The 72,089-nt window shown below is 45.2% G+C and overlaps 1 protein-coding gene across 3 annotated transcripts; it reads right to left on the bottom strand.

Moving 5' to 3' along the window:
• Nucleotides 1-25,379: 25,379 nt before the first annotated feature.
• On the bottom strand, nt 25,380-52,015 carry LOC122550373 (cation channel sperm-associated auxiliary subunit theta-like). 3 transcript variants are annotated; one of them, XM_087986863.1, is made up of 4 exons: nt 51,701-52,015; nt 34,887-35,079; nt 28,245-28,336; nt 25,380-25,969 (listed from the first exon to the last, which is right to left on the bottom strand). In XM_087986863.1, exons 2-4 carry the CDS (start codon nt 34,969-34,971, stop codon nt 25,817-25,819), a joined length of 330 nt encoding a protein of 109 aa, XP_087842989.1. In that variant the 5' UTR covers nt 34,972-35,079; nt 51,701-52,015; the 3' UTR covers nt 25,380-25,816. The 3 variants fall into 3 exon arrangements, 2 of the variants coding, with proteins under 2 accessions (XP_087842989.1, XP_087842990.1); XM_087986864.1 differs by having other exon boundaries at nt 51,885-52,000; XR_015757139.1 differs by lacking the exon at nt 28,245-28,336 and having other exon boundaries at nt 25,838-25,969.
• Nucleotides 52,016-72,089: the final 20,074 nt, after the last annotated feature.

Genomic DNA, 72,089 nt, shown 5'->3' with positions numbered 1-72,089 from the left:
TATCATTGTGCTCTCTCCTCTATCCTGTAACTGTCATTGTGCTCTCTCCTCTACCCTGTAACTATCATTGTGCTCTCTCCTCTATCTTGTAACCATCATTATGCTCTCTCCTCTATCCTGTAACCATCATTGTGCTCTCTCCTCTACCCTGTAACTATCATTGTGCTCTCTCCTCTGTCTTGTAACAATCATTGTGCTCTCTCCTCTATCCTGTAACTATCATTGTGGTCTCTCCTCTATCCTGTAACCATCATTGTGCTCTCTCCTCTATCCTTTAACTATCAATGTGCTCTCTCCTCTGTCGTGTAACAATCATTGTGCTCTCACCTGTATCCTGTAACCAACATTGTGCTCTCTCCTCTATCCTGTAACCGTCATCGTGCTCTCTCCTCTATCCTGTAACTATCATTGTGCTTTCTTCTCTATCATGTAACCATCATTGTGTTCTTTCCTCCATCCAGTAACTATCATTGTGCACTCTCCTCTATCCTGTAACCATCATTGGGCTCTCTCCACTCTCCTGTAACCATCACTGTGCTCTCTCCTCCTCTACCCTGTAACCAATACTGTACTCTCTCCTCTATCCTGTAACTGTCATTGTGCTCTCTCCTCTATCCTGTAACTGTCATTGTGCTCTCTGTTCTATCCTGTAACTATCATTGTGTTCTCTCCTCTATCCTGTAAACATCATTGTGCTCTCTCCTCTACCCTGTAACTATCATTGTGCTCCCTCCTCTATCCTGTAACTATCATTGTGCTCTCTCGTCTATCTTGTAACCATCATTGTGCTCTCTCCTCTATCCTGTAACCATCATTGTGCTCTCTCCTCTACCATGTAACTATCATTGTGCTCTCTCCTCTATCCTGTAACTGTCATTGTGCTCTCTCCTCTATCCTGTAACCATAATTGTGCTCTCTCCTCTATCCTGTAACTATCATTGTGCTCTCTCCTCTATCCTGTAACCATCATTGTGCTCTCTCCTCTATCCTGTAACTATCATTGTGCTCTCTCCACTCTCCTGTAACTATCATTGTGCTCTCTCCTCTATCTTGTAACAATCATTGTGCACTCTCCTCTATCCTGTAACCATCAATGTGCTCTCTCCTCTATCCTGTAACTATCATTGTGCTCTCTCCTCTGTCCTGTAACCATCATTGTGCTCTCTCCTCTATCCTGTAACCATCATTGTGCTCTCTCCTCTATCCTGTAACTATCATTGTGCTCTCTCCACTCTCCTGTAACTATCATTGTGCTCTCTCCTCTATCTTGTAACCATCATTGTGCTCTCTCCTCTATCCTGTAACCGTCATTGTGCTCTCACCTCTACCCTGTAACTATCATTGTGCTCTCTCCTCTATCCTGTAACTCTCATTGTGCTCTCTCCTCTATCCTGTAACTATATTGTGCTCTCTCCTGTATCCTGTTACCATCATTGTGCTCTCTCCTCTATCCAATAACTATCATTGTGCTCTCTCCTCTGCCATGTAACCATCATTGTGCTCTCTCCTCTATCCTGCAACCATCATTGTGCTCTCTCCTCTACCCTGTAACTATCATTGTGCTCTCTCCTCTATCTTGTAACCATTATTGTGCTCTCTCCTTTATCGTGTAACTGTCATTGTGCCTCCTCCTCTCTCCTGTAACCATCATTGTGCTCTTTCCTCTATCCTGTAACCATTATTGTGCTCTCTCCTTTATCGTGTAACTGTCATTGTGCCTCCTCCTCTCTCCTGTAACCATCATTGTGCTCTCTCCTCTATCCTGTAACCATCATTGTGCTCTCTCCTCTATCCTGTAACTATCATTGTGCTCTCTCCTCTATCCTGTAACTGTCATTGTGCTCTCTCCTCTACCCTGTAACTATCATTGTGCTCTCTCCTCTATCTTGTAACCATCATTATGCTCTCTCCTCTATCCTGTAACCATCATTGTGCTCTCTCCTCTACCCTGTAACTATCATTGTGCTCTCTCCTCTGTCTTGTAACAATCATTGTTCTCTCTCCTTCTATCCTGTAACTATCATTGTGGTCTCTCCTCTATCCTGTAACCATCATTGTGCTCTCTCCTCTATCCTTTAACTATCAATGTGCTCTCTCCTCTGTCGTGTAACAATCATTGTGCTCTCACCTGTATCCTGTAACCAACATTGTGCTCTCTCCTCTATCCTGTAACCGTCATCGTGCTCTCTCCTCTATCCTGTAACTATCATTGTGCTTTCTTCTCTATCATGTAACCATCATTGGGCTCTCTCCACTCTCCTGTAACCATCACTGTGCTCTCTCCACTACCCTGTAACCAATACTGTACTCTCTCCTCTATCCTGTAACTGTCATTGTGCTCCCTCCTCTATCCTGTAACTGTCATTGTGCTCTCACCTCTATGCCGAAACTGTCATTGTGCTCTCTCCTCTATCCTGTAACTATATTGTGCTCTCTCCTCTATCCTATAACTGGCATTGTGCTCTCTCCTCTATCCTGTAACTATCATTGCGCTCTCACTATCCTGTAACAGTCATTGTGTTCTCTCCTCTATCCTGTAACTGTCATTGTGCTCTCTCCTCTATCCTGTTAATATCATTGTGCTCTCTTCTCTATCATGTAACCATCATTGTGCTCTTTCCTCCATCCAGTAACTATCATTGTGCACTCTCCTCTATCCTGTAACCATAATTGGGCTCTCTCCACTCTCCTGTAACCATCACTGTGCTCTCTCCTCCTCTACCCTGTAACCAATACTGTGCTCTCTCCTCTATCCTGTAACCGTCATTGTGCTCTCTCCTCTATCCTGTAACTATATTGTGCTCTCTCCTCTATTCTATAACTGTCATTGTGCTCTCTCCTCTATCCTGTAACCATCATTGTGCTCTCTCCTCTACCCTGTAACCAATACTGTGCTCTCTCCTCTATCCTGTAACTGTCATTGTGCTCTCTGTTCTATCCTGTAACTAACATTGTGTTCTCTCCTCTACCCTGTAACTATCATTGTGCTCTCTCCTCTATCCTGTAACTATCATTGTGCTCTCTCCTCTATCTTGTAACCATCATTGTGCTCTCTCCTCTATCCTGTAACCATCATTGTGCTCTCTCCTCTACCATGTAACTATCATTGTGCTCTCTCCTCTATCCTGTAACTGTCATTGTGCTCTCTCCTCTATCCTGTAACCATAATTGTGCTCTCTCCTCTATCCTGTAACTATCATTGTGCTCTCTCCTCTATCCTGTAACCATCATTGTGCTCTCTCCTCTATCCTGTAACTATATTGTGCTCTCTCCACTCTCCTGTAACTATCATTGTGCTCTCTCCTCTATCTTGTAACCATCATTGTGCTCTCTCCTCTATCCTGTAACCATCATTGTGCTCTCTCCTCTACCATGTAACTATCATTGTGCTCTCTCCTCTATCCTGTAACTGTCATTGTGCTCTCTCCTCTATCCTGTAACTATCATTGTGCTATCTCCTCTATCCTGTAACCATCATTGTGCTCTCTCCTCTATCCTGTAACTATATTGTGCTCTCTCCACTCTCCTGTAACTATCATTGTGCTCTCTCCTCTATCTTGTAACAATCATTGTGCTCTCTCCTCTATCCTGTAACCATCATTGTGCTCTCTCCTCTATCCTGTAACTATCATTGTGCTCTCTCCTCTGTCCTGTAACCATCATTGTGCTCTCTCCTCTATCCTGTAACCATCATTGTGCTCTCTCCTCTATCCTGTAACTATCATTGTGCTCTCTCTCTATCTTGTAACCATCATTGTGCTTTCTCCTCTATCCTGTAACTGTCATTGTGCTCTCTCCTCTACCCTGTAACTATCATTGTGCTCTCTCCTCTATCCTGTAACTTTCATTGTGCTCTCTCTTCTATCCTGTAACTATATTGTGCTCTCTCCTCTATCCTGTTACCATCATTGTGCTCTCTCCTCTATCCAATAACTATCATTGTGCTCTCTCCTCTATCCTGTAACCAACATTGTGCTCTCTCCTCTATCCTGTAACCATCTTTGTGCTCTCTCCTCTATCCTATAACTATATTGTGCTCTCTCCTCTACCCTGTAACTATCATTGTGCTCTCTCCTCTATCTTGTAACCATCATTGTGCTCTCTCCTCTATCCTGTAACCATCATTGTGCTCTCTCCTCTGCCCTGTAACTATCATTGTGCTCTCTCCTCTATCCTGTAACTATATTTGTGCTCTCTTCTCTATCTTGTAACCATCATTGTGCTCTCTCCTCTATCCTGTAACCATCATTGTGCTCTCTCCTCTGCCATGTAACTATCATTGTGCTCTCTCCTCTATCCTGTAACCATCATTGTGCTCTCTCCTCTATCCTGTAACTGTCATTGTGCTCTCTCCTCTATCTTGTAACCGTTATTGTGCTCTCTCCTTTGTCGTGTAACTGTCGTTGTGCCTCCTCCTCTCTCCTGTAACCATCATTGTGCTCTTTCCTCCATCCTGTAAGTGACATTGAGCTCTCTCCTCTGCCCTGTAACCATCATTGTGCTCTCTCCTCTATCCTGTAACTCTCATTGTGCTCTCTCCTCTACCCTGTAACTATCATTGTGCTCTCTCCTCTATCCTGTAACCATCATTCTGCTCTTTCCTCTATCCTGTAACTATCATAGTGCTCTCTCCTCTACCCTGTAACTATGATTGGGCTCTCTCCTTTAAACTGTAACCATCATTGGGCTCTTTCCTCTACACTGTACCCAACATTGTGCTCACTCCTCAATCCTGTAACCATCATTCTGCTCTCTTCTCTATCCAGTAACTATCATTGTGCTCTCTCCCCTATCCTGTAACTATAATTGTGCTCTATCCTCTATCCAGTAACTATCATTGTGCTCTCTCCTCGATACTGTAAGTATCATTGTGCTCTCTTCTCTATCCAGTAACTATCAGTGTGCTCTCTCTCCTCTATCCTGTAACCATAATTGTGCTCTCTCCTCTATCCAGTAACTATTATTGTGCTGTCTCCTCTACCCTGTAACTCTCATTGTGCTCTCTCCTCTATCCTGTTACCATCATTGGTCTCTCTCCTCTCTCCTGTATCCATCATTGTTCTCTCTCCTCTACACTGTAACCATTATTGTGCTCTCTCCTATTTCCTGTAACCATTATTGTGCTCTCTCCTCTACCTGTAACTATCATTGTGCTCTCTCCTCTACCCTGTAACCATCATTGTGCTCTCTCCTCTATCCAGTAACTATCATTGGGCTCTGTCCTCCATCCTGTAACTATCATTGGGCTCTCTCCTTTATCCTTTAACCATCATTGTGCCTCTCCCCTATCCTAACTATCAATGGGCTCATGATTGGTTTAAAGCTCCAACGACACCTGGAGTTGACTACTTTGAGCAGATTGAGTATTGACAGCAGCTTAGTGATGAGTAGGAATATCTTGATGGAATCTTTGATGATTCTTTCAGATGTCCGGAGGAAATTGGTAGGTTAATGTTTCGAAAGTTAAATTTATCCTTTCTTTTATGGATCGGCCATCGTCCTGGATAATCTTCGCAAGTCAATAGATGTCAATGTCATGGCCTCAGCTTCGAGCCTATACGCTAATCTTTGTTTGATAATTCTCCTCTTGTCAGTTACTCTGCTTTTTTTAGTGATGCAAGTGCGTATTACTCACTGTCACCTAATGTTGTGCTCCCCATTAATACTCCAGAGAAATTTCTGAGCAGTAGATTTGTAATTGTCTCTTCCTGACCCAACATGTGACCCAATTCCCTCCACCCATCTGCACACCCCCACTGAAACTCTCCTGCTGTATCTTTGTCTGTTGTTTGATAGATTAGAACATAGAACATAGAACATAGAAGAATACAGCGCAGTACAGGCCCTTTGGCCCTCGATGTTGCGCCGATCCAAGCCCACCTAACCTATACTAACCCACTATCCTCCATATACCTATCCAATGCCCGCTTAAATGCCCATAAAGAGGGAGAGTCCACCACTGCTACTGGCAGGGCATTCCATGAACTTACAACTCGCTGAGTGAAGAACCTACCCCTAACTTCAGTCCTATATCTACCCCCCCTTAATTTAAAGCTATGCCCCCTTGTAATACCCGACTCCATACGCGGGAAAAGGTTCACACTGTCAACCCTATCTAACCCCCTAATCATCTTGTACACCTCAATCAAGTCACCCCTAAACCTTCTTTTCTCCAATGAAAACAGCCCCAAGTGTCTCAGTCTTTCCTCATACGATCTTCCTTCCATACCAGGCAACATCCTGGTAAACCTCCTCTGCACCCGTTCCAGTGCCTCCACATCCTTCCTATAGTATGGCGACCAAAACTGCACACAATATTCCAGATGCGGCCGCACCAGAGTCTTATACAACTGCATCATGACCTGAGGACTCCGGAACTCAATTCCTCTACCAATAAAAGCCAGTACGCCATATGCCTTCCTCACCGCACTATTTACCTGGGTGGCAACTTTCAGAGATCTGTGTACATGGACACCAAGATCCCTCTGCTCATCCACACTACCAAGTATCCGACCATTAGCCCAGTACCCCATCTTTTTGTTATTCTTCCCAAAGTGAATCACCTCACACTTAGCTACATTGAATTCCATTTGCCACCTTTCTGCCCAGCTCTGCAGCTTCTCTATATCCTGCTGTAACCTGCCACATCCTTCCTCACTATCAACAACTCCTCCGACTTTCGTATCATCCGCAAACTTGCTCACCCAACCTTCTAACCCCTCTTCCAGGTCATTTATAAAAATGACAAACAGCAATGGTCCCAAAACAGATCCTTGCGGAACACCGCTAGTGACGGCACTCCATGAAGAAACTTTGCCATCAACTACTACCCTCTGTCTTCTTCCATCCAGCCAATTCCTAATCCAAACCTCCAACTCACCCTCAATGCCATACCTCCGTATTTTCTGCAGTAGCCTACCATGGGGAACCTTATCAAACGCCTTACTAAAATCCATATATACCACATCTACCGCTTTCCCCTCATCAACCTCCTTCGTCACCTTTTCAAAGAATTCAATAAGGTTTGTGAGGCACGACCTGCCCTTCACAAAACCATGCTGACTATCCTTGATCACATTATTCCTATCCAGATGTGCATAAATCCTATCCCTTACAATTCTCTCTAAGACTTTGCCCACAACAGAAGTGAGACTCACCGGCCTATAGTTACTAGGGTTATCCCTACTCCCCTTTTTGAACAAGGGAACCACATTTGCTATCCTCCAGTCTTCTGGCACTACTCCTGTAGACAAAGAGGACAAAAAAATCAAGGCCAATGGCTCTGCAATCTCCTCCCTTGCTTCCCAGAGAATCCTAGGATAAATGCCATCAGGCCCAGGGGACTTATCTATTTTCACCTTTTCCAGGATTTCCAACACCTCTTCTCTACATACCTCAAAGCCATCCATTCTACTTATTTGTGACTCAGTATTCACATCGACGACAATGCCCTGTTCCTGAGTAAATACTGAAGAAAAGTATTCATTCAGTGTCTCCCCAATCTCTTCCGCCTCCACACGCAACTTCCCACTACTATCCTTGACTGGACCTATTCCTACCCTAGTCATTCTTTTATTCCTAACATACCTATAGAAAGCCTTAGGGTTTTCCCTAATCCTACCGACTAAGGACCTTTCATGTCCCCTCCTTGCTGCTCTTAGCTCTCTCTTCAGGTCCTTCCTGACTACCCTATACCTCTCAATCGCCACAATTGAACCTTCACGTCTCATCTTGAGATAGGCCGCCCTCTTCCATTTAACAAGGGATTCCAATTCCTTATTAAACCACGGCTCCCTCGCACGACCCTTTCCTCCCTGCCTGACAGGTACATAATTATCAAGGACACTCAATAGTTGCTCCTTGAACAAGCTCCACATATCATTTACACTCTTGCCTTGGAGTCTACTTTTCCAAGCCACACATCCTAAGTCATGCCTCACCGCATCATAATTTCCCTGACCCCAGCTATAACTCTTGCCCTGTAGTACACACTTATCCCTCTCCATCACGAGAGTAAAAATCACCGAATTGTGGTCACTATCCCTAAAGTGCTCACCTACCTCTAATTCTAACACCTGGCCTGGTTCGTTACCCAGAACCAAATCCAGTATGGCCTCACCTCTTGTTGGCCTGTCTACATATTGTGTCAGGAAACTCTCCTGCACACATTGAACAAACACTGACCCATCTAACGAACTTGAGCTATAGCTTTCCCAATCAATATCAGGAAAGTTAAAGTCCCCATAACAACCACCCTATTACTGTCACTCATCTCCTGAATCACCTTCCCTATCCTTTCTTCAATGATTCTAGGACTATTAGGAGGCCTGTAAAAGACTCCTAACAGGGTGACCTCACCTTTCCTATTCCTAACCTCAGCCCAAACTACCTCAGATGGCAAGTCCTCATCCATCGTCCTTTCCACCACTGTAATACTATCTTTGACAAGCAATGCCACACCTCCCCCTCTTTTACCCCCACCTCTGACCCTACTAAAACATTTAAATCCTGGAACCTGCAACAGCCAATCCTGTCCCTATTCTAGCCATGTCTCCGTAATAGCCACAACATCGAAGTCCCAGGTACCAACCCACGCTGCAAGTTCACCTACCTTATTTCGTATACTTCTTGCATTGAAGTATACACACTTCAAGCCACTTTCCTGTTTACAGGCACCCTCCTTGGAAATTGAGGCCATGTTCCTAACCTCCCTACACTCCAGGCCCTGCACCCTGAAGCTACAATCTGGGTTCCCATGCCCCTGCAGAGTTAGTTTAAACCCCCCCCCAAGAGCACTAGCAAACCTCCCCCCAAGGATACTGGTGCCCCTCAGGTTCAGGTGTAGACCATCCTGTTTATAGAGGTCCCACCGTCCCCAGAAAGAACCCCAGTTATCCAAAAACCGGAATCCCTCCCTCCTGCACCATCCCTGTAGCCACGCATTTAAGTGTTCTCTTTCCCTATTCCTCGAATCTCTATCACGTGGCACGCGTAACAAACCAGAGACAACAACTCTGTTCGTTCTAACTCTGAGCTTCCAACCTACCTCGCTGAAAGCCTGTCTAACATCCTCGGCACTCCTCCTACCTATGTCGTTGGTGCCAATATGGACCACGACTTCGGGCTGCTCCCCCTGCCCCTCCAGGACCCGGAAAACACGATCAGAGACATCACGTACCCTTGCACCTGGGAGGCAACATACCAAACGTGAGTCTCTCTCGTTCCCACAAAACCGCCTATCTGTGCCCCGAACTATCGAGTCCCCAATTACTACTGCTCTGCTCTTCTTCACCCTTCCCTTCTGAGTAACGGGGACAGGCTCCGTGCCAGAGGCCTGAGCCCCGTTACTTACCCCTGGTAAGTTGTCCCCCCCACAAGTATCCAAAACGGTATACTTGTTCTTGAGGGGAACGGCCGCAGGGGGTCCCTGCACTGGCTGCTTCCTCCCAGTCCCCCTCACTGTCACCCATCTATCTGCCATCTTTGGAGTTACTACTTCCCTATAACTCTGATCTATGACCCCCTCTGCCTCCCGAATGATCTGAAGTTCATCCAACTCCAGCTCCAGTTCCCTAACACGGTCTTGGAAGAGCTGGAGATGGGTGCACTTCCTGCAAGTGTAATCGGCAGGGACGTCGATGGCATCCCTCACCTCATACATGTTGCAGGAGGAACATTGCACTGCCTTCACTGCCATCCCTCTAAAGCTAACTTTTATTTAAAAAAAAACTGGGTCTAAAGAATACAACAAGCAAAATTCAGCACTTACCTACTTACCACAACAGATGTTATTTTTAGGTTAGAGGAGGAGGGCGGGTGGGAGGCACTACCCGTGTAGTGCCTCGGGTTCCTCTCCTTTGCGCTTTTAAAGGGGGAAAAAACCTACCCAGGTAAGCTTACACTAACTGCTTCCGGGTCTCGGCTGCCCCTCTGGTCGTCGTCACTTCCCCCTGGTGCTCCCGCTCTTTCTGTGAAGAGAGAGTGAAAGAGAAAAAAAAAAACCGCTGCCCGCTACCGGTAAGTACTTTTAAAACCAAACGGTCTTACCTTCGCTGCTGCTCGCACTGGAAATGATAGTTTCAAGCAGCTATTCAATTGCAAGATGCATGACCAATCTTGGCTTGGCATAACATACAAGGAGATGTGACAAAGGGAGAAAGTGCGCACTGCAGATGCTGGAGATCAGAGTCGAGAGTGTGGTGCTGGAACAGCACAGCAGGTCAGGCAGCATCCGAGGAGCAGGAGAATCAACATTTCGAGCATAAGCCCTTCATCAAAAATGTCAGGAAGGGGATGATTCAGGCTAGTGTGGTTGATTTGTTCTGCTCTGCATGTTGGCCCAACAAGATGTCACCTTTTTAAGTACTTATTCAAATTACTTTTGAAAACTATTATTGAATTACAGATAAAAGTGCTGAGTTGAAATCATTTTATCTCACTCTGGTACTTCTGTCAATCACCTTCTGGCTACCTAACCTCCTCAACTCTGGAAATAATCCTTTTGACAACAATTCACGATGTTAAGTGGCAAATGGAATTCTATCCAGATGAATGTGATGTGATGCCGTTGGGTGGGAAGTAAACAAGGTGAGGAAACACATGGTAAATGTTAGGAATCTGGGAGCACAGAGGATCGGAGGGGATCTTGGTGTGCATATCCACCGGTTCCTTAAGGTATCAGGACAGATGGATCAAGTGATTAAGAAGGCAAATGATACTTACATTTAGTAGCCAAGGGACAGAATTAAAGAGCAGGGTGATTATGCTGGAATTGTATAAATGATTGTTTAGGCGACAGCTAGAGAATTGTGTGCAGTTCTGGAATCCACATTATAGGACGGATGTAATTGCACTGGAGGAGATTTCTCAGGATGTTGCCAGGGCTGGAGGGTTTCAGTTATGAAGAGACATTGGACAGACTGGGATTGCTTCCCTCAGAGCAGATGAGACTGAAGAGGCACATGATTGATATGTATACAACTGGGAGGGTCACGGATCGGGTAAACAGGAATGAACTGTTCACCTTGGTGGAGGAATGAATGGACAGAGGTATGCGTGGCAGGAGGGTCAGAGGCTAAATCTGGAATCTGGACCTCACTGGTGGTAAGGGTGGTAGAGGCACGGACCCTCATAACATTTAAGACATAGTTAGATGTGCACTTCTGATGTCAAGGCATTTAAGGCTATGGACCAAGTTCTGGAAAATAGACTATGAATTGTTTAGTGCTTGTTTTTGATAAGCGCATACTTGATGGGCTGAAGGGCCTTTTACTGTGTTGTAGACCTCTATGCCTCTACGACTCTACTAGTCCTCCTTCATCCTCACGGGATATCAATCCCAGCCCACAGAGGACAAGGTAGGACTGATAAATTAAACTGCAAGGGGCCTAACAGGGAAGGCAGATGAACTCAGGGCATGGTTAGGAACATGGGACTGGGATATCATAGCAATTCCAGAAACATGGCTCAGGGATGGGCAGGACTGGCAGCTTAATGTTCCAGGATACAAATGCTTCAGGAAGGATAGAAAGGGAGGCAAGAGAGCAAGGGGGAGTGGTGTTTTTGATAAGGGATAGCATTACAGCTGTGCTGAGGGAGGATATTCTTGGAAATACACCCAGGGAAGTTATTTGGGTGGAACTGAGAAATAAGAAAAGGATGATGACCTTATTTGGATTGTATTATAGACCCCTTAATAGTCATAGAACATAGAACATAGAAGAATACAGCGCAGTACAGGCCCTTCGGCCCTCGATGTTGCGCCGATCCAAGCCCACCTAACCTACACTAGCCCACTATCCTCCATATGCCTATCCAATGCCTGTTTAAATGCCCATAAAGAGGGAGAGTCCACCACTGCTACTGGCAGGTCATTCCATGAACTCACGACTCGCTGAGTAAAGAACCTACCCCTAACATCTGTCCTATACCTACCACCCCTTAATTTAAAGCTATGCCCCCTTGTAATAGCTGACTCCATACGTGGAAAAAGGTTCTCACTGTCGACCCTATCTAAACCCCTAATCATCTTGTACACCTCTATCAAGTCACCCCTATACCTTCTTTTCTCCAATGAAAACAACCCCAAGTGCCTCAGCCTTTCCTCATACGATCTTCCTACCATACCAGGCAACATCCTGGTAAACCTCCTCTGCACCCGTTCCAGTGCCTCCACATCCTTCCTATAGTATGGCGACCAAAACTGCACACAATACTCCAAATGCGGCCGCACCAGAGTCTTATACAACTGCAACATGACCTCAGTACCCCGGAACTCAATTCCTGTACCAATAAAAGCCAGTACGCCATATGCCTTCTTCACCGCATTATTTACCTGGGTGGCAACTTTCAGAGATCTGTGTACATGGACACCAAGATCCCTCTGCTCATCCACACTACCAAGTATCCGGCCATTAGCCCAGTACCCCATCTTTTTGTTACTCATACCAAAGTGAATCACCTCACACTTACCTACATTGAACTCCATTAGTCAAAGGGAAATTGAGAAACAAATTTGTAAGGAGATCTCAGTTATCTGAAAGAATAATAGGGTGGTTATGGTAGGGGTTTTAACTTTCCAAACATAGACTGGGACTGGGTTAGAGTGGTGCTAGAAAAGCACAACAGATCAGGCAGCATCTAAGGAGCAGGAAAATCGACATTTAGGGATCAGGATTCATCAGGATTCCTGATGCCACTGTTTAAAAAAGTTGCTAAGGACAAGCTAGGGAACTATAGACCAGTGAGCCTGACGTCGGTGGTGGGCAAGTTGTTGGAGGGAATCCTGAGAGACAGGATGTACATATATTTGGAAAGGCAAGGACTGATTAGGGATAGTCAACATGGCGTTATGTATGGGAAATCGTGTCTCACAAACTTGATTGAATTTTTTGAAGAAGTAACAAATAGGATTGATGAAGGCAGAATGGTAGATGTGATATATATGGACTTTAGTAAGGCGTTCGATAAGGTTCCCCATGGGAGACTTGTTAGCAAGGTTAGATCTCATGGAATACAGGGAGAACTCGCCATTTGGATACAGAACTGGCTCAAAGGTAGGAGACAGAGGGTGGTGGTGGAGGGTTGTTTTTCAGACTGGAAGCCTGTGACCAGTGGAGTGCCACAAGGATCAGTGCTGGGTCCTCTACTTTTTGTCATTTACATAAATGCTTTGGATGTGAGCATAAGAGGTACAGTTAGTAAGTTTGCAGATGACACCAAAATTGGAGGTGTAGTGGACAGCGAAGAGGGTTACCTCAGATTACAACAGGGTCTGGACCAGATGGGCCAATGGACTGAGAAGTGGCAGATGGAGTTTAATTCAGATAAATGCGAGGTGCTGCATTTTGGGAAAGCAAATCTTAGCAGGACTTATACACTTAATGGTAAGGTCCTAGGGAGTGTTGCTGAATAAAGAGACCTTGGAGTGCAGGTTCATAGCTCCTTGAAAGTGGAGTCGCAGGTAGATAGGATAGTGAAGAAGGTGTTTGGTATGCTTTCCTTTATTGGTCAGAGATTTGAATACAGGAGTTGGGAGGTCATGTTGCAGCTGTACAGGACATTGGTTAGGCCACTGTTGGAATATGGAATGCAATTCTGGTCTCCTTCCTATCGGAAAGATGTTGTGAAACTTGAAAGGGTTCAGAAAAGATTTACAAGGATGTTGCCAGGGTTGGAGGATTTGAGCTATAGGGAGAGGCTGAATAGGCTGGGGCTGTTTTCCCTGGAGTGTCGGAGGCTGAGGGGTGACCTTATAGAGGTAAATAAAATCATGAGGGGCATAGATAGGGTAAATAGACAAAGTCTTTTCCATATTACACCCATAGGTCTTAGCAAGTTTTGAGAAGATTTGTAGTTTCCCTGCGGTGGGGGAGTCCAGAACTCGAGGCCATAGGTTTAGGGTGAGAGGGGAAAGATATAAAAGAGACCGAAGGGGCAATGTTTTCACACAGAGGGTGGTATGTGTATGGAATGAGCTGCCAGAGGAAGTGGTGGAGGCTGGTACAATTGCAACATTTAAGAGGCATTTGGATGGGTATATGAACAGGAAGGGTTTGGAGGGATATGGGGCCAGGTGCTGGCAGGTGGAACTAGATTGGGTTGGGATATCTGGTCAGCATGGAGTTGGACCGAAGGGTCTGTTTCCATGCTGTACATCTCTATGACTCTATGATTCTCCAGATAAATGATACCACTTCAGTAAATAGTGGGCGGCACGGTGGCACAGTGGTTAGCACTGCTGCCTCACAGCGCCTGAGACCCGGGTTCAATTCCCACCTCAGGCGACTGACTGTGTGGAGTTTGCACATTCTCCCCGTGTCTGCGTGGGTTTCCTCTGGGTGCTCCGGTTTCCTCCCACAGTCCAAAGATGTGCAGGTCAGGTGAATTGGCCATGCTAAATTGCCCATAGTGTTAGATAAGGAGTAAATGTAGGGGTATGGGTGGGTTGCCTTCGGCGGGTCGGTGTGGACTTGTTGGGCCGAAGGGCCTGTTTCCACACTGTAATGTAATGTAATCTAATCTAATCTAATCTAAATGGGGCGACACAGTGGTTAGCATTACTGCCTCATAGCACCAGGGATCCAGGTTCTATTCCAGCCTCGGGCGACTGTCTGTGGGGAGTTTGCACATTCTCCCTGTGTCTGCGAGGGTTTGCTCCGGTTTCCTCCCACAGTCCAAAGGCGTGCAGGTCAGGTGAATTGGCCATGCTAAATTGCCTGTAGTGTCAGGTGCATTAGTAGGGAGTAGGGGGAATGGGTGTGGGTGGGTTACTCTTCGGAGGGTCGGTGTGGACTTGTTGGGCCGAAGGGCTTGTTTCCACACTGTGGGGATTCTAATCTAATGATTCCTCTCTTCTGTCTCCAAGTCCTTGATATCCTTCCTAAAATCTGATATCCAATGTGAGGTTTTCACAACAAAATGTGAAAAACTAAGTGTCAAAAGAAGCCTCTGCCTGTGATGAATGTGGACTTGGTGATAAGGCTGAGGGTGCCCACACTGAGAGGCGGAACAGCAGATTGAGTGTGGGGGCAGAGGACAGTCCGTTAATTTGCGTACAAGAGAACGTGCCTGTCGCATTCCATCTGCAGGAGGATGCCGTGACGTGAGTATGAAAGGGGTTCTCATGGTTGAGTTGACCAGTGACTGACTGCTTCATGCGGCAAAATCTCATTATCTCGATTCCAGTCACTTTCCAGAGGAACTCGATTCAATCACAGTCTGTCCTGCCCAGCTGGCACCATGTCAGGCTGATTTGGAACCTTTTCAGGTGAATGTGGATATTGACGGTGCACTCTATCGCTATCCCTTCATCGCCTTCCCCCACCTGTCTCTCTCTCACACACACACACACAAATATAAACACACACACCCACACTCTGGGGTGGATCCTGGTTGTGTGTAAAATGACCAATCAGTTTCCCTTTCCATTCATTTTATTTCTGCATTTTGCAAAGGGACACATTAACAGGATAGATCAACTATAGAAGATTGGGAAAAAAAAACAGGTCATTGATTTTGGAACTCAGAAACTTAAGTATTTCTGAATGGTGAGAAGTGATGAACTGTGGTGGTGCAGTGTGGAAACAGGTCCTTCGGCCCAACAACTGTCCCTCCAAAACCTATCCCATTCCCCTAACTAAAGCATCTAAACTACACATCCTTGAACAGTGTGGAGTGTTTAGAATGGCTAATTGAACCATCCTGCACATATTTGTACTGTGGGAGGAAGCCCACACAGACACGGGGAGAATGTGCAAACTCCACACAGACAGTCATCTGAGGCTGGAATTGAACCCAGGACCCTGGCGCTGTGAGGCAGCAGTGCTAACCACTGAGCCACCGTGCCAGCCCTTCTTTCAGGGGACAAGAACATGGCTGGCTAGGACAACATTTCTCATACTTTCCTAATTATTCAGAGGGTTTAAATGCTGACATGGTACTTGAGAGAATTTAAATTCAATAAATGTCTGGAATTAGGAGTCCAGTGATGGCACAAAACCATTGTTGATTGTCAGAAAAGCCCATCTGGTTCACTAACGTACTTTGGGGAAGGAAATTGCCATCCTTACCTGGCCTGGCCTACATGTGACTCCAGACCCACAGCAATGTGGTTGACACTTGACCTCTGGGCAATTGGGGACGGGCAATACATACTGGCCTAGCCTGTGATCCCCTCATCCTGTGAATGAATCTTTTAAAAAAGCCAACACATTGTTATATGTCTGGAGTCAAATGTAGACCGAACCAGATAAGGACAGTAGATTTCCTTCGCCAAAGATCATTCGTGAGCCTGATCATGTTTTACAAAAATGGCCATTAGGCCAGCTTCATTTTTAATCCCAGATTTTTATTGAATTTAAATTTTGAATCATAATGAGATTCAAACCCACCTAGCCAAGATTTAGATGTTCAGGCAATTAAACATGCAAATGAATGCCAAGGGTTTGGGGGGGGGGGAGCTGTATTATAAAGGGGTGGAAGATCTGTTACATTTACATGAAACGCTGGTTAGAACCCATTGAGAATATCCTGTTCAGTTCTATATGCCACACTTCAGGAAGGAAACGTTGGCTTTGGAGTTGGTGGAGTGCAGATTCATTAGAATTTCACAGGATTATAAAGGACAGAAACAGGGCATTTCTCAATATTCATAAATTGTATATAACAGGTGCAGATATGAAAGGCTGTGGGAACAATTCTGTGATTCTATATTATGTATATTATAGCAATGATTGATACCTTAACTAACACAATCTGACAACATATGACCTATTGGCATTAACACAAAATGCAGGTAAACCTTTTATTCCTATTTTGTAAGTTAGCGAGACTTGTATTTGCACAGAATCAGTTATCTGCTGAAATAATCAGAATTGTACTATTCTTTTGTCGTTTTATACTTTGTGCTATTTCTTAGTGATTGTCTATAACCATTTGATTTGTTTGCGTGATTGGGCATTGCAGAGCAGGTCATATTTGTTGTCCATTCTGGATAGGCCTTAAGGAGCTGTCTCCTCACAACGTAGCAGTCCATGCGGGGGGACACACACAGTGTTGTTAGGGAAAGGGTCCCAGGATCTTAATCAGTCACAGTGGAGGAACAAGAGAAATATTTCCAAGTCAGGACGGTGAGTTTCTTGGAGGGGAATTTGCAGGTGGCGATGTCTTATTGCCTGTGTCCTTTCAGATGGTAGAGGTCATGGTAAAGTAGGTACCTGTTAAGGTGACCTTTGTGAGTTGCTGCAGTACATCCTGTGGTTTGGTACATACTGCTGTCATTGTCCGCCCTTGGAGAACAAAGTGAATGCTGAAGGTGACAGATGGGGTGTCAATCAAACAGACCACCTTGTTCTTATTGAAACGGGTTGAGCTTCTTGAGTGTTGCTGAGGCTGCACTCACCCAGGCAATGTCATGGACTGTGGTTACTTGGATTATTGCATTGTCACCACAATTTGATATTTGCCGTCATGAAGCTTCTACAATACATCAGTTGACACCCAATAATTCAATTCCAATGTTCGTGTACCACTTGAATGATAATGGTTTGTTGGGCAAAATTATGACAACAGGTTCCACAGACTCGCCTTGCCCTCCGAAGGACAGGAAATTAAGGATTCCCATGCGGGGGTTGGGTGCTGGGAAGATGAGGGTTGGAGGACCTCCTCATGGTCTGCTTCTGGCTTTGGCCAAGATGGCCACCGATAGGTCCAGGCAGTCGAACCGTGGAGGGGTTTGTAGAACCTGACCGGCGGCCCCTCTTCTGTGGTTACATCTGCACTTGGGTGTTCAACGAGAGGGAGCATGCAGTGTCCACTCGCACAGCAGAGGCCTTTAGAGACTGGTGGGCACCATAGGGGCTGGGGTGCATCATTACCCTGAATATCTTGATATGATTTTGTTAAGTTTCCATTCCTGTCCTGTAAGTTTCTATTGACCGATCACTTTGTTTACTGACACTGGGTTGAGGGAAGAGCATGATTGGCAACTAAATATCCCAGGACATAGATGCTTCAGGCGGGGGTAGAGAGGGAGGTAAAGGGGGTGGAGGAATTCCGTTACTGGTTAGAGCTATGTTGAAGGAGGGTAATATGGAGGCCTCATGCAGTGAGACAGTATGGGCAGAGCTCAGAAAGAGGAAGGGTGCAGTAACAATATTGGGGCTGTACTGCAGGCCTCCCAACAGTGAGCGGGAGATAGAGGTACAAATATGTAGAGAAATCATAGAAAGATGTAGAAGCAACAGGGTGGTGAGGATAGGAGATTATAATTTTCCCAACATTGACTGGGATTCACGCAGTGTTAGAGGTTTAGATGGAGCAGAATTTATAAGGAGCATCCAGGAGGGTTTTATAGAGCAGTTTGTAAATAGTCCAACTCGGGAAGGGGCCATACTGGACCTGGTATTGGGGAATGAGCCCAAGCCACGTGGTTAAAGTTTCAGAAGGAGAATTACTTTGGGAATAGTGATCATAATTCTATAAGTTTTAGAATACTCATGGACAAAGATGAGAGTGGTCTTAAAGGAAGAGTGCTAAATTGGGGGAAGGCCAATTGTAGCAAAATTCAGCAGGAGCTGGGGAATGTGAATTGGGAGCAGCTGTTTGAAGGTAAATCCACATTTGATAGGTGGGAGGCTTTTAAAGAGAGGTTGATTAGAGTTCAGGAGAACTGTGAAAATGAGGGATAGAAATGACAAGATTAGGGAATTATGGATGACAGGTAAAATTGTGAGACTAGCAAAGAGTAAAAAGGATGTGTACATAAGGTCTAGACGATTGAAGGCAGACGAAGCTTTGGAAGAATATCGGGAATGTAGGACCAATCTGAAACGAGGAATTAAGAGGGCTCAAAGGGGTCAAGAGATATCGTTAGTGAGCAGGGTTAAGGAAAACCCTAAAGCCTTTTATTCATATTATAAAGAGCAAGAGGGTAACGAGGGAAAGGCCCACTCAAGGACAAAGGGGAAAGATATGCATGGAGTCAGAGAAAATGGGTGAGATTCTTAACCAGTACTTTGTATCGGTATTCACCGAGGAGAAGGACATGGTGGACGTTGAGGTTGGGAATGGATGTTTGATTACTCTATGTCAAGTTGGCATAAGGAGGGAGGAGGTATTCTAAAAGGTATTCTAAAAGGCATTAAGGTAGGGACAAGTCCCCAGGTCCGGATGGGATCTATCCCAGGTTACTGAGGGAAGTGAGAGAGGAAATAGTTAGAACCTTAACAGATATCTTTGCATCATCTTCGAACACTGGTGAGGTCCGGAGGATTGGAGAATGTTGCCCCCTTGTTTAAGAAGGGTAGCAGGGATAATCCAGGTAATTACAAACCTGTGAGCCTGACATCAGTGGTAGGGAAGCTGCTGGAGAAGATACTAAGAGATAGGATATATACCCATTTGGAAGAAAATGGGCTTATCAGTGATGGGCAGCATGGTTTTGTGCAGGGAAAGTCATGTCTTACAAACCTAATAGAATTCTTTGAAGAGGTGACATAGTTGATTGATGAGGGAAGGAATGCTGATGTCATATACATGGACTTTAGTAAGGCATTTGATAAGGTTCCCTTGGTAGGCTGATGCAGAAGGTGAAGTCACATGATGTCCAGCGATGTTCTTGTTAGATGGATAGAGAACAGGAGACAAGGAGTAGTGGAAGGGAGCTTCTCAAAATGGAAGCCAGTGGTGTTCCACAGGGATCAGTGCTGGGACCACTGTTGTTTGTGATATACATAAGTGACCTGGAGGAAGGTGTAGGTTGCCTCATAATCAAGTTTTGCAGATGACACTAAGATTGGTGGAGGGGCAGATAGTGAAGGGGACTATCAGAGAATACAGCAGAATATAGAGAGATAGGAGAGTTGGACAGAGAAATGGCAGATGGAGTTCAATGTGGACAAATGTGAGGTGATGCATTTTGGAAGATGCAATTCAAGAGCGAACTATACAGTAAATGGAAAAGTCCTGGGGAAAACTGATGTACAGAGAGATCTGGCTGTTCAGGTCCATTGTTCCCTGAAGGTGGCAACACAGGTCAGTAGAGTGGTCAGGAAGGCATATGGCATGCTTTCCTTTGGTGGACGAGGTATTGAGTACAAGATTGGTAGATCATGTTACAGTTTCATAAGACTTTGGTTTGGCCACATTTGGAATACTGCGTACAGTTCTGGTTGCCACATTACCAATAGCATGTGGAAGCTGTGGAGAGGGTGCAGAGGAGGTTCACCAGGATGTTGCCTGGTATGGAGGGTGTTAGCTATGAGGAGAGATTGATTAGATTAGGATTATTTTCATTGGAAAGAAGGAGATTGAGAGAAGACCGCTTAAGGCCTGCAAAATCATGAGACGTATAGGCAGTGTGGACACTTTCTCCTAGAGTAGAGGACTCAATTACTTAGGGGCATGAGTTCAAAGTGAGAGGGGAAAAGTTTAGGGGAGATAGACATGGAAAGTTCTTTCCACAGAGGGTGGTGGGGGCCTGGAATGTGTTGCCAGCTGAGGTGGTAGGGTTGGGAACGATAGCGTCATTTAAGATGTATCTTGACAGATACATGAATGGGCAGGGAGCAGAGGGATACAGATCCTTAGAAAATAGCTGGCAGGATTAGATAGAGGATATGGATCAGCGCAGGCTTGGAGGGCTGAAGGGCCTGTTCCTGTGTTGTAATGTTCTTTCTTCTTATGTTACTGTCACAATCCCACCTGGGGCTGTCTAACCTGCTTAAGGCTTTATTTTAAATTGTAAAAGATGGCCCAATTGAGATGACGATTAAATAAGTTGATAGGGCAGATACAGAGAAAATACCTCTTCTGATGAAAAGAGTAACATGACAGGTAGGCTGTTCAAGGATAACCAACTCGAAGGAAGTGAGGACTGCAGATGCTGGAGATCAGAGTCGAGAGTGTGGTGCTGGAAAAGCACAGCAGGTCAGGCAGCATCCGGGAAGCAGGAGAATCGACATTTCGGGCAAAAGCCCTTCATCAGAAATGAGGCCTAAAGCGTCGATTCTCCTGCTCCTCAGATGCTGCCTGACCGGCTGTGCTTTTCCAGCACCACACTCTCGATTCTGTTCAAGGCTGCTGTCAGGAAGAACTTCTGTGCACAAAGGCAGCTTACGTAAGGTGGAGGAAGCTAGGGTCTTGCTCAGCTCTAGAGGATTACAGGCAGGCAAGGAAAGAGCTCAAAAATGGTCTGAGGAGAGCCAGGAGGGGGCACGAAAAAGGCTTGGCAGGTAGGATTAGGGAGAATCCAAAGGCATTTTACATGTATGTGAGGAATAAGAGAATGGTCAAAGAAAGAGTAGGGCCGTTCAGGGATAGCATAGGGAACTTGTGTATAGAGTCTGAGGAGGTAGGGGAAGGCCTAAATGAGTTTTTTGCTTCTGTCTTTACTAAAGAAAAGGACCTTGTAGTGAATGAAACCATTGAAGAGCAGGTGTGCATGCTGGAATGGATAGAGATAGAGGAAGCTGATGTGCTGAAAATTTTGTCAAACATTAAGATTGACAAGTTGCCAGGCCCAGACCAGATTTATCCTCGGCTGCTTTGGGAAACGAGAAATGTTATTGCTTCGCCGCTTGCGAAGATCTTTGCATCCTCTCTCTCCAGATTCGTACCTCAGGACTGGAGAGAGGCAAATGTAATTCCTCTCTTCAAGAAAGGAAATAGGGAAATCCCCGGGAATTATAGACCAGTCAGTCTCACATCTGTCGTCTACAAGGTGTTAGAAAGGATTCTGAGGGATAGGATTTATGACCATCTGGAAGAGCATGGCTTGATTAAACGCAGTCAGCATGGCTTTGTGAGGGGCGGGTCATGTTGCAGCTCTACAAAACTTTGGTTAGACCGCACTTGAAATACTGTGTCCAGTTCTGGTCGCCCTATTATAGGAAAGATGTGGATGCTTTGGAGAGGGTTCAGAGGAGGTTTACCAGGATGCTGCCTGGAATGTAGGGCTTGTCTTACAAAGAGGGGTTGACTGAGCTCGGACTTTTTTTTATTGGAGAAAAGAAGAAAGAGAGGGGACCTAATTGAGGTATACAAGATAATGAGAGGCATAGATAGAGTTGATAGCCAGAGACTTTTTCCCAGGGCAGAAGTTGTTAACACGAGGGCAGGTCATACCTCACAAATCTTATTGAGTTCTTTGAGGATGTTACTAGACAAGCTGATGAGGGTCGAGTGGTGGATGTGGTGTATTTGGACTTCAGCAAGGCATTTGATAAGTTTTAATCTGGTTGGAGGAAAGTATAGAGGGGATGTCAGAGGCGGGTTCTTTACGCAGAGAGTTGTGAGAGCATGGAATGCGTTGCCAGCAGCAGTTGTGGAAGCAAGGTCATTGGGGATATTTAAGAGACTACTGGACATGTATATGGTCACAGAAATTTGAGGGTTGGTACATTAGGTTTACCTTACATGAGGATCAGTGGTCGGCACAACATCGTGAGCTGAAGGGCCTGTTCTGTGCTGTACTGTTCTACGTTCTATGTTCTATATCTCCATGAAAAATCTAATAACGTTTGGATGTTAATTGAAACTTTAAAAATTGAGAATGGCGAGATTTTTATCCAGTAAGACTATTAAAATGTATGAAGCTAAGATGGGTGAATAGAGTTAGGCTACATGGGAAGAAGGGCTTATGCCCGAAACGTCGATTCTCCTGTTCCCTGGATGCTGCCTGACCTGCTGCGCTTTTCCAGCAACACATTTTCAGTACATGGTTAAACTGAAAGGCAAGCTCAAAATGAACTTCCCCTGTTCCTATGTTGCTATGAATAGTCATATGTAACTTGTTCAGTGTGCATTAATGCTCACTTCTCCCTCTGGATCAGCTGAAGCTCAGATGATGATCTGGGGAAGTTTAATTCCCTGTTGTACAGAGTATCCACCAGTAGGTGGTGCAAGTGTGATGGATGAGCTCTTTTCCTTTTATTTGACAGACAATGCCACCCTCTGCTGGCAGTTATTTGACATTAAACAATTTTAAAGTCAGAACCTTACCAGGCTCTGGGCAACGTCAGCTTTGGTGAGGTGAGTGGTAGAATGGGGAAAGATGTTTCCTGTGTCCCATCTTGACATTAAATTGTCTTGCTGCATCTCGTATACTGTTATCCAACAGCTTGTTAAGATTCTAACAAGGCAGCAGTGAGTTATAGAGTCATAGAGATGTACAGCACGGAAACAGACCCTTCGGTCCAACCTGTCCATGCCGACCAGATATCCCAATCCAATCTAGTCCCACCTGCCAGCACCCGGCCCATATCCCTCCAAACCCTTCCTAGTCATATACCCATCCAAATGCCTCTTAAATGTGTGCAATTGTACCAGCCTCCACCACTTCCTCTGGCAACTCATTCCATACACATACCACCCTCTGCGTGAAAAAGTTGCCCCTTAGGTCTCCCCTCTCACCCTAAACCTACGCCCTCTAGTTCTGGACTCCCCCACCCCAGGGAAAAGACTTTGTCTATGCACCTCATAATTTTGTAAACCTCTATAAGGTCACCCCTCAGCCTCCGACGCTCCAGGGAAAATAGCCCCAGCCTGTTCAGCCTCTCCCTGTAGCTCAAATTCTCCAACCCTGGCAACATCCTTGTAAGTCTTTTCTGCACCCTTTAAAGTTTCACAACATCTTTCTGATCGGAAGGATACCAGAATTGCACGCAATATTCCAAAAGTGACCTAACCAATGTCCTGTACAGCCGCAACATGACCTCCCAACTCCTGTACTCAATACTCTGACCAATAAAGGAAAGCATAACAAATGCCTTCTTCACTATCCTATCTACCTGGGACTCCACTTTCAAGGAGCTATGAACATGTTTAAGTCCATCACCGCTTGTTAAGGACCTTGTTAACAGCCTAACATGCCACGGGTTGCGATTTGATCCAATTCACCGAGCAAACTAGCCATCAGGAAAACGTGATATGGAAACCTGAGTGAGTTCTTGGCGGGTTCAACTCACTTGCTCCATGAGGCCGCCATCTTGGACAGCAGGCACCAACATCCCGGCCGGGTGTGCGCTCCACTGGCGTTGCCCGCATGCAGTCCATCCCCCAGACATTTGCATCTGACACGCACTGGGCTCTATAAACCCTCATGGTGAGAAAACCCTCATGGTCTCATGGCAAGAATTGCCACTGAATTTGACACAACTCACACTTATCCAAAAGAAAATTAGCCCAAAATTTCTTTAAGTACATAATAAACAGAGCAGGAGCAACATAAAATTAGGACAGGAGTAGGTCATTTTGTCCCTGTTCCTTGATTCAATAATTCAGGCCTGTTGTGCTTGTGGTCTCAACTCCGCATTTTTGTCTGCACCCTTTCAAACTTGACTTCCTTGTCTATCAAAAATCTATTTAACTCAACCTTCAATAAATTCAGCCTCTAATCTGAGAAAGAGAAGTGTACCATCATTGTGGCACAGTGGTTAGCACTGCTGCCTCACAGCGCTAGAGACCCAAGTTCGATTCCAGCCTCAGGTAACTGTTCTGTGTGGAGTTAGCACATTCTGCGTGGGTTTCCTCCGGGTGCTCTGGCTTCCTCCCACAGTCCGAAGGTGTGCAAGTTAGGTGAGTTGGCCATGCTAAATTGCCCCTAGTGTTAGGGGAATGGATCTGGGTGGGTTGCTCTTCGGAGGGTCAGTGTGGACTTGTTGGGCTGAAGGGCCTGTTTGCACACAGTCAGTAATCTAATCTAATCTAATCTAGTGACCCTTTGAAAGAAAATGAAAATTTCCCCATTTCTGATCCCATAAGAAGAAACATCTGAGGATCAATGGAATAAAATCCCCTCAATTAAACTCCAGTTCCTTTGAAGTAATGTCACACTGGACTCGAATCACTGAGTCTATTTCTCTCTCCACAGATGCTGCCAGACCCACTGGGAGTTTCTCCGGCATATTCTGTTTATTTGAGATTTCCAACCTCTGCAGTATTTTGTGTTTAGTCAGGTCACCTAAGTTTGCTAATGAAGCAACTGGGTGGGAACATAAACTGTGATAATAGATTAAAGGCTGTAAAAAGTTACAACGAAATGAATTGTCAACAAAGTGGCAGATAGTGTATAATGTGAGGGTGTGTGAGGTTTTTTGAGAGTACTTAGAGGGTAAGAATAGGAAGAATAGTGGGTTATTTAGTAACAATGATACTATGTTATGGCCTCGTTCTTTGTATTGTTTTTTCTGTTTTGATGGTGTTATTTTATTTTCTTCCTTTTATATATGAATGTTTTGTAAAAGATTTAAAAAAGCTTTTCAATAAAAATATTTATTAAAAAAATAGGAAAGCAGAATTTTTTTGAAAGGCATGAAATGTGTAACTGCTAATATTCAGACAGACTTCAGCAAAAAGAGTACAGAAAGTTAGCATTAAACTGAGAACACATTAACCTTTATTGTAAGAGGTTTGGAGCACAGAAATGAGGGAGTCGTGCTACAATTATACAGGAGTTTGGTGAGAGCACACCTGAAATATTAAATGCTTTGCTTTTCCTATTTTGTTTATTCATTTGTGGGGGCGGTGTCACTGGCTGCTCAGCATTTATTGCCCAAATGTCTGTCTTTCTTGGTAATTCACGTCCCACCTGCCAAACTACAAGAAGGATCCAAGTTTTTGAGAAAGGGTTCTCAGCAGAGGATCAGGAAACAGATATTTTCCTATTTCTCTGGATCGTGAACACACTCATTCTTCGGGTAGTTTAGGAGTCTCGGGGAAAACAAAGTAATGAAAACGGAGATTTCATTCCAAACAATAGTAATGACATTCCTTGTATAAGCAACACAGACTTTTTTTTTTAATTAGAGGCTTGTCCTTATACAAATGAAGCCCAACCCTTTTTCTTCTTTTTATCGTCTGGTTTGTACTGAGGCCAATGCCTGATGACATGTTTCCTCGATATATCCACACAATCAAAGTAGTTCAGGTTCAACTTCGAGGCCAGTCTCATTCCTAACTTTTCAAGTTTCTGGGGGAATAAAAAAACCACACACGATTGTGATAACCCAATGAGACTTAGTTCTCCTTTTCGAGATGAATTTTCAGTATGGCTTTGAGGAAGTTGGATATTAAAAGTTCCTTTCAGAGGGCACTGGCCCCCTGATGGGTTAAGGTTCAAAGGGAATGGAGCACAAAACGAGGGAAATCTTGCTAAATCCATACAAGGCGCTGGTTAGACCATTCCTAAAATACAGTGAAAGGTTTTGGACTCCTTATTAAGGAAAGATATACCGACATAGAGGCAGCTCAGAGAAGGCTCAGTGGATTGATTCTTATGAGGACAGGTTGAATAGGTTGGACTTTGACTCACTGGGATTTATAGAAAAATAGGAGGCTTTATTGAAACATAATTGTTGGGGATATTCAGGTATTGTTTTCCCTTGCATGACAGTCTAGGGACAAAGGGCATAATCTCAAAGGAAAAAGGGCAACTTATTTAAGACAGAAATGAGGAGGATTTGTTTTTCCCTGTGGAATTCTTTACTGCTTGTGGGTTATGGGGCCTGGGTCTGAAAGTATATTCAAGGCTGCGGTGATAGGTGGCAGGGGCATGTCATGTTGAGGAAGTGGGGAGGCTGCAGAAGGACAAGACTAGGAGAGTGGGCAAAGAAGGGGCAGGTGGAATACAATGTGGGAAAGCGGGGGGGGGGTTACTCACTTTGCTCGGAAAATAGAGGCATAGACTACATTCTCATCGGGGGAAGGCTTCGGGAATCTGAAGCAGAAAGGAACGTAGAAGTCCTAGTTTAGGATTCCCTTGAGGTTAACATGCAGGTTCAATTGGCAGTTAGGACGGCAAATGCAGTGGCTGCATTTATTTTGAGAGGGCTAGAATACTAGAGCAGAGATGTACTTCTAAAGCTGTTTAAGGCTTTAGTCAGACTACATTTGGGACATTGTGAGCAGTTTTGGATCCTGTATCTAAGGAAGAATGTGCTGATGTTGAAGGTGGGTGGGGGGGAGGCCAGAGGAAGTTTACAAGAATGATCCTGAGGATGAAGGGCTTGTTGTATGAGGAGTGGTTGAGGACTCTGGGTTTATGCTCAGTGGAATTTATAAGGATGAAGGGGGATCTGATTGAAACTTATAGAATACTGAGAGACCTGGATAAAGAGAATGTGGAAAAGATGTTTCCATTAGGTGGAGAGATTAGGACCTGAGAGTAGAGCCTCAGGGATGACCCTTTAGAATTGAGATGGAGAGGAATTTCTTCAGCCAGAGGGTGGTGAATCTATGGAACCCCTTGGCGCAGAGGGCCATGGAGGCCAAGTCATTGGGCCTATTTAATGCAAAGGTAGATAGGTTCTTGATTGGTAAGGGGAGGTCAAAGGTTGTGGGGATTGTGGTTGAGAAACAAATCAGTCACGATCAAATGACGGAGCAGATTCGATGGGCTGGGATGGCCTAATTCTGCTCCTACATCTCGTGGCCTAAGAGAGAGACTGGGAATTGTTCTGGGAATCCAAGGTAGTGGGAATAAAGAGGGCAAGTTGGGTTGAGGATTATTAGATCAACCGTAATTTCTTTGAGTAGTGGAACAGACTTACTGGGCTGAATGGCCACTTTCTGCTCTTATATCTTTTGACGTTATGGCCCACATTCAGGCTCCAGATTCTCTGAATTCTCTAATTCTCTTCTGGGAAGCCAGTCAGCCATGTTGGAGGCTCTAACTCAAGTCTAACTTGCCCAGTGCTGATGAAGGTTGCTTCAGCTGAGGTCAACCAATGCACCAGAGAGCAAGCCTGTATTCTCTGGCTCTCCAGGTGGCTGGGAGCCCTTCTGATTTTATTCTTCTGATACTTTATCCTTTACTCTGTAGGATTCAAAAATATGACTGGCAAGTAAAAGTATGTTGGAGAGGAACACTGACTTTCTTATAATCATAAAATCTCTACAGTGCGGAAGCAGGCTATTCGACCCATCAAATCCACACTGCCCCTCTGATGAGCATCACACCCAAAAACCCCCTTTGCTATCCTATTCCTGTAACTATGCACTTCCCATGGCTAATCCTTAGCCTCCATGTCTCTGGAGCTTTCTTGGTATTTTATCATCCAACATTTCCGTAGAACTATGAAGTCAGAGCTGGACAGTGGCTAAAGGCGATGAGTTTGAGGTAGTGAAGCAAGACAGAAAGAGATCATCAAGTATTTCCTGTTTACCTCAGTATGTGTTCAATCCTGATCTGACACTGTCCCACCTTTCATGTACATCTACCCCCTATAAATGCAATTAAAATTTACCTCTTGATTGCTGGAGAATTTGATGCCAGTCAGACTTAGTACTTCAATGTAAGTTCCATTCAGGATCAATTTATAGTAAAACTTTCCTTGTGCTAGAAAAGGCCATTGGAGAAGTACCACAGTTATATTTAAAAATTTTAAAAGACAGTACAGATTGAGATAAGACTATTTGGCATAGAACATAGAACATAGAGAAGTACAACACAGAACAGGCCCTTTGGTACACGATGTTGTGCTGAGGTTTAATCCTAATGTAAAATATAATAACTTAACCTATGCACCCCTCAACTCACTGCTATCCATGTGCATGTCCAGCAGTCACTTAAATGTCCCTAATGACTCTGCTTCCACCACCACTGGCAACGCATTCCATGTATTCACAACTCCCTGCGTAAAGAACCGACCTCTGACATCTCCTCTATACCTTCCTCCTAATATCTTAAAACTGTGACTCCTCATACCAGTCAATCCTGCCCTGGGGAAATGTCTCTGGCTATTGACTCTATCCATGCCTCTCATTACCTTGTACACCTCGATCAGGTCTCCTCTCTTCCTCCTTCTCTCCAGCGAGACAAATCTGAGCTTATTCAACCTCTCTTCATAAGGCAAGCCCTCCAGTCCAGGCAGCATCCTGGTAAACCTTCTTTACGCCCTCTATCTTTCCTATAGTAGGGTGACCAGAACTGGACACAATATTCCAAGTGTGGTCTCACCAGGGACTTGTAGAGCTGCAGCAAAACCTTGCGGCTCTTAAACTCGATCCCCCTGTTAATGAAAGCCAAAACACCATATGCTTTCTTAACAACCCTATCCACTTGGGGGGCATATCAAGCCCACCACCACTATTTTGTCTCATGGTCAGAATGTCAGTATATTTTTAACGGTCACAGTATGTCAGCATACTTGTCAGCTCATTGCATTATCAGTGTATCATACCATGTGACCTAAAGATATAAAGCTCACATTTATTCCACCTTACTTTGGGGATCACTTGAAGAATGACGCATTACGGATGAAGTAGGCAAAAGTGAGGACTGCAGATGCAGAGTTTAGATCAGTGTGGTGCTGGAAAAGCACAGCAGGTCAGGCAGCATCCTAGGAGCAGGAAAATCGACGTTTCGGGCAAAACTGGATGAATGCTGCTCTGTGTAACTTACTAGCTTAACATTAGCTCAGATAATGAAGTGCCTGTGAAAGTAATGTTTATATGTGATAGGTGGTCATAGTAAGCATCTGTTGGATTCTTCAATGCCACAATATATATGCTTGGTTTGTTACTCATCAACCCTACCATGGACTCTGTCCCATTTATCAGTATTCACCCACAGTCACTGTACTACCTTGCGTTTGATAAACTTTACCTCATCCACCAATTTTTGAGAAGATTTGTAGCTCAGTTTGCTCGCTGAGCTGGTAGGTTTGTTCTCAGACATTTCGTCACCATGCTAGGTAACATCATCAGTGAGTCTCTGGTGATGTGCTGGTGTTCAGTCCCACTGTCTATTTGGGTCTTGGTCTCTTAAGGTAGGTGGTATCATTTCTGGGTCTTACTTCTCAGAGGTTGGTAAATGGGGTCCAAATGGATGTGTTTATTGATGGAGCTCTGGTTTGAATGCCAGGCCTCTAAGAATTCCCTTGCGTGTCTCTGTTTAGCCTGGGATGGATGTGTTGTCCCAGTCAAAGTTTTGTCCTTCTTTGTCTGTGTGTAAGGATATTAGTGATAATGGGTCAAGTCTTTTGGTGGTTTACTTGGTGTTTGTGTATCGTGGTGGCTAGGTTTCTGCCTGTCTGTCCGATATAGTGTTTGTTACAGTCCTTGCAGGGTATTTTGTAAATTACATTTGTTTTTCTGGTTATGGGTATAGGGTCCTTTAGGTTCATTAGCCGCTGTTTAAGTGTGTTGGTAGGTTTGTGGGCTACCGTGATGCCAAGGGGTTGGAGTAGTCTGGTAGTCATTTCAGAGATGTCTTGGATGTCTGGTGGTGTGGCTAGAGTTCCTGGGTATGTTGTGTCTGCTTGCTTGGATTTGTTGTTTAAGAATTGTGGATTCTGTTTATCGGGTACCCATTCATCTTGAATAGGCAGCATAGGTATAGTTTTATTCTGCTGCTCATAGTTCCTCGGACTACACTGTGTTGTGGCCCATTTAAATAATGTCCTGCTGCAGCTTTGGTTATGGCTATTGGGATGATTGCTTCTGTTGTTAAGTATCTGGTCGGTGTGTGTTGCTTTCCAGTAGATACTGGTCTCCATTAACTGTTCGTTCCACTAGGAAGGGGAGTCTGTTGTAATTCTCTTCCTGTTTTGTGAATTTTATGCCCGTAAGGATATTATTGATAATGTTGTAGGTTTCCTCGAATTTGTGATGATAAAGGTGTCATCCACATAGCGGACCCAAAGTTTGGGTTGGATACTGGGGAGGGCTGTTCATTTGACTGTCTGTGTTACTGCTTCTGCTCGGAAGCCTGGTACTGGTGATCCCATGGGTGTTCTGTTGATTTGTTTGTGGGTCTTGCCGTTGGAGAGGAAGTGGGTAGCAAGCCACTGGCCTACTAGCGTGAGGATGTTGTCCTTGCTGATGGAGTTGGTGCTGTCTGGTGTTTGGGTCCTTGATTTGTCTAATTCCCACACAACACACTGCAGCACCTAGGAACTACAAGGAGAAGAAGTAAACTACCTATACAGCATACTCAAAAAGAATGGGTACCCGATAAATACAGTCCGCTGACTCTTAAACAGCAAAGGAGAAAGTGAGGACTGCAGATGCTGGAGATCAGAGCTGAAAAATGTGTTGCTGGAAAAGCGCAGCAGGTCAGGCAGCATCCAAGGAGCAGGAGAATCGACGTTTCGGGCATAAGCCCTTCTTAAACAACAAACCCAAGCAAGCAGACGCAACATGCCCAGAAACTCTAGCCACTCTCCCCTACATCAAAGACATCCCGGAGATGACAACCAGACTACTCCAACCCCTTGGCATCATGGTAGCTCACAAACGTACCAACACACTAAAACAGCAGCTAATGAACCTAAAGGACCCTATACCAACAACCAGCAAAACAAATGTACTTTACAAAATACTTTACAAAGACTGTAACAAACACTACATCGGACAGACAGGCAGAAACCTAGTCACCAGGATACATCAACTAACCACCAAAAGACATGACCCTCTCTCACTAGTATCCATACATACAGACAAAGAAGGACACCACTTCGACTGGGACAACACATCCATCCTGGGACAGGCGAAACAAATACAAGCAAGGGAATGCCTAGAGGCCGGGCATTCAAACTGAAACTCCATCAATCAACACGTCAATTTGGACCCCATTTACCAACATCTGAGAAAAAGACTCAGAAATGCTATCCCCCACCATAACAGACCAAGCCACATAAACAGAAAGCAGGACAGAACACCAGCGCTTCACCGGAGGCTCACTGATGATGTTACTGAGCATGGTGACGAAACGTCTGAAAACAAACCTTCCAGCTCAGCGAGCAAACTTACAACCTCTTCCACCAATCTTCTCCCACTCACCAGGTATAATTCCCATTAAACTTTTGATTCTCTTTTGAAGAGTTTGCATTTGTTTCCATCTCTATGTGCCTTTGAACAGCCATTTTGGAGGGCAGTCAAGCATCAACCATCTTGAAGTGGCCATGAGTTCAAGAAAGGTCAGACCAAGTCACGGGAGCAAATTTTCTTTCCTAAAGAGCATTAGTGAACCTGTTGGATTTTTAATGACAATCAAAGATATCTTCATGGTCACCTTCAGTGAGATTAGTCTTTTTTGTTGATGCCAGGTTTTATTAATTGATTTTAAATTTCACTAACTGCCATGGTGGGATTTGAACCCATGTTCCCAGAACATTAGCCTGGACCTCTGAATTATTAGGCGACATTTCGGGCAAAAGCCCTTCATCAGGAAGGGCTGATTCCTGATGAAGGGATTTTGCCCGAAACATCGATTTTCCTGCTCCTCGGATGCTGCCTGACCCACTGTGCTTTTCCAGCACCACTCTGATCTTGACTCTAATCTCCAGCGTCTGCGGTACCCACTCCTGCCTCTGAATTATGACTATGCCACAATCTTACCTAATTACTTAGCTGGATGAAGGAAATGCTGTTAGCTTTTTGAGGTGAAATAAATGCGAACTGCTGACCCCAATAACTATAAATAATTGTATATTAATTGGGAATTCAGGTGAGACATTAACTTGAGCTCCTGTGTATGGGAAACTGGGCTTGTTGAGTTTGATACGTATCTTTGCAAATAAGTGCTGATTAAACAGTAAAGATTAGCCTCCTCATCAGTCCTTGGTCAGTGAGTAAGGAGGGGCCGAAGTGGTAGCACTGCACTGTTTCCAACAGAAATCACTGACCGCCCACAAATATAGTAAAGATGACACTGATTTTAGTTGAAAACTCACCTCAGTTGTGTGCTTGCCATGAGTATATTAATCAAACAGACATCTCCCACCATTAAAACAAAAGCTTGGGGCGTAACTATCCTCCCACCCAATTCTCGACCAATCAGAGTCAACCAATCACTATCCTTTTTCTTACTACCCTTGTCCCCTGGGAAATTTGGTTTTCTGACATCTGTCCTGATGAGTTCAAGAAGAAAAACTTCAATGGTATGTCGCATTTTCTGCAGTTCTCAATGTCTATCTAATGTGTGACCTCGAGTTAAAAACAAGTTCACATGTATGAGAATGAGACCATGCACTCACGATGGTAGCATCTATTTATTATTCTATACTCAGAAGTTCAATATCATTTCTGGATTCCCAATTATTCACATCTTAATTCAAGATTAACCCGAATTCCAGAGTTTGCATTGTACATAACTGAATTCTAAGTTAGCAACATCTGGAACCCCAGCTAACCACATCTAGATGCATGGCTAACCTATCCCAGAGTTTCAGTTATTCAAACCCGGATTACTAATTAACCACAACTAGTTTCTTACATAGTTGTTCCAGATTCCCTATTATCCACACTAATCTTTTGAATTAGCCGTTTAACAACAGGTAGCCAATTTACAAGACAGCACACTCCTCAGCGGTGTCAGGGCTCAGGACAATACTCGGTAACGGGGGCAGTGTGCTTGGGTCGGAGTGTTGGCACTGTGTTTGTATTGTAGCGGAGGAGACTGTGCTTGGGTCGGAGTGAGAGCACTGTACTTGGGTTGGGGTAGAGGGCACTGTAAATGGATTGGGGTGGAGGGCACCGTGCTTGGATTGGAGTCATGGCACTATGCTTGGATTGGGGTGGAGGGCACTATATTTGAGTTGGTGTGGAGGGCACTGTATTTGGATTGCAGTGGAGGGCACTGTGCTTGGGTTGGGTTGGAGTGAGGGCACTGTGCATGGATCAGGGTTAAGGGGTCGGTCAGCTGCAGCATTGGGCCTTATGATTTTGTTGCTGCTCCTGGGAAGAGGTTTGTTACAGATCATTCAGGAGCCTGGCTTGCTGCAGCAACACGTTGCTTGGATAGTTATGGTCGTGGCTCGAACATTGTTTCCATTGTCTTGCTGCTACTGCCTGCCATTGGTTTGTCTTGAAGAATTTGCAGATTCAAAATCCACCTGTTTGGCCACATTCTGAACAGGAGAAAGTGAGGGCTGCAGGTGCTGGAGATCAGAGTCGAGAGGGTGGTGCTGGAAAAGCACAGCAGGTCAGGCAGCAGGTCAGGAGCAGGACAGTCCACAATTCGGGCAAGAGCCTTTCACCAGGAATGAGGTGTGTGGGCCAAGGGGGCTGAGAGATAAATTGGAGGGGGAGGGGGGGGGGTGGGGCTGGGGGAAAGGGAGCTGGGAATCTGATAGGTAGATGAAGGTGGGGGTGAAGGTGATAGGTTGGAGAGGAGAGTGGAATGGATAGGTGGGAAGGAAGATTGACAGGTAGGACAGGTCAAGAGGGCAGTGCCGAACTGGAAGGTTGGAACTGGGATAAGGTGGGGGGAGGGGAAATGAGGAAAATGGGGAAATCCACATTGATGCCATCCAACGTGGATTTCACCAGTTTCCTCATTTCCCCTTCCCCCCCCCACCTCATCCCAGTTCCAACCTTCCAGTTCGGCACCGCCCTCATGACCTGTCCTACCTGTCAATCTTCCTTCCCACCTATCCACTCCACTCTCCTCTCCAACCTATCACCTTCACCCCACCTTCATCTACCTATCAGATTCCCAGCTCTCTTCCCCCCCCAGCCCTACCCCTGTCCCATTTATCTCTCAGCCCCCTTGGCCCACACACCTCATTCCTGGTGAAAGGCTCTTGCCCGAACTGTTGATTCTCCTGCTCCTCGGATGCTGCCTGACCTGCTGTGCTTTTCCAGCAACACCCTCTCGAGCCACATTCTGAATGTGCTTTCCTTGGCTATCAAGATGAGAGTCAAACCCAAAGTTTCTGGATCAGAAGTAGGGATGCTCTCCATTGTATCACAAGGTCTGCTCTCCTCAGAGGAATGAGATACCTATTTGGCACCTTAAAAGTACATGACCAAGCCACATGAATATTGGTGGGTGGGGGGGAATGACCTGGCTTCTTTCCTACACAAACCACTTTTGCCAAGCTGAGCAATATACAGAGTCAGGGATGTGAAACCTGGAGGTCTGGGGGCTATATTTCACTCACCGGTTTTTTGGTCCTTGAGGCGAATATAGATTTCATCCAGAGTGCTCTTGCGCTGAAGGTAACGGTAGATATAGAACTCATACATGTCCTCATTTAAGTCAATGATGAGATTTCTCCTGCCAATGGATGTGAGTATGAACCATAAACCCAGGAGGAATAGTAAGATGAAGAATCCAGCAAATTGCAAGGTGCCCTACAATTAAAGACAGAGAAAGTGAACATTGGGAGGGGAGCTGGAGAAACAAGGAGGAATGTTTTGATCTTTCCTTCATGTTTTGGAAAATGTGTTACAGCTTCTATTCAAAATGTTTCCTTATGCTCTCCCATTTTATATTCAGAAACAGTGTCCATTGTACCATTGTGTCTATGCCAGGTATTAGGCTCCAAATTGTAACGACCTAATAGACCTCAAAGCTTGACGGGATCAATGCTGAGACGGTCATGGGAGAGTCGAGGATCAGAGTCTCAGAATAAAAGGGAGCCAATTTCAGACGGAGTTGAGAACAAATTTCTTCTCTTCTAGAGTTGTGAGTACATGGAACCCCTCACCACCGAGAGCTGCGGGGGCAGAGTCCTTGTGGCTATTTCAGGCTGAGATTGATAGATTCTTGATCAGTCGGGGAATCAAGAGGAAAGGGCAGGAAAGGGGATATAGAGAATATCGGATGAGCCATGATCCTGTGAAAGGGCAATGCAGGCTCAAGGAGTTGAATGGCCTATTCCTGTTCTCATTTGTTACGGTCCTTATAGAATCTTCTAGGTTTCTATGAGATCTCATCTCATTCTTCAGAAATCCAGGGAATATAATTGTAACCGAACTCTATCAAACACATCGAATTAGACCCCATTTACCCCCCCTCCAAGAAAAACAGGAAATGACATCACCACAGGAAATGACATCACCAACCCAAAGAAACCCAAACATATAAATAGAAAGCAGGAATCATGTACAGTGCTTTCCTGGAGGCCCACTGAAGATGTTACCTAGTAGGGTGACGAAACATCTGGAAATGAACCTTACAGCTCAGCGAGCAAACCTACATCCAGAATCCTAACCGAGTCAAACTTTCCTCATACATCAGTCTTGCTGTCCCAGGGAACAGTGTGGTAAACCCATGGTGCACTCTCTCTGTAACAGTCAGTACATCAGCAAAACTTCATTTAGCATTCTCTCTCGTCTATTCATTCACAGGATGAGGGCGCAGCTGGCTAGGCCCAGCATTTATTGCCTACCCCTAATTGCCCAGAGGGCAGTTACATGTCCAACCACATTGCTCTGGGTTTGTAGGCCCGACCAGATGAAGATGGTAATTTCCTTCCCGAAAGGACAACAGTGAAACAGGTGGGTTTTCCCGACGATTGACAATGGTCGTCGTTAGATGCTTAATTCCAGATTTTTATTGAATTAAAATTCCACCATATACCATGGCAGGATTCGAACCTGGGTCCCCAGATTAACAGTCCAGCAATAATACCTTCCCATAAACCAACTTTAAAGTGGAAAAACATCCTCATTTGCTGCAAAGGAGTATTATCAAATAAAAGATTTCACGTAAGAAGATATTAGGACAGGTATGGCAAGCTTTAACAAGCTTCTTAAAGAGTGAAAGGGACAGAGATCTAAAGGGGGATATTCGAGACATTAAAGCTGAAACATCTGAAGGGTAGTCTCCAATGATGATTAAAATCAAGGATACTCAAGTCCCGTAGCTGAAGCCTAACCAGTAATTTATAAAGTTTGCTGAACTATTCAGACAGTTAATGGTAGGGCCTTGGGGAGTGTTATCAATGGAGAGACCTAAGGGTACAAGAACACAGTTCCTTGACAGTGGCCTCACAGGGTAAATATGGCATGAAGAAGGTGTTTGGCATGTTTGCCTTTATCGGTCACAGCATTGATTACAGGGGTTGGGACATCATGTTATGGTTGTGCAAGACATTGGTGATGTCACATTTGGAGTGTTGTGTATAATTCTGGTCACCCTGATATAGGAAGGGTGTTATTAAACTGAACAGGATGCTAAAATGGTTTACGAGCATGCCACTGAGACCTGGAGGGTTTGAGTTAGAATGAGAGTCTGCATGGGCTGGGACTTTTATCACTGGAGTGTAGGAGGTTGAGGGGTTACCTTCTAGAGGTTTATAAAATCATGAGGGGCATAGATATATACATAGAACATAGAACAATGCAGCACAGAACAGGCCCTTCAGCCCACGATGTTGTGCCGAACATTTGTCCTAGCTTAAGCACCCATCCATGTACCTATCCAATTGCCGCTTAAAGGTCACCAATGATTCCGGCTCTACCACTCCCACAGGCAGCGCATTCCATGCCCCCACCACTCTCTGGGTAAAGAACCTACCCCTGACATCTCCCCTATACCTTCCGCCCTTCACCTTAAATTTATGTCCCCTTGTAACAGTCTGTTGTACCCAGGGAAAAAGTTTCTGACTGTCTACTCTATCTATTCCTCTGATCATCTTATAAACCTCTATCAAGTCATCCCTCATCCTTCACCGTTCCAATGAGAAAAGGCCTAGCACTCTCAACCTATCCTTGTACGACCTATTCTCCATTCCAGGCAACATCCTGGTAAATCTTCTCTGCACCCTCTCCAAAGCTTCCACATCTTTCCTAAAGTGAGGTGACCAGAACTGCACACAGTACTCCAAATGTGGCCTAACCAAAGTCCTGTACAGTTGCAACATCACTTCACGACTCTTGAATTCAATCCCTCTGCTAATGAACGCTAATACACCATAGGCCTTCTTACAAGCTCTATCCACCTGAGTGGCAACTTTCAAAGATCTATGAACATAGACTCCAAGATCCCTCTGTTCCTCCACCTTACTATAAGAACCCTACCATTCACCCTGTATTCCGCATTCTTATTTGTCCTTCCAAAATGGACAACCTCACACTTGACAGGGTTGAACTCCATCTGCCACTCCTCAGCCCAGCTCTGCATCATATCTAAGTCCCTTTGTAGCTGACAACAGCCCTCCTCACTATCCACAACTCCACCAATCTTCGTATCATCTGCAAATTTACTGACCCACCCTTCGACTCCCTCTTCCAAGTCATTAATAAAAATTACAAACAGCAAAGGACCCAGAACTGATCCCTGCGGAACTCCACTTGTAACTGGGCTCCTGGCTGAATATTTACCATCTACCACCACTCTGACTTCGACCGGTTAGCCAGTTTTCTATCCAACTGGCCAGATTTCCCTCTATCCCATGCCTCCTGACTTTCTGCATAAGCCTACCATGGGGAACCTTATCAAATGCCTTACTAAAATCCACGTATACTACATCCACTGCTCTACCCTCATCCACATGCTTGGTCACCTCCTCAAAGAATTCAATAAGACTTGTAAGGCAAGACCTACCCCTCACAAATCCGTGCTGGCTGTCCCTAATCAAGCAGTGTCTTTCCAGATACTCATAAATCCTATCCCTCAGTTCCCTTTCCATTACTTTGTCTACCACCGAAGTAAGACTAACTGGCCTGTAATTCCCGGGGTTATCCCTATTCCCTTTTTTGAACAGGGGCACAACATTCGCCACTATCCAGTCCCCTGGTACCACCACCGTTGACAGGGAAGACGAAAAGATCATTGCCAACGGTACTGCAATTTCCTCTCTTGCTTCCCACATAATCCTAGGATATATCCCATCAGGCCCGGGGGACTTGTCTATCCTCAAGTTGTTCAAAATGTCCAACTTCCTAACAAGTATCTCCTCTAGCTTACCAGTCCATTTCACACTCTCCTCTTCAACAATACGGTCCCTCTCGTTTGAAAATACTGAAGAAAAGTACTCATTCAAGACCTCTCCTATCTCTTCCGACTCAATACACAGTCTCCCACTACTGTCCTTGATCGGACCTACCCTCGTTCTCGTCATTCTCATGTTTCTCACATACGCATAAAATGCCTTGGGGTTATCCTTGATCCTACCCGCCAAAGACTTTTCATGCCCTCTCTTAGCTCTCCTAATCCCTTTCTTCAGCTCCCTCCTGGCTATCCTGTATCCATCCACTGCTCTGTCTGAACCCTGTTTCCTCAACCTTATGTAAGCCTCCTTCTTCCTCTTTACAAGACATTCAACCTCCCTCGTCAACCAAGGTTCCCTCACACGACCATCTATTTCCTGCCTGATAGGTACATACATATCAAGGACATGTCGTATCTGTTCCTTGAAAAAGTTCCACATTTCCACGACATCCTTCCCTGACAGCCTATGCTCCCAACTTATGCTCCTCAGATCCTGTCTTACAGCATCGTATTTACCCTTCCCCCAATTGTAAAACCTACCCTGTTGCACGCACCTATCTCTCTCCATAACCAAGGTGAAAGTCACAGAATTGTGGTCACCATCACCAAAATGTTCACCCACTAACAAGCCCATCTCTTGTCCCGGTTCGTTACCAAGTACCAAATCCAATATGGCTCCCCTCTGGTCGGACAATCTACATACTGAGTTAGAAAAGCTTCCTGGACACACTGCACAAACACAGCCCCGTCCAATCTACTTGATCTAAAGAGCTTCCAATCAATATTTGGGAAGTTGAAATCGCCCATGACTACTACCCTGTGGCTTCTGCACCTTTCTAAAATCTGTTTCCCAATCTGTTTCTCCACATCTCTGCTGCTATTGGGGGGCCTATAGTAAACACCCAACAAGGTGACTGATCCTTTCCTATTTCTGACTTCAGCCCATACTACCTCTAAAGGCAGATCCCCCTCGAACTGCCTTTCTGCAGCTGTTATACCATTTCTAATTAGCAACGCCACCCCCCCCTCCTTTTTTACCACCCTCCCTAATCTTACTGAAACATCTGTAACCAGGAACCTCTAACCACCATTCCTGTCCCTCTTCTATCCACGTTTCCATGATGGCCACAACATCGTAGTCCCAGGTACCGATCCACACCTTAAGTTCACCCACCTTATTTCTGATACTCCTTGCGTTGAAGTATACGCACTTGAGCCCATCTCTGTGTCCGCAAGTAGTCCCTGTCAGTGCTACCTTCTCCACATCCCCCCTACATTCTTGGACATCCTGACAAACAGCTAACCTACTTGCTGGACTACAAGTCTGGATCCCATCCCCCTGCCAAATTAGTTTAAACCCCCCCGAAGAGTGCTAGCAATCCTACCCCCCAGGATATTGGTGCCCTTCTGGTTCAGGTGCAACCCATCCTGCTTGTACAGGTCCCACCTTCCCCAGAATGCAGTCCAATTGTCCAAATACCTGAAGCCCTCCCTCCTACACCATCCTTGCAGCCACGTGTTCAACTGCACTCTCTCCCTATTCCTTGCCTCACTGTCACGTGGCACCGGCAACAACCCAGAGATGACGACTCTGTCTGTCCTAGCTTTTAGCTTCCAGCCGAACTCCCTGAGCTCCTGAATGACCTCCTCATCCATCTTCCTACCTATGTCGTTGGTGCCAATGTGCACCGACATCTGGCTGCACACCCTCCCCCTTAAGGATTCTGAAGACACGGTCTGAGACGTCTCGGACCCTGGCACCCCGGAGGCAACAAACCATCCGAGAGTCTCGCCCCTGTCCACAGAACCCCCTGTCTGTCCCTCTAACTAGAGATTCTCCTATAACTAGCGCTCTCCTCCTCTCCCTCTTTCTCTTCTGAGTCTCAGAGCCAGACCTAGCACCACAGACCCGGTCACTGCAGCTTACCCCTGCTAGGCCGTCCCCCCCCAACAGTATCCAAAGCGGTATACCTATTGTTTAGGGGAATGATCACAGGGGATCCCTGCACTGCCTGCTTCCTCCCCTTCCCACCTCTAACTGTTACCCAGTTCTCTGTTCTCTGGTGTAACTATGTCCCTGTAGCTTCTATCTATCACCCTCTCAGCCTCTCGAATAATCCTCAGTTCATCCAACTCCAGCTCCAGTTCCCTAACGCGGTCTGTGAGGAGCTGGAGCTGGCTGCATTTCCTGCAGATGAAGTCGGCAGGAGCATCGGTGGTCACCCCTACCTCGAACATCCTGCAGAAGGAACATTCCACTGCCTGCGCCGCCATAATAACTGTACACTTAATCTCCAAAACAAGAACACTGAGTAGCTTACCTGTGAACTTTAAAGTTAGGTTCGAGGAGGAGGATGGGAGGGAGGCCCTACATAGTAGGGCCTGGGGTCTAGAACACACCCACTCAAATATCAATCACTTACCTTCCCGACCAGCTCTGCACTCCAACTTCACTTCCGCCCAGCTCGCGCCGCTCTCTGCTGTGAAAAGGAAATAGCAAAGATATTTTTCCTAAACTGGACACAGTTCAAAACTAGCGGGCATATTTTTAAGGTGAGAGGAGAACGATTTGCAACTTTTCTACCCAAGCTGGTGTGTCTGTGGAGGGAGCAGTCAGAGGATGTGGTAGAGGTGAGGTGTAGTCCATCAGGGGGTTCAGGCGATTTTCCACCTTCAATTTTCCCAGCACCGTCTCCTCATTGATAGCCACTACACTCACCTCTGCCGCCTGACTCTGAAGTTTTGGTATTGTATTTTGTCTTCCACTGTGAACGTTGATGCAAAGTACCTATTCAGTTCCTCTGCCATTTCTTTGCTCCCCATTACTACTGTCCCAGCCTCATTTTCCAGTCGGCCAATGTCCACTCTTGCCTCTCTCTCACCTTTTATGAATCTTGTGATCTTCTTTCATGTTCATCGCTAGCTTGCCCTCATATTTCATCCTTTCTCTGCTTATTACTTTTTAACTTACTCTTCTTTCTTCAGTTGTAGGATGTGGACATTGCTGGCTGGCCAGAATCTATTGCCCGTGTCTAGTTGTCTGGAGATAGTTGTATGGCACAAATGGTACTTGCCACTTGTCAGTTTAGGCCTGGATATGTCCAGATCTTGTTATATTGGAATATGGACTGCTTCAAAATTTGAGGTGAATGAAGCTGAACATTGTCCAATCATTGGCAAACATTCCCTCTTCTGACCTTATGATGGAGGAAGGTCATTGATGAAGCAGCTGAAGATGGTTGGGTCTGGGATACTCCCTTGAGGGACACCTGCATAGATATCCTGCACCTGAGATGACTGACCTCCAGCAACCATAGCAACCTATGTGCTAGGCCTGACTAACCACTAGAGAGTTGTATTGATTCCAGTTGACTCCTTGATACCATACTCAGTCAAATGTGGCCTTGATGTCAAGGGCTGTCAGTCTCCCCTCCCCTCTGGAATTCAACTCTTTCTTATCCATGTTTGAGCCAAGGCTGTAATGAGGTCAGGAGCTGAGTGGTCCTGGTGGAACCCAAACTGGGTGTCACTGAGCAGGTTATTGCTGAGTAGGTGCTGCTGGTCAGCACTGTTGATGACACCTTCCATCCATTTACTGATGATCGAGAGTGGACTGACCGGGGGGGTGGGGGGGGGGGGGGGGGGGGGGGGGGGGGGTAACTGGCTGAGTTGGATTCATCCTGCTTTTTATGTACAGGACATACCTGGGCAATTTTCCACATTACAGGTAGATGCCAGTGTTGTAACTGTACTAGAACAGCTTGGTTAAGAGCGTGGCAAGTTCGGGAGCACAAGTCTTCGGTACTTTAGCCGGCATGTTGTGAGGGCCCATAGCCTTTGCGGTATCCAGTGCCTCCACCATTCCATCTGGTGCCATACATTTGTCACTCTGCTTGGAAAGGTTTCCCCTCAGGTCCCATTTAAATGTTTCTCTGCTCACTTTAAACCAATGCCCTCTAGTTTTGAACTGCCCCAGCCGAGGAAAAAAACCATGGCTATTCACCATATCCATGGCTCCCATGATTTTATGAACCTCTATAAGGTGACCCTCCAGAGAAAAAACCCTCAGCTAATTCAGCTTCCCCCCTATTGGTCAAACTGTCCAATTCATGTTGAACAACGCTTGGAGGAACCACTGAGGGTGACAAGGGGACAAAATGTACTCTAGGTGGGGGAATTTCAATACCCACCATCGGGAGTGGCTCAGCAGCAGCACTACTGATTGAGCTGGTCGGTTTATAAAGGACATAGCTGCTAGACTGGGTCTGCGGCTGGCGGGGAGGAAACCAACAACAGGGAAAAACATACTTGACATCCTACTTACCAATCTGCTGGCTGCAGATGTATCTGTCCATGGCAGCATTGGTAAGACTGACCATCACACAGTACTTGTGGAGACATCACCCCACCTTCACCTTGAGAGTACCTCAGTTGTGTTGTGTAGCTAAATAGGACAGACTTTGAACAGATCTAGCAACTCCAGAATGGGTATCCATGAGGGGCTAAATTTTAAAAGCATTTGGATGGGTACATGAATAGGAAGGATTCAGAGGGATATGGGCCAAATGCTGACAAATGGGACGAGATTAATTTAGGATATCTGGCCGACGTGGACGAGTTGGACCGAAGGGCTTGTTTCTGAGTACAGTATAACTCTATGACTCTATGAGTACTGATTCATCAGCCAAGGGAGGATGGTACATGGTAATAAACAGGAGTTGCCTGTTTTAACCTGAACCCATGAAACTTCATGAGGTTCAGAGTCAATGTGAAGGGCTCCCAGGAAACTCCCTACTGGCTGTATAGCACCGCGCTGCCACCTCTGATGGGTGTGTCCTGCCAGTGGGAGAGGACATATCCAGGGATGGTGATAGCGACATTTGGGACATTCTCTGTAAGGTATGATTCCTTGAGTACGATTATGTCAGGCTGTTATTTAACTAGTCAGTGAGACAGCTCTCCTAAATTTGGCATTAGCCCCCAGATTGTAGAATGGATGAATTTGCAGGGTCAACAGGGCGGTTTCTGCTTTTGTGTTTTCCGGTGTCTAAGTCGGTGCCTAACAGTAGGTCTATCAGTTTTGTTTCTTTCTTGAGATTTCATAGTGATTGAATCAACTGAATGGCTTGCTAGGCCACTTCACAGGGCAGTTGGAAGTCGGTAGACATTGCTGTGAGTCTGAAGTAACATATAGGCCAGACCAGCCCTCAAAACATTTTAAGAAGGTAGCCCAGAACCCAACTTTTATAGTTTAGATTAGATTAGTGTGGAAGCAGGCCCTTCAGCCCAACAACTCCACACTGACCCTCGGAAGAGTAACCCACCCAGACCCATTTCCCTCTGACTAATGCACCTAACACTGTGGGCAATTTAGCATGGCCAGTTCACCTGACCTGCACATCTTTGGACTGTCGGAGGAAACCGGAGCAATCGGAGAAAACCCATGCAGACACGGGGAGAATGTGCAAACTTCACACAGTCAGTCACCCAAGGCTGGAATCGAACCTGGGAGGCAGCACTGAGCCACCGTACCGCCCGAATGTTTTTAAGCAGGTGTAAGTTGGATATGCAGCTGGTCAAACCACTCAGTTTTAATTTATTTACACACGAACAGAAGAAAACCAAATTTAAAATAACATAACTATTTGAAAACAAGGAAATGCAACTGTTTCGATTTCCTGCAACATCCCATAAACACACCCCTTGGCAAAAAGGTAAGTTCAAATACGGGTTCTTACAGGAGAGAAAGGTCAGAGAGGGAGAGGATCAGCATGGAGATGTTTCTTTGGGTCCCCAGTGAAAAACTAACTCAAAACTAGAAAAAAACCCTGAACTGGGAGAACTGGCCATACTGGTCATTGTACAAGTGTTTAAAAAAATACTGAGAGCCTTTTCTGATTGTTGGCTGAGGCACCTCCAGTTAGGCATTATCAAAGTAGCCAGTTCAGACATTTCTGCACCTCTGCCTTTACGACCCCTCTCGAAAAAAAAAACCAAGGGCAGAATAACCTTTTTGAAGGAGCAGCATCATCGCACCAAGGATGGCGGATTTCCTTCCCAGAAGGACATTACTGAGCCACATGGGGTTTTCTGATAATCAACAATGGTTTCATGGTCTTGAGTGGATTCTTAATTCCCTGATTATTCCCTCTCAAACTGCGGGATGAATCCTATCATATGATGGTCTTTGGACCTGAGGGCTTCCTTCACATTTAGCTCTCCAATCAAGTCTGCTTCGTTACATCCAGAATTACCTGTTCTCTCATGGACTCGACCACAAGCTGCTCCAAAACGTACATTTTGTAAACATTCACAAATACGTTTTCTTGAGATCTACTACCAACCTGATTTCTCAGTCCACCCTGCATATTGAAGTACCCCATAATTATTGTAGTAGTGCCTTATTTACATGCCTTTTCTAACTCCTGACTTATTTTCTTCTCTACATTTTGATTACGCATGCAACGTGGTGAAGATTAGTGGGAAACTAGAGGACTGGGGAGCCTTTAAAAGCCAGCGGAGAAACTTAATCCAGGTTTGATTCCTGCCATGGCAGATGGTGACGTTTAGAGTCATAGAGTCATAGAGATATTCAGCACAGAAACAGACCCTTCGGTCCAACCCGTCCATGCCGACCAGATATCCCAACCCAATCTAGTCCCACCTGCCAGCACCCGGCCCATATCCCTCCAAACCCTCCCTACTCATATACCCATCCAGGTGCCTTTTAAATGTTGCAATTGTACTAGCCTCCTTCACTTCCTCTGGCAGCTCATTCCATACCCGTACCACCCTCTGCGTGAAAACGTTGCCCCTTAGGTCTCTTTCATATCTTTTCCTTCTCACCCTAAACTTATGCCCTCTAGTTCTGGACTTTCCCCACACCAGGGAAAAGACTTTGTCTATTTATCCTATCCACATCCCTCATGATTTTATAAACCTCAGCCTCCGACACTCCAGGTAAACAGCCCTAGCCTATTCAACGTCTCCTTATAACCCAAATCTAGGAGACCTGAACACAACTCCCATCAGGGTCTTTTTTCCTTTACGGTTCCTCAACTCTACCCATGCATGTTCAATACCTTCCAATTCTACATCACCTCTTGCTATCAATTTCATTTCATTTCTGGGAAACTGCCATCCCCTGTGCCCATCTGCCTGTCCTTTCGACAGGGCATGTATCCTTGGATATTTAGCTCCCCCTCTGATCACCTTGCATCCACATTTCTGCTATACCGCAACATCTTCCCCATCAATTTCAATATGCGCTACAAGATCATTTCCCTTGTTTCATATACTGTGGACATTTACGAACAACACCCTCTTCCTGTGTTGACTTCCATCCCCCAACCCTCCTTCTCATAGTTGTTCCCTTAGCTGCTGTGCCACGTGTTAGATTCCTGAGCCTTTCCATACTCTGTCCAGTTACTTAGTCTGGAAACTGCTGAGCACTCCCCCACTTTAACTTTTCCCACACTTTTCCATGCAATGGAACCCTTCCCCCTGCCAAAGCATCTAACTTAATGCCCAATCCACAGCCCTCATTATGAGATTCGTAAGGACTCTGGTCCCAGTATGATTCAGGTGGAGTTCATCCCATTGGAATAACAACCTCCTTCCCCATTACAGGTGCCAAATTCCCATGAATTTCAACCCATTTCTCCCACAACAATCCAGCATTTACCGCTTTCATTTTGTTGACCCTGCGGCAATTTGCTTGTGGCTCAGGTAGTAATCCCCAGAGATTATCACCTTTTTCGTTCTGCTTTCTAGCTGCTGATATTTAGATTAGATTAGATTAGATTACTTACAGTGCGGAAACAGGCCCTTCGGCCCAACAAGTCCACACCGACCCGCCGAAGCATAACCCACCCAGACCCATTCTCCTACATTTACCCCTTCACCTAACACTACGGGCAATTTAGCACGGCCAATTCACCTAACCTGCACATCTTTGGACTGTGGGAGGAAACTGGAGCACCCGGAGGAAACCCACACAGACACGGGGAGAATGTGCAAACTCCACACAGAGAGTCGCCTGAGGCGGGAATTGAACCCCGGTCTCTGGCGCTGCGAGGCAGCAGTGCTAACCACTGTGCCACCGTGCTGCCCAGTAGAGCCTCTTAGCTCTTTCTACCTTTATCGTTGGTACCCACATAGAGCACAACACCTGGACCTTTTCCCTACCACTCCAAATTCCTCTGAAGCCAAGACTAAAAATCTTGAACCAGGGCGCCAGGAAGACACCACAGCCTTCGTGACTCTCAACCCTGCCCACAGAGAACAGAACACAGATAAATTACAATCACTTTTCTCTTCTCTGCCCCCCTCTTGAATGGCTCCCTGTTCCACAATGCTATGGTGAGTTTGTTCATACACCATACCGGCCCCGTTCTCATTCATCCACAGAGCAAGAGTCTCAAACTTGTCAAACAAACTCAAGGGCTGAGCCTCCATCACCAGCCTCCTGGATCCCTCTACCTGCCTCCCTCCCATTTCATGCAGTTACAACACATCACCTGGCCCCGCAGCTCGATTTTTATTACTTAGTTCTTAAGTGATTACTTTGTGTCTGTTTTCACTGAGCAAGATACAAAAAATATCTCCTAGAACTGGAGATGCAAGTGACTAGGTAGGATGAAAAGATGAAGGAATTTAGTATCAGCAAGAATAGATTATGTTGGAGAAAATAATAGGCTGGTAGTCCCCTGAATATGATGGTCTACACCCCAACGTGTTGACCAAGGTGGCTCCAGAGATAGTTGGCAATCATCTTCCAAATTCCTTGACTCTAAAAAAACTTCCTGCAAATTGGAATCTTGCAAATGATTACCCAATATTTAAAAGAGGAGCAGGAGATTAAAAAAAACAGGGAGCCATCAGTAGTACGGAAAATGCTTGAATCCATCATAAAGGACATGATGAATAGATCTAATTGAGCATTGTCAGCATGGATTTGCGGATGGAAAATTGTGTTTGACAAAGTTTTTGAAGAATGTCATGAACAAAAGTGAAAAAAGGGAGTCGATGGATGAAGTACATTTGGATTTTCAGAAGGCTTTTGATGGGATCCCCTAAAGGAAGTTTGTTAGCAAAATTAAAGCATATGGTATAAGAGATAATGTACAGGCCTGGATTAAGGGCTAGCTAACAGACAGAAAACAAAGAGTGGGGAATAAGTAGGTGATTCTTGCACTGGCAGACTCTGAGTAGTAGGTATCACAAGGATGAGTGCTTGGGCTCAAGCTGTTCACAATATATATTCATGATTTGAACCAAGTGTAAGGTATTTCCACATTTGCCGAAGTTATAAGGCTAAGCAGGAACGTTTGTTGCAGGGGAGATGTGTAAAATGGTTTCAGGAGGATTTGGACAGGCTTCGTGACTCGGCCAGAATTTAATGTGAAACAAAATGTGAGGTTAACCATTTTGGTCATAAACGGTGAGAGTTTGGAAAGTGTAGATGTCCAAAGAGCCTCTGTCAATAAATCACAGAAAGCTAACAACTAAATGCAGCAAGCTATTAGGAAAGCCAATGCAATGTTGGCCTTAATCATAAGAGGTTTTGAGCACAAGAGTAGTGAGGTCGTGATTCAACCGTATGAGAAAGTGAGGACTGCAGATGCTGGAGATCAGAGTCGAGAGTGTGGTGCTGGAAAAGCACAGCAGGTCAGGCAGCAGCCCAGGAGCAGGAGAATCGATGTTTCAGGCAAGAGCCCTTCACCAGGATTCAACTTAGTTAGTCCAAACCTGGACTGTTCAATTTTAGTCTCCTTATCCATGGAAATAACTTATTGCCAGAGATGGAGTGCAACGAAGTTTCACCAGCTTTGTTCCTCGGATGGTGGGAATTGCCTATGAAGAGATAATTGAGCACACTGGGCCTGCATTCTCTGGAGCATTAAAGAATGACAGGTGATTTTATTAACACCTAAAAAATACTTAAAGGATACACTGGGTAAATCCAGGGAAGGTTGGAGGGTTTAGAACCAGGGGCACATTTTAAAAATGAGGAGAATGCTATTTAGGAGTGAGATAAGGGTAAATCATTTTGCTAAGAGTCTTGGGAATATTTGGAATTCTCTGCAACATAGGGCTGTGGAAATTCAGACTTTGAGTATATTTAAAATAAAGGTTGATACTTCTTTGATAACCAGCTGCATAAAGGGTTATGGGGTTAGTGGTCAACAGGTGTTGAAGTGTTCTATTCACCATGTTACTGAATGCTTGATCACCTGACTTGCCTACTCCTGTTCCTACGCTCCAATTACCTCGAAGACTGTGAACAGCACTCTAGCCACAGGTCTGTTCTCTATCAGGTCCTTCTTTATCTTCACCAAGTTCTTGTCACAGGAATTTATGCTTACTGTATTCAATCAAGTATTAATACTTTCAGACACTTTCACACTTATTTATGACATCTCCCCCAAGTCTTTGTTTTTCTCATACTATTATTGTTTATATTTACTATTCATTAATATATATTGTTTATACACCTACATTTATCACTATTCTATCTTTCCAAGATGTTGATTTTACAAATTCAAATAATTTGGACGTTTCGCTGTTCTCTGCTATGTTTTCTGCAGAGTTGAAAGAATAGTGGATTATGGGTAGAAAGTAGTTGGCTCAGACTGTCTTCCAGATACGAGCCGAAAATGTGTTGCTGGAACAGCGCAGCAGGTCAGGCAGCATCCAGGGAACAGGAGAATCGACGTTTCGGGCGTAAGCCCTTCTTCAGGACTGTCTTCCAGATAGTCTAAGTTCACCTTGCACCGAAGACGCTTTAACTTCTTGTATTTCTTTCATGGCCAACTTTGATGGTTTACACCTATTCCTTATTCCTTTTTGTATGTTTGCACCAAAGCATGCGATTTTTCATTGCAGTATCTTCTTACAGGTGTCTCCAATGGAGTTCTGTGTAGCAGGTTTTGTATTTGTGTTCGGGGAATTTGATTCACATTCCGTCTGAATGCATTCAACTGAGTTGTTACTTCAACGTCTTGAGTATTTTGGGCTCTCTCCTGATACCTCAGCAATTGAATTATTGGAGAAACCATTTCCTCCATCGTGTTATCCAAAGATTCATTCTTGCTGATGTGATTTCCTTTTCTTGTTTTTGGGAATTCTTCTGAGAAAGTGGGATGTCTTACCATCTTACCTGTTCCTGAAACGACTCGCCAGGGTAGCCTGGTGCCAACTTCAAAAGGCCATTATGCTTACAGACAAGCACTTCCAGCCCAGAGCTGTCCTAACATTCCCTCAAACCAAACAGACAATAGAAAGGTTTGCTGCTTTATTTTCGGGCATTTACTTCACTCACCATCTGAGTGGCTTTTTTGAGCGTTATGTTGCCTTTGGACTAATAAAGCTGAAAATGTGTTGCTGGAAAAGCGCAGCAGGTCAGGCAGCATCCAAGGAGCAGGAGAATCAACGTTTCGGGCATGAGCCCTTCATCAGGACACTTTCACACTTATTTATGACATCTCCCCCAAGTCTTTGTTTTTCTCATGCTATTATAGTTTATATTTACTATTCATTACTATATATTGTTTATACATCTACATTTATCACTATTCCTGAAGAAGGACTCATACCCGAAACGTCGATTCTCCTGCTCCTTGGATGCTGCCTGACCCGCTGCGCTTTTCCAGCAACACATTTTCAGCTCTGATCTCCAGCATCTGCAGTCCTCACTCTCTCCTTTGGACTAATAAATCTTAACAAAAGCTCATCAGTAGTGCTTGAGACAATCTCGTCTCTTGTGAAATAAACAAAGGATGGTGGCTGCTGGAAATCTGAAACAAAGATAGAAATCGCTGGAAAAACTCACCAAGTCTGGCCACATCTCTGGAGAGAAAGCAGAGTTACCATTTTGGGTCCAGTGACCCAGCTTCAAAACTTCATGTTCAGATAAGTTCTGAAAAACGTTCACTGGACTCAAAGATAGCCATAGATATTGCTAGACCTACTGAGTCTTTTGGTCTCTAATGAATTATGGCTTTAAGTCACCGTACATTTATTCCCTCCACCAGTCAGCAGAGATCAATAATAGAATATTGGCATACCATAATCTTATTGAATCTTGCCGTTTCAAGAACCTTATTAGTTCTGTGGATGAAATTATATTTCAAACTTGTCTGATGTTTAGTTTACTCCATGGTGAGCAATAACAATTTCTGCTATCCTCCAAATTGTGTGCAGGAATGTATTTATCTTTTTCAGTCTCTGTCTTAAATTTAGAAGGAAGGAGGGGAGGTTCTGATTGAGACTTGTAGAATACCGAGAGACCTGGATAGAGTGGACGTGGAGGAGATGTTTCCACTAATAGGAGAGACGAGGAACCGAAGGCACAGCCTCAGAAGGAAGGGATGACTCTTTAGAACTGAGACAAGGAGGAATTTCTTCTGTCAGAGGGTGGTGAATCTGTGAGAGCTGTGGAGAGCAGGAGAATGGGGTTGAGAAACATATCAGCCATGATTAAATCAGGGAGCAGACTCGATGGGCTGAATGGTCCAATTCTGCTCCTTTATGGTCTTAGTATCCAGTTTAAAAGCTGTTTTCTGCTTTAAGGTTTGTTTTCTCTAGAATATCAAATTTTGTGTTCTGTTTGGCCTCTCTCAGAGATTAAATTGACCCAGCAATACTATTTATGAATGTATAGCTTTGTAGTGTGATTAGGTATTTTATCTTCTTTATAGATTTCTATTCTGCACTAATGTAAGTTTTACCACCCGTCATGGCTGAAATGGAGATTTTCACCTACTTTGAGGACTCCATTAGCGCTCTTCTTGTTTCTCAAAGTAGTTTCTGTGTTAGATCAGAATTGAGTGCTTCTTTAAATTACCAAACATTTATCTGATTTCAGTGGCTTGGTTAGGAACTTCTCCAGCTCTCAGAATACAGGAGCTTTCTCTCGATGTCCACCTAATTTCATTTTTAACCCCTGCCTTAAGGTGGCTGTTCCCTACAGTGGCTCAATCTGCACACGATGGTGGGGATGGTCAATCAGAGCTGAAACCTTTTGCAACCTACCTACAAAATAGTGATGCACCAGTCCCAGTTGTTAGAGTCATAGAGTCATAGAGATGTGCAGCACGAAAATCAGAGCTGAATTTTCTTTAAGTTACTTCCCTTTCAGCCCGAATTTAAGCTTGAATTACTGTTCTGCTTTTTTACACAAAGTTCTTTTGCCTTTAACTCGAGCTGTCCTCAATACCTGGTGCAGCTGTTCAATTCAAACTCAGGGCTACTTGCACAGGCCACTGTCACATGATACAGGCTGTTCTCCCTGTCTTGAAATTACAGCTTTTCTCTGCACCCACGTCTTCTGCCAGGTTGAAATGTAGTTTGCACTCTGTACTCTGTTCAAAAGTATTCTTCTGCATTGATCGTGGCACAGGATCTGCAGCTTTTGCTGTTGTCAGCAATCAACAGTATCTGTTTGTTTTGTAATCTTTTCGGTCGTAGAGTCTACAGCACGGAAACAGACTTTTCGGTTCAACCAGTCCATGCTGACCATAATCCCAAACTAAACTCATCTCACCTGCCTGCACTAGGCCCATATCGTTTCAAATATTTCTTATTCATGTACTTATCTAAACATATTTTAAACATTGTCACTGTACCCGCACCCACCACTTACTCTGGAAGTTCATCCCACACACGAACCACTCTCTGTGAAAACAAATTGTCCTTCAGGTCTTTTTAAAACCTTTCTCCTCTCGTCTTAAAAATATGCCTCCCAGTCTTGATACCTCCCCGCCCTGGGGAAAAGACACCTGCCATTCACCTTATCTATACTCCTGATTATTCTATAAGGTCACCCCTCTACCTCCTACACTCCAGTGAAAAGAAGTCTCAGCCAATCCTCGTAACTCAAACCCTCCATTGCCAGTGACATGCTGGTAAATCAGCTCCCCAGCTTGATAATATCCTCCTGCAACAGGGAGATCAGAAATGAACTCACATACTGGGTCTCCAGCATGTTTTGCGGCTCCTTTTTAAAAAATATAGCCTTAAGTATAATCTCTATTAATTGGCACCAATTAGAAAAACCGTTGCTCATTACGTAATGGCATGGCTCACCATTGTCACACACCACTGTTCACTGTCTTATGTGTATGGCTTTTTTTCAAGACCGAATGATCCAGTGTATATAAGGATAGCTGTGTTTCTTGTCTAACTAGAAGAGTCTCTCTGACTAAAAAAATATGTTTATGGACCCACTACAGCTATGTGCAAATTAATATGAACATAACCTCTATTACTACCACACACTAACTTCCAACCAGCGACCTCTTTACTCTCATTATTTCCTGTGACATAATGACAGTGGGAGGTGATTATTGAACTCACTACTTCAGACTTTTTGCAACCTACCTACAAAATAGTGATGCACCTGTCCCAGTTGTTAGAGTCATAGAGATGTACAGCACGGAAACAGACCCTTCGGTCCAACCCGTCCATGCTGACCAGATATCCCAACCCAATCTAGTCCCACCTGCCAGGACCCAGCCCATATCCCTCCAAACCCTTCCTATTCATATAACCATCCAAATGCCTCTTCAATGTTGCAATTGTACCAGCCTCCACCACTTCCTCTGGCAGCTCATTCCATACATGCAGCACCCTCTGTGTGAAAACGTTGCCCCTTAGGTCTCTTTTATATCTTTCCCCTCTCACCCTAAACCTATGCCCTCTAGTTCTGGACTCCCCAACCCCAGGGAAAAAAACTTAGAAACCAGGAAGGGATTGTCAAATCAAATGAACCCTCTCCTACTGGTATTATCTGAGTCAACCTTGCCATAGATTCTTTCTTTCTTTCTTTCTTTTTTTCTTTCTTTCTTTCTTGCTTTCTACATTCTTTCTAATGTAGGGCATGCAAAACTGGACATAATACTTTTCGGCAGGATATTTAACTATCAAAAGCAACACAACTGAGTTGGATTCTGTCTATTAAAAAACTAATTTATTTTATTAATTCACGTGTTCCTTGTTGGTGTGGGGCCAGCATTGGTCGCCTATCGCTAATCACACTGGAGAGGGTGATGGGGACCGTCAGTGCAGCAACACAAGAAAACGAGAAGACAAGACCAAATAAACAAAGATGTGGGAAGTCAGAAACACAAAATCGAAATTGCTGTGAAAACTCAGCAGATCTGGCAGCATCTGTAGAGAGAAAGCAGAGTTAACGTTTCGAATCGAGTGACCCTGCCTCAGAATGAGAAGAGAGAAAGTGCTGAGTTGGGGTTCTCTAGCACATCAGCTCCTATTTTAGATTTCCAGCATGTTCAGTATTTCGTTTTGATTGAGTGTAATTAACCTGTGCTGATTTATAGAAATGCAGGCAGCACATTAGCTTTGCATCTTTAGAAGGATTTCTGCATGATGCCAGCACTCAGTGTGCTGCCTTTGGGTTTCAGAGGCCAGTAAGAGGCCACCAAGTGGTAACATCCTTAGTTAGCCTGCCCCCCTCGAAGGTAATAGGCATTGCCGTCAGTCCAGGTGCTGGGAATATTGCAGGAAGTGAATTTACCCTGTGAAACAGTGAGGAAACGGCACAACATAGGAAACTGTTTGATCCAAAGCTTTCACACTGCAAGTTTTGTTGGAAGGGGTAGGTGACAGAGGGGGGCCTCTCGATGTACACTTCGACAAGTAGTCCCAATTGTGTAAATACCCAGTTAAACCACAAAGATGACCAATTTTCCTGATGGCAGCTATTCTTGGTAAAAGCAATTCACACCAGTTTATTAACTCGGATTTATTATAAACACACTTATCTTTAACGTGCTTTGGAGACGATTCGTCCACTGCTGTGCAACATGTTGCTAGAGTGATCTATCATTCATGGTCTGGTGACAGCCTGATTGAAAACCCCACCAAACCCTATGTTGTACCCTCTCTAGTTGATGAATAACTTGAGAGCACAACTTACCGTATTATGGTTTAACAGGTAGAGGATGGATGCGATGAGAGAGAAAATTAGCATACCAATGCCGATCCATAAGTTATCATTTATGTAGTTGAGCTCGTAGACTGAGGTCGGCCAGGACCAGCAAAGGGAAGAAGAAAGAAAGAAACATTTGGGTTAGTGATTATCCCATCAACAACTAACTAGACATGACACCTCTACTCAGAGATTACACTGTAAAAGCTGAGCCCAAGTGACGTGTGCAGGTCAACAGAATCCTAAGCAAATAGTGATCTCTTTACACCCCTGGCCATGAGAAGTGGAGATGGATCCACAGTTTGATCCACTTATCTGTATCTTGATGATATTTTAGCAAACATGGCAACATGAGGACAAGCACTTGTTCACAGTCTAAGATTCTGGACACAGACTTGTTGTAAAGGGATTCTGAAATAAAATGGGGTCATTTCCTCTTGGACACATAAGAGCGTACAGAAAAACTAGGAGCAGGAGTAGGCCGTCTGGCCCTTCGAGCCTGATCCACCATTCAGTAAGATCATGGCTGATCTTTTTGTGGACTCAGCTCCGCTTACCCACCCTCTCACTATAACCCTAAGTTCCTTCATTGTTCCAAAAAATTCCATCCTCGATTTACTGAAGCTGCATCAACTATTTCACTGGGCAGGGAATTCCATTAATTGACAACCCTCTGGGTGAAGAATTCCCCCTCATTACAGTCCTAAATCGGCTTCCCCTAAGTTTGAGGCTAGTCCTAGTTTTACCATGTGTGTCCATGTTGCTCCTGTAACAAGGTTATGCAGTCCTTGGCTTTTCTTTTCCGGGGAGGTCATAAATGACGCAGACTCCGAAAAGTCTGGAGGTGAAGGGGTTTAGGGCTGAAAATGTGTTGCTGAAAAAGCGCAGCAGGTCAGGCAGCATCCAGGGAACAGGAGAATCGACGTTTCGGGCATAAGCCCTTCTTCAGGAATGGAGGTAGGGAGCATCCAGGCTGGAGAGATAAATGGGGCTGGGGAGAAGGTAGCAAAGGGTACAATGGGTGAGGTGGGGATGGAGATGATAGGTCAGAGAGGAGAGTGGAGTGGATAGGTGGGAAGGGAGATTGGCATGTAGGACAAGTCATGGGGACAGTGCTGAGCTGGAAGGTTGGAACTGGGGTAAGGTGGGGGAAGGGGAAAATGAGGAAACTGGTGAAGTCCTCATTGAAGCCCTGGGGTTGAAGTGTTCTGAGGTGGAAGATGAGGCGTTCTTCCTCCAGGTGTCGGGTGGTGAGGGAGCGGCGGTGGAGGAGGCCAAGGACCTGCATGTCCTCGGCTGAGTGGGAGGGGGAGTTGAAATGTTGGGCCACAGGGCGATGTGGTTGATTGGTGCAGATGTCTCGGAGATGTTCCCTAAAGCGCTCTGCTAGGAGGTGTCCAGTCTCCCCAATGTGGAGGAGACCGCATCGGGAGCAACGGATACAATAAATGATATTGGTGGATGTGCAGGTAAAACTTTGATGGATGTGGAAGGCTCCTTTGGGGCTTTGGATGGAGGTGAGGGAGGAGGTGTGGGCGCAGGTTTTGCAATTCCTGCGGTGGCAGGGGAAGGTGCCAGATGGGAGGGTGGGTTGTTGGGAGGGCATGGACCTGACCAGGTAGTCACTGAGGGAATGGTCTTTGTGGAAGGCAGAAAGGGGTGGGGAGGGAAATATATCCCTGGTGGTGGGGACCGATTGGAGGTGGCGGAAATGTTGGCGCTTTAAGCGAAGGTTGGTAGGGTGGAAGGTGAGCACCGGGGGCATTCTGTCCTTGTTACGTTTGGAGGGGTGGGGTCTGAGGGTGTCACATTTGCTGTTTTCTAATCTGCTGGAACTGCCCCAGATGTTTTCTGAGGTAAGTTACTTCCTCCTCTCTGCAGATAAAGAGGAATTAAAGTAGCCTTTGCCAGTTGGGAAAAACATGTTCATGTCAAACGGACTGATTCCTTTCATAGAAATCATAAAATATTTAAATATAGGAAGTCAATTGATCCATTATGTCAGTATGGGGGCAGAGACCGTTCCCTCCGTGACTACCTGGTCAGGTCCACGCCCCCCCTACGACCCACCCTCCCATCCTGGCACCTTCCCCTGCCACCGCAGGAATTGCAAAACCTGCGCCCACACCTCCTCCCTCACCTCCATCCAAGGCCCTAAAGGAGCCTTCCATATCCATCAAAGTTATACCTGCACATCCACTAATATCATTTATTGTATCCGTCGCTCCCGATGTGGTCTCCTGTACATTGGGGAGACTGGGCGCCTCCTAGCAGAGCGCTTTAGGGAACATCTCCAAGACACCCGCACCAATCAACCACACCGCCCCGTGGCCCAACATTTCAACTCCCCCTCCCACTCTGCCGAGGACATGGAGGTCCTGGGCCTCCTTCACCGCCACTCCCTCACCACCCGACACCTGGAGGAAGAATGCCTCATCTTCCGCCTCGGAACACTTCAACCCCAGGGCTTCAATGTGGACTTCAACAGTTTCCTCATTTCCCCTTCCCCCACCTCACCCTAGCTCCAAACTTCCAGCTCAGCACTGTCCCCATGACTTGTCCGGACTTGTCCTACCTGCCTATCTCCTTTTCCACCTATCCACTCCACCCTCTCCTCCCTGACCTATCACCTTCATCCCCTCCCCCACTCACCCATTGTACTCTATGCTACTTTCTCCCCACCCCCACCCTCCTCTAGCTTATCTCTCCACGCTTCAGGCTCACTGCCTTTATTCCTGATGAAGGGCTTTTGCCCGAAATGTCGATTTCGAAGCTCCTTGGATGCTGCCTGAACTGCTGTGCTCTTCCAGCACCACTAATCCATTATGTCAGTGCTGGTCGATGGAGGGTTACCCAGTATAATCCCACCTTCTTGCACTCAGTCCGCAGGTCATGACTTTTCTAGTGGGCATACAACTTTTTAAATAATGCAAGAGTCTGTGCCTGCACCACCCTTTTGACCAGTGGGTTCCGGGTCTGCACCACATGGCTTATATCTTCAGTTGTTTAGAAGGAGGATTTTGTGGTGTCAACTGGGCAGGAAGTTTAATGACTATTTGTCTTTCATCTAACTGTTTGATTGAGCTGACTTTCTTACTCGGCCACTTCAGGGTGTAATTATCACTGTATATATAATCATAGAAAAGTTACAAAGAAAGCCATTTGGCCCACTCTGTCAGTGCCAGCTCTTTGCAAGGACAACTCATCTAGCCCAACGAGGATTTTACGGAAGATGGATTGCACTGATCCTTGCCAGGAGAAATCTTCTTTCCAATGCCCAAAACTTTCGACTGACATTCAAGTTCAGCACTGAGGGAGAGCTGGACTGTCAAAGGTGCCATGTTCCAGGTCCCAATTGTCTGCTCAGGTTGATATAAAAGATCCAATGGACTGAAGGAGAGTTTACCGCAGTGCTCTGGCCAATACTTATCCCTCAACCTTCATTAATGAAAATGGTTGATATTTGTGTGATCTTGTTGTATGCTAATAGACTACTTGCCACTTCATCTGAATTACAACACTGACTGCACTTTTTCAAAAGTTATTCACTGGATGTAAAGCACTTTGGAATGTCAGGAAGATGAGGTTTTAAACTACTACAATGTGGTGGAACCCAGGGAGATAGTGAGGAAAGAGATCAGTCTGAGTCCGGTATAGTTGGGAAAAGGAGCAAATCGAACAGTCAGGGCAGGCAGGAACAAAGCAGAGAACAAGGTAGGACTGATCAATTACACTGCATTTACTTCAATGCAAGGGGCCTAACAGGGGAGGCAGATGAACTCAGGGCATGGTTAGGAACATGGGACTGGGATATCATAGCAATTGCAGAAACATGGCTCAGGGATGGACAGGACTGGCAGCTTAATACAAATGCCACAGGAAGGATAGAAAGGGAGGCAAGAGAGGAGGGAGAATGCGTTTTTGATAGGGGATGGCATTACAGCTGTGCTGAGGGAGTATATTCCTGAGAATGCAACCAGGGAAGTTATTTGGGTAGAACTGAGAAATAAGAAAGGGATGATCACCTTATTGGGATTGTATTATAGACCCCCTAGTAGTCAGAGGGAAGTTGTTTTCTTTAAGCATAATAGGGTGGTTATAAAGTTAAAAATCACACAACACCAGGTTATAGTCCAACAGGTTTAATTGGAAGCACTAGTTTTCGGAGCAACACTCCTTCATCCGGTGATAGGGTGGTTATGGTAGGGGATTGTAACTTGCCATAGATAGACTGGGACTGCCATAGGGTTAAGGGTTTAGATGGAGAGGAATTTGTTAAGTGTGTAGAAGAAAATTTTCTGATTCAGTAGATGTACCTACAAGAGAAGATGCAAAACTTGACCATCTCTTGGGAAATAAGGTGACTGAGGTGTCAGTGGGGGAACACTTTGGGGCCAGCGATGATAATTCTATTAGATTTAAAATAATGATGGAAAAGGATAGGCCAGATCTAACAGTTGAAGTTCTAAATTGGAGGAAGGCCAATTTTGACGGTATTAGTCAAGAACTTTCAAAAGCTGATTAGTGCAGATGTTTGCAGTTAAAGGGACGGCTGGAAAATGGGAAGCCTTCAGGAATGCCATAACAAGAATCCAGAGATAGTATATTCCTGTTAGAGTGAAAGGAAAGACTAGTAGGTGTAGGGAATGCTGGATGACTAAAGAAATTGAGGTTTTTGTTAAGAGAAACAAGGAAGCATGTGTCAGGTATAGGCAGGATAGATCGAGTGAATCCTTAGAAGAGTATAAAGGCAGTAGGAGTATACTTGTGTGTGGGAAATCATGTCTCACAAACTTGAGTGATTTTTTTTGAAGTAACAAAGAGGATTGATGAGGGCAGAGAGGGTAGATGTGATCTATATGGACTTCAGTAAGGTGTTCAACAAGGTTCCCCATGGGAGACTGATTAGCAAGGTTAGATCTCACAGAATACAGGGAGAATTAGTCATTTGGATACAGAACTGGCTCAAAGGTAGAAGACAGAGGATGGTGGTGGAGGGTTGTTTTTCAGACTGGAGGCCTGTGACCAGTGGAGTGCCACAAGGATCAGTGCTGGGTCCGCTACTTTTTGTCATTTACATAAATGATTTTAATGTGAACAAAGGAGGTATAGTTAGTAGGTTTGGTGATGACACCAAAATTGGATGTGTAGTGGACAGCAAAGAAGGTGATCTCAGATTACAATGGGATCTTGATCAGATGGGCAAATGGGCTGAGAAGTGGCAGATGGAGTTTAAGTTAGATGAATGCGAGGTGCTGCATTTTGGAAAATCAAATCAGAGCAGGACTTATACATTTAATGTTAACGTCCCAGGGAGTGTTGCTGAACAAAGATCCCTTGGAGTGCAGGTTCATAGTTCTTTGAAAGTAGAGTCGCAGGTAGATAGGATAGTGAAGAATGTGTTTGGTATGCTTTCCTTTATTGGTCAGAGTATTGAGTACAGGAGTTGGGAGGTCATGTTGCGGCTGTACAGGACATTGGTTAGGCTACTTTTGGAATACTGCATGCAATTCTGGTCTCCTTCCTATCAGAACGATGGTGTGAAACCTGAAAGGGTTCAATAAAGATTTACAAGGATGTCGCAGGGTTGGAGGGTTTCAGCTATAGGGAGAGGCTGAATAGGCTAGGGCTGTTTTCCCTGGAACGTCAGAGGCTGCGGGGTGACCATTTTGAGATTTATAAAATCATGAGGGGCATGGATAGGATAAATAGACAAAGTTTTTTCCCTGGGTGGCAGTGTCCAGAACTAGAGGGCATAGGTTAAGGGTGAGATTTAAGGGGCAACGTTTTCAAACAGAGTGTGGTACAGAGGAAGTGGTGGTAGCTGTCACCATTACAGCATTTAAAAAGCATCTGGATGGGTATATATGAAGAGGAAGGATTTAAAGGCTTATGGGCCAAGTGCTGGCAAATGGAACTAGACTAGGTTGGGATATCTGGTCGGCCTGGATGTGTTGGACTGAAGGGTCTGTTTCCGTGCTATACATCTCTATTACTCTATGATTCTATGACTCTATGTGCAAAGTGATGTAGAATATAACTTTCATCCATATCCCAGTTTGTTTGAGTCCTCACTCAGCATTAACTTTTGTTAAACGTGAATAGTAATTTTCATCCCTAAATTCAGAAAACTGCCTTCTGTTTAAATATAAAACAGTAAGAAATTGGAGACTTCACTTTGAGGGAGTTATTTGATTCATGTGTTTACATTTTCCAAACACTTAAGCAAATGACCATAGTATTAGGTCTCAATTCTTCCATTCTTTAGTCCCTGCTGACAGGTTTAATATTAAAACCTGCAAATTTGAAAAAAAAACACCTTTATGCCTGTTTAATATTGAGAAAAAGAGAGGCATTAAGGCTGCTCGGGCAATTAAGGATTTCACGAATACACATTTGCACAGTTTGATGGATTTTGAATCCCAGTGTAGAATTCTTGTCGAATGAGTAACATTTAGTTACCAGAAAAGCCATTGGTAGAGGATTGTCCTGAACAGGATAAATATGAAGAACATTGGCTGAGGATTCCCATGTAATTCATGTCACAGCACCAATTAGTCCACAGAGACCTGCAAATACAACATTAGAAGCTGAGGTGTTTGCCCCACCTCACAGTAAATTGGAGAACAAGGGTTTTTTTAACTTGCTTTTGCTATTCCATGTTGCTGGCTGTCTCTTGCCTCTTCTACAAGTCTCTTTTTCTCTTCCCTTCAGTCTTTTTTGTTTCTCTTCCTCTGCCTTTTTATTTTCTTCTTTTCTTTTAGGGCCAGATAATGGCTGTGGGAGGGCTGTTTGTCCAATCTGCCCTGGTATGTCCAGTCCGCAAAATGCAGGGGAAATCCAACCCGGCCAATTACCATGCTATCAGTCTACTCTCAATCATCGGAAAAGTGATGGAAGAGCTATAAAGCGGTACTTCCAAAGAAATTACCTTCTTGTTGATGTTTTGTTTGGGTTCTGCCAAGGTACCTCAGTTCCTGACCTTATTATTGCGTTGGTCTAAACATGGACGAAAGAATTGAAGAAATGCTATCCCATAATCAAAAACGCCAGAGGAGAGGTTGGAATTACTGCCCTTGTCATCAAGGCAGTGTAAGGATCCTAGCAAAATACTGGAGCCATTGGGAATCGGGGAAAAACTCTCAAGTGATATTAGTATTTTGGTGGAGGCCAATCACCTCAGCTCCAGGACATCCCTGCATGAGTTCCTCAGGAAGGTGTCCTAGGTCTAAACATCTTCAACTCTTTTATCAATGACCTTCATGAAATTGAAGTGGGGATATTCACTGATGACTGCACAACGTTCAGCACCATTAGCCATCTCAGTATCTGCTCCTCAGGTACTGAAGTAGTCTATGTCCATATGTGTAAAACCTAAACAACATTCGACTTGGGCCAATAACAAGTGAATAACACTCATGTCACAGAAGAAAAAGTCTAGACAGCCTTCCTTGATGATCAACGCTGTTCAATTACTAATGCTGAATTCCCTACTATCAACATTGTTGGGTTGCCACTGACTAGAACTTAACCAATCTAGCCATCTAAAGACTGTGGCCAAAAGAACAGGTCAAGGGTTAGAAATTCTCCGCTGAGTAACACACCTTCTATCTCCCCACAGCCTGTCCCCAATCTACTATGCAGAAGACAGGAGTGTAGTGGAATACTCTCCCATTGCCTGGATGAGTATAACTCCACCAGCACTTATTTAAAGGCACTGAGGGGTATGGAGAGAAAGCAGGAATATGGCTTGAGATAGAGGATCAGTCGTGACTATAATGAATGGCGGACTAGGCTGAAATGTCTGAATGGACAACTCCTGCTGTTAGTTTCTATGTCTCTATTTGACTTAACGGGCAGATAGATGGGAAGGCAAATGGACAGGTAGGACAGGTCATGAGGGCGGTGCTGAATTGGATGGTTAGAACTGGGATAAGGTGGGGGGAGGGGAAAATGAGGAAACTGGTGAAGTCCACATTGATGCCATGGGGTTGGAGGGTTGACGTGGAAGATGAAGCGATCTTCCTCCAAACGTGGTAAAGGAGTGGCGATGGAGGAGGCCCAGGACCTGCATGTCTTTGGCAGAGAGGGAGGGGGAGTTGAAGTGTTCAGCCACGGGGCGGTGGGATTGGTTGGTGCGGGTGACATAAATAATGATATTGCCAGTGACATTGACATCCTGTGAATGAATTTTTAAGAACTCCTCTACTCTTTTTCTGAAAGATTTCCATGGATAGTCTTGCCAAGTGGGACATCAATCTGAAACATGGTTCCTCCAACAGTGCAATATTCCCTTACAGAATATCAGTAGAGTCGGTGGCACATCTCTCCCCATTGGGTTGTCTAATCGTGAATGGGTAGTACTTCAAATTTTTTTACAGAATGTCTTCTGCTGATTTCCAGAAACTTTCCCACGTTTTCAATATTTTTTGTGGAACCATTAACTGTCAAAGCACCAAGTTCAACATTCATTCCCTTCACCGCTGATGTACAGTGGCAGCAGTATGCAAGATCTACAAGGTGCACTGTAGTAATTAACCATATTCCTTAGACAGCACCTTACAAAACCATGCCCTCCATCGCCTAGAAGGACAAGGCTTAGTAGATACACGGGAACATCATCACCTGCAACTTCCCCTCCAAGTCACAGGTCACGCTGACTTGGAAACAGATCGCTATTCCTGTTTCTAGGTCACATTTCTGAAAATCCCTTGCTAATAGTACTGTGGTATGCCTGTGCCCCAACGTGGGCACCAGCTGAACAGGGTGGATGACCATCACCTTCTCCAGGGCAATTAGGGATGGGAAATAAATGCTGGAAGAACAAATTCATGAACAATTAAAAAAAGCTCATGACACAGTAAGAAATCAAAAATTTACAAAACCCAAATTTGAGATCTCAAGTGTGGAAGAAACCAAATTTGTATAAATCTGTTGTATAACCACAATTCTTCCTATATTATTGGTAATAAATGTGTAGCTCAGACAACATACTCAAGACTGAATCAGAAGGAATAACTTCATTGAGTTTAAAAGATGTCCTCACATTCACCTACACCACAAAATGGTGCCCCAACTTGTAGTCAGGAAGGTGGTTTGGAACACCTTCTTAAGAGACAGTTAGAGATGGACAATAAATGATGACATAGGTGAAAGTGAGGACGGCGGATGCTGGAGATTAGAGTTGGGAGTGTGGTGCTGGAAAAGCACAGCAGGTCAGGCAGCATCCGAGGAGCAGGAGAATCGACGTTTCAGGCAAAAGCCCTTCATCGGGAATGAGGCTGCGAGCCGAGGGAGTGGGGGGTGAGGCTAGGAGGAAGTTAGCTGAGAGTGCGATAGGTGGATGGAGGTGGGGGGTAATGGTGATAGGAGGGTGGAGCAGATAGATGGGAAGGAAGATGGACAGATGGGGCAGGTCATGAGGGTGGTGCTGAGCTGGAAGTTTGGAACTGGGATAAGGTGGGAGGAGAGGAAATGAAGAAAGTGGTGAATTCCACATTGATGCCCTGAGGTTGTAGGGTCCCAAGGCGGAAGATGAGGCATTCTTCCTTCGGGTGTCGAGTGGTAAGGGAGCGACGATGGAGGAGGCCCAGAACCTGCATGTCCTTGGGGGAGTGTGAGGGGGAGTTGAAGTGTTCAGCCACGGGGTGGTGGGATTGGTTCGTGGGGTTGACATAAATAATGACATTGCCAGTGACATCAACATCCTGTGAATGAATTTTTAAAAAACTCCTCTACTCTTTTTCTGATAGATTTCCCTGGATGGGCTTGCCAAGTGGGGCATCAGTCTGAAACATGGTTCCCCCAACAGTGCAATATTCCCTTACAGAATATCAGTGACTTATTCTATGTAGAGTCAGTGGCACATTTCTTACCATTGGGTTGTCTTATCGTGAATGGGTAGTACGGATTACTCTTCAAATTTTTATGCAGAATGTCTTCTGCTGATTTCCAGAAACTTTCCCACTTTTTCAATATTTTTTGCGAAACCATTTCAGAGTGAAGCAGTCTGAGAATAAACTCAACCTACTCTCCAAGTTCACTCTGAAGGAGTCAAGCATCTCCAATGCAGTTTTGACATGTCGAGTGTGAGAGCTCCCATCCTCGGCCTGATTCCCACTTATTCCAAATCATACTGAAGAAACTCTGAAATTATAATTTCTTCAAGCCATGTTGTGTCAGGTTAATTTTAGTTGCTGCTCTCTCATTAACTTTGCATTAAATTAATTCTGCATCAGATGTTTACAATAAATGAATAAAAATTTACATTGAAAGGTTAATGACAACTTGGCCACTCAGGATAGTTCTTTGTAAATGTTGCCTTGGAGATGCTACTCATGATGTCATAGCAGCAAGGTTGTGATGGTCAGAATGTAAAAAGGTGTCATAAGCAAGTGTTCTACTCAACTCATGATATTCCTAGCATTCCTTCAGCTGGAACCTTCTGGCTTCCTGAACACTGGTAAAACTAGCTAACACTTGGTCTTAACAAAAGATCAGATCCACGGTCGAGAGAGCATCTGAAAATCTATCTCTCGAGTAATTTTCTTAAGGAGGTTTCCAAATTTGGGGACATAACAAAAGCAAGGGGATGAATCTTACCATATTTTATTGAGCTTCACAGAGGGTTTCTCTTGTTGAGACTTCACACTGCATCACTCCAAACTGGACTCTCAACTACCCATGGCAGCTCTCTTGCGCAGTGCTAGCCCAATTCTACCAACTTGTCATATCTGGATAAACTCGTCAGTGACCAGATATGCCACAATGAACCCGTATTTGTGCCACCTTTGAATGGACTTTGTGCACCCAGAAAAATAATAGCATTCTAAATGTGGGTGGCATTGGGGTCAATGGTTCGGCACTGCTGCCTCACAGCGCCAGGGACCTGGGGTCAATTCCAGCCTTTGGTGACTGTCTGCATGGAGCTTATATGTTCTCCCTGTGTCTGCATAGTTTTCTGCCGGGTGCTCTGATTTCCTCCCACAGTCCAAAGATGTGCAGATTAGGTAGATTGACCATGCTAAATTGTCCACATGTGCAGACTAGGTGGGTTGCCCATGGCAAATGCAGGATTATGGTGTTTTGGGGCGGGGGGGGGGGTGTGTTGGTGCAGTCTCGATGGGCTGAATGGCCTCTTTATGCACTGTAGGTGTTCTGTGATTCTAAAGCTGCCCTGAACAGTGAATGACATTTGCCCCAGACATGACCGCCAAGGAGAAATTGTCACCCCACTTTGTGGACAGGGACGTGGATGGGGTGGTAATAAGGGATGTTCTTACAGCTTCTCTACTGGTTAAGGAAGAAATGATCCAGGTTGCTGGCACTCAGAGGACAGTTAGAGACCAGATACCTGCTCATCCCAGACTGGACGATACACCGAGTAGAAGTGACCTGTATAAGAAGGATGGATTGCATCTGAATTGGGTGCATTGGCTAGAATCAGGGTGGGTCCCAGAGGACTAGAAAACCACTAATGTGGCACCTCTGTTTAAAAAAAGGAGTAAGGCAAAACATGGAAAATTACAGACTGGTTAGCCTAACGTCAGTCATGTGTAAGATGCTGGAATCCATTGTGAAGGATGAGATTTCTGAATATGCAGAAGTTGTACAGTAAAATAGGGCAAAGTCAAAGTCAGCATAGTTTCATCAAGGGGAGATCACACCTGACAGATCTGCTAGAATTCTTTGAGGAAGTAACAAGCAGGTTAGACCAAGGAGAGCCAATGGATGTTTGCTACCTGGACTTCAAGAAGGCCTTTGACAAGGTGCTGCACAGGAGGTAACTGAGGAAGATAAGGCCCATGGTGTTAGAGGCAAGGTACCAGCATGGATAGAAACTTGGCTGTCTGGCAGGAAGCAGAGAGTGGGGCTAAAAGGGTCCTCCTCAGGATGGCAGCCGGTGACTAGTGATGTTCCGCAAGGGTCAGTGTTGGGACCACAACTTTTCACTTTATACATTAACGATCCAGATGAAGGAACTGAGGGCATTCTGGCTAAAGTTGCAGACAATACATAAATAGGTAGAGGGACAGGTCGCATTGAGGAGGCAGGAAGGATTTGGACAGGTTAGGAGAGTGGGTAATGAAGTGGAAGATGGAATATATCATGGGAAAGTGTGAGGTCATGCACTTTGGTAGGAAGAATAGAGGCATGGACTGTTTTCTTAATGGAGAGAAAATTCAGAAGTCTGAAATGCAAAGAGACTTGGGAGTTCTAGTCCAGCATTCTCTCAAGGTAAACTTGCAGGTTGTGTCATTAGTTAGGAAGACAAATGCAATGATGGTATTTATTTTGAGAGGGCATGAATTAGAAGCAGGGATGTACTTCTGAGCCTCTATAAGGCCCTAGTCAGGCCACATTTGGTGTATTGTGTGCAGTTTTGGGCCCTATGTCTCAGGAAGGATGCACAGACCTTGGTGCATGTAAGAGGAAGTTCATGAGAACGGTCCTAGGAATGAAAAGCTTAACATTTGAGAAAAGTTTGAGGACTCTGCATTTATACTCAATGAGCTTAGAAAGATGGGAGGGATTCTAATTGAAAGATACAGAATACTGGGTGGCCTAGACAGAGTAGATGTTGGGAAGATGTTCGCATTGGTAGGAAAGATTAGGACCTGAGGGCATAGCCTTAGAGTAAACAGAAGACCTTTCAGGATGGGGTTGAGGAGAAATTTCTTCAGAGAGTGGTGAATCTATGGGATTCATTCCCACAGAAGGCTGTGGAGGCCGGGTCATTGAGTATATTTAAGACAGAGATAGATAGGTTCTTGAGTATCAAGGGCTGCGGGGAGAAAGGGATTGAGAAACGTATCAGCCATGATTGAATGGTGGAGCAGACTCAATGGGCTGAATGGCCTAATTTTTTTAAGAATCCCGACAGTGTGGAAACAGGCCTTTCGGCCTAACAAGTCCATACCGACCCTCCGAAGAGTAACCCACCCAGACCCATTCCCCTCCCTATTATCCTATGTCTACCCCGATTAATGCACCTAACCTACACATCCCTGAGCACTATGGGCAATTTAGTACAGCCAATTTGCCTCACCTGCATATCTTTGGATTGTGGGAGGAAACCCACACAGACACGGGGGAAAATACAAACTCCACACAGCCATTCACTGAGGCTGGAATTGAACCCAGGTTCCTGATGCTGTGAGGCAGCAGTGCTAACCACTGAGCCACCCTGCTCCTATGTTTTATGGCCTTATGAATTGGAAGAAGACTAATATACTGGCAGGGATATTTGCCAGAGCTGCTTGGGAGGATTTAAACTAGTAAGGGCGTGGGGAGAGGTGTGACCCAGGGAGATAGTGAAGAAAGAGATCAGTCTAAGATGGGTACCGTTGGGAAAAGGAGGAAATCAAACAGTCAATGCAGGCAGGGAAAAAAAAAAGAACGAGGTGGGATAGATGGATTGAGCTGCATTTATTTGAATGCAAGAGGCCTAACAGGGAAGGCAGATGAACTCAGGGCATGGTTAGGAACATGGGACTGGGATATCATAGCAATTACAGAAACATGGCTCAGGGATGGGCAGGACTGGCAGCTTAATGTTCCTGGATACAAATGCTACAGGAAGGATAGAAAGGGAGGCAAGAGAGGAAAGGGGAGTGGCATTTTTGATAAGGGACAGCATTACAGCTGTGCTGAGGGAGGATATTCCCGGAAATACATCCAGGGAAGTTATTTGGGTGGAACGGAGAAATAAGAAAGGGATGATCACCTTATTGGGATTGTATTGTAGACGCCCCAATAGTCAGAGGGAAATTGGGAAACAAATTTGTAAGGAGATCTCAGTTATCTGTAAGAATAATAGGGTAGTTATGGTAGGGGATTTTAACTTTCCAAACATCGACTGGGACTGCCATAGTGTTCAGGGTTTACAGGGGAACCTTGAATATCTGAACGAGATGGGCAGGCACTATTTCATTCGGATAATTGACTCAGTGCCGTTCCTCTGGGGCTCGGAGTTTTCTCTTAAGTCCGCTCCCCGTTCAGAAGACGAGGCAGCAGCACACCGCGCGCGAGCCCCCGCCGACCCTGCCCATGCTCCCAACCCTGTCCGACACCGCCCCCATACAACACCACCTACATCTGCTCCCACCCCTGAAACCCACTCTGGGGCAGCCGGACTGGACACCAACAAGACTGCTACTGCTGCTGCCACCTTTTGGGGAGTGCGTCTCCAAATAATGCACCCACACACTCACACCCTCACACACTCACACCCACACACACCCACCCACACACCCCCACAGAGCCACACACACACACACACCCACACCGGCACACAGCGAGCCACACACATCTACCCACACTCACACAGACCCACACACACCCACACAGCCACACACACCCACACCCAGATCCACACACACCCACCCACACTCTCTCAGCCCCACACACACTCACACACAGCCCCTCCCACACACACACACACAGCCTCCCACACACACACACAGCCTCCCACACACACACACAGCCACAGAGCCACACATACACACCCACATGCCCCCAAAGAGGCCCACACACAGCGAGCCACACACATCTACCCACACACAGCCTCCCCCACACACACACACAGCGCCACACACAGCCACACCTGTTTTTGACAGGTTCCATCTTTGCTCTGTACAGGACAATGTTGAAGAGATTATCTGGGGAAAGGGGATTCAGGGTACACCCCTGTGTAGAACTCCAGGGAAAGTGTGGAGAGAGAAAGGGCGGGCAGTCAGTCATTCGGTGATTTTGCCTGGGCTCCCATCGATGTCCAGGACTGCTCTTGACAGCATTTCAGTAAGCCAAGTTCACTTTTAATCACAGTTGGAAACATGTCTTTGATGCACGATGGCTCAGTGGTTAGCACTGCTGCCTCACAACGCCAGAGACCCGGGTTCAATTCCCACCTCAGGCAACTGTCTGTGTGGAGATTACACATTTACCCCGTGTCTGCGTGGGTTTCCTCCGGGTGCTCTGGTTTCCTCCCACAACCCAAAAATGTGTAGGTTAGGTGAATTGGCCATGCTAAATCACCCGTAGTGTTAGATATAGGGAAATGGATCTGGGTGGGTTGCTCTTCGGAGGGTCAGTGTGGACTTGTTGGGCCGAAGGGCCTGTTTCCACACTGTAAGTAATCTAATGTTTCTATCGGATGCTCGAGATCTCCTTCAGAAAATCCGACATTCGGATAATTGAGGTTCCTCTGTTGATGGAGAGGAATTTGTTAAGTGTGGAGAAGACGATTTTCTGATTCAGTATGTGCATGTACCTACTAGAGAATGTGCACAACTTGACCTACTCTTGGGAAAGAAGGCAGGGCAGGTGACTGAGGTGACTGAGGTGACCGTGGGGGAGCACTTTGGGGCCATAATTCTGTTAGTTTTAAAATAGTGATGGAAAAGAATGGACTATATTGAAAAGTTGAAGTTCTAAATTGGAGAAAGGCCAATTTTGACGGTATTAGGGAAGAACTTTCAAAAGCTGATTGGGGGCAGATGTTCGCAGGTAAAGGGACGGCTGGAAAATGGGAAGCCTTCAGAAATGAGATAACGAGAGTCCAGAGACAGTATGTTCCTGTTAGGGGGAAAGGCAAGGTGAGTAGGTGTAGGGGATACTGGATGACTAGAGACGTTGAGGGTTTGGTCAAGAAAAAGGAAGCATCTGTCAGGTATAGACAGCAAGGAACCAGTGAATCGTTAGAAGAGTATAAAGGCAGTAGGAGTATACTTAAGAGGGAAATCAGGAGGGCAAAAAGGGGACATGAGATAACTTTGACAAATAGGGTTAAACAGAATTCAAAGGGATTTTATAAATACATCAAGGACAAAAGGGTAACCAGGGGGAGAATAGGGCCCCCTCAAAGATCAGCAAGGCGGCCTTTGTGTGGAACACAGGAGACGGGGAAGATACTAAACAAATATTTTGCATCATGTTTACTGTAGAGAAGGGCATGGAAGATATAGAATGTAGGGAAATAGATGGTGACATCTTGAAAAATGTTCATATTACAGAGGAGGAACTGCTGGATGTCTTAAAATGCATAAAGGTAGATAAATACCCAGGACCTGATCAGGTGTACCCTAGAACTCTGTGAGAAGCCAGGGAAGGGATTGCTGGGCCCCTTGCTGAGATATTTGTATCATCGATAGTTACAGGCGAGGTGCCGGAAGGCTGAAGGTTGGTTAACATGGTGCCACTGTTTAAGAAAGGTGGTAAGGACAAGCCAGGGAACTATAGACCAGTGAGGCTGAGACCTTCAACAAGGTTCCTCATGGGAGGCCGGTTAGCAAGTTTGGATCACATGGAATACAGGGAGAACTAGCCATTTGGATACAGAACTGGCTCAAAGGTAGAAGACAGAGGGTGGTGGTGGTGGAGGGTTGCTTTACAGACTGGAGACCTGTGACCAGTGGGGTGCCACAAACATTGGTGCAGAGTCCACTGCTCCTTGTCAATTTGATAAATAATTTTAATGTGAATGTAGGTGGTATAGTTAGTACGTTTTGAGAGGACACCAAAATTGGAGGTGTAGTGGACAGTGAAGAAGGTTACCTCAGAGTACAATGGGATCTTGACCAGATGAGTCACTGGGCTAAAGATTGGCAGATGGAATTCAGTTTGGACAAATATGAGGTGCTGTATTTTGTAAAGGCAAATCAGTGCAGAGCATTTCGTGGTAAGGTCCTGGGGAGTATCCTGAACAAAGAGACCTTGGTGTGCCAATTGATAGTTCCTTGACAGGATAGCAGGTAGATAGGATAGTTAAAAAGGAATTGTAATGCTTTCCTTTATTGGTCACAGCATTGAGTATAAGAGTTGGGAGGTCATGTTGCGGATGTACAGGACATTGGTTAGGCCACTTTTGGAATATTGTGTGCAGTTCTGGCCTTCTTCCTATCGGAAAGATGTTGTGAAACTTGAAAGGGTTCAGAAAAGATTTACAAGTATGTTGCCAGAGTTGGAGGGTTTGAGCTACAGGGAGAGGCTGAACAGCCTGGGGCTGTTTTCCCTGGAGCGTCGGAGGCTGAGTGGTGACCTCATAGAAGTTTATAAAATCATGAGGGGCATGGATCAGATTAATAGACAAAGGGGTGGGGGAGTCGACAGTGTGGTGCTAGAAAAGCACAGCAAGTCAGGCAGCAGCTGAGGAGCAGGACAATTGATGTTTTGGGCATAAGCCCTTCATCAGGAATGCTTATGCCCGAAACGTCAATTCTCCTGCTCCTCAGATGCTACCTGACCTGCTGTGTTTTTCCAAGCACGCACGTTTTGACACTGATCTCCAGTATCTGCAGTCCTCACTTTCTCCAAGGGGTGGGGGAGTCCAGAACTACAGAGCATAGGTTTAGGGTGAGGGGGGAAAGATTTAAAAGGGACCTAAGGGGCAAAGTTTTCACGCAGAGGGTGGCACATGTATAGAATGAGCTGCCAGAGGAAATGGTGGAGGTCTGTACAATTACATTTAAAAGG

This window comes from Chiloscyllium plagiosum, unplaced genomic scaffold (assembly GCF_037043375.1).
Source record: "Chiloscyllium plagiosum isolate Xiang-an unplaced genomic scaffold, Cpla_swu_hap1 HiC_scaffold_5, whole genome shotgun sequence".
NCBI lineage: Eukaryota > Metazoa > Chordata > Chondrichthyes > Orectolobiformes > Hemiscylliidae > Chiloscyllium > Chiloscyllium plagiosum.
This window is presented reverse-complemented; position numbering and strand designations above follow the sequence as displayed.

What these genes read in the sequence shown, in the direction of transcription:
- LOC122550373 (XM_087986863.1), bottom strand. Translation starts at nt 34,971, where the DNA reads ATGTATGAGTTCTATATCTACCGTTACCTTCAGCGCAAGAGCACTCTG. An exon ending in CCTCAAGGACCAAAAAACCG is followed by an intron (nt 28,337 to 34,886) that starts GTGAGTGAAATA and finishes GGCCTTTTCTAG; the next exon opens with CACAAGGAAAGTTTTACTAT. An exon ending in AATTCTCCAGCAATCAAGAG is followed by an intron (nt 25,970 to 28,244) that starts GTAAATTTTAAT and finishes TTATTCCCCCAG; the next exon opens with AAACTTGAAAAGTTAGGAAT.